The sequence below is a fragment of the Syzygium oleosum genome, unplaced genomic scaffold (assembly GCF_021117445.2).
Source record: "Syzygium oleosum isolate NSW1041296 unplaced genomic scaffold, Sole_v2.1 Sole_v2.06, whole genome shotgun sequence".
Classification (NCBI taxonomy): domain Eukaryota; kingdom Viridiplantae; phylum Streptophyta; class Magnoliopsida; order Myrtales; family Myrtaceae; genus Syzygium; species Syzygium oleosum.
The window spans coordinates 7,805,353-7,860,254 of NW_026607490.1; the positions used below are offsets into that span (position 1 = coordinate 7,805,353).

The window sequence follows — 54,902 nt, forward strand, 5'->3', positions numbered from 1 at the left end:
AAGAAAAGAAGCAAAAGCGAAGAAAAGAAAAGAAATATATTAATTACAAATAAAATAAAAAATCGTCTACGTTACCGCTGGACGTTCTAAGCTGGTCATGCCACGTAGGACGTCCAGCATCCACGTCAGCAATTTTCAATCAAAATTAACTGGATGGACTCAATTGGCAAAACGTGAAAAAATTGAGGACTCAATTGATACAATTGAAAGGTTTTGGACTAAATTGGCATAAAGACAATATGTTGAGGACTTTTTTTTGTAATCCCATTACTGAGCTCAGCTATATATTGCCATAGTCAAGGGCATTGATGAAGACACGAACTTGCTGAAAGTTTCTTTTTATCAAATCACTTATTAATACAAAAGAGAACTGCATACACGAATTTAAGGTTTCATTTTCCTAGACATTTGTGTTTGCCTTTTCTTCTCAAGTAAGTTCACACACTTCCTGTACAAAAGAAGCTCTCAATGCTCCAATGTCGAACAAGAACCGGTAATTCACTTGTTGAAACTCTCCAAGCAGATTCACTCCTCCGTCACGAATGGGCATGATCGTCAAGCAAAATCCATCATCAAAGATTTATGGAACACATTTTCTGCAGCAAGGAAACGATTGGCCCCTGCGAAATGATATGTCATCGTCGGATATGTATAATTCCCACGAGGCACTTCATAGCATAGGTCCAAATCGCCTGGTTGAGGAGTCTTAGGACACCAAAAATACTTCTTACTGAAATATTGGGTTATTTTTCCTTTCACGGCATTATAGGCAGTCTGAACAAGAACACTGTGAGGACTTCCCAAGTCGATATAAAAACGTTGGAAAGCGTCAGGTCCTATTTTTAGGCTCTTTCCGTCGATGCTGATGCCCGTGAGGTTAACCATGTACCTGGTCACATTAGAAATAAGGGCTGTCGTCTGAACAACTGATCTAGGATGGCGGCTTATTCGCGCATCGTCCCCAAAATTGAGTAACGTATAGGTACCATGATGGGCGTACCACGAGGGCAAGCAATACGAGACACGTCCTTTAGTCTCATTGGCATATTGTGTAAAAATAGACCTCTTTCCCAATCCCAAGCCTAATACTCCAGATATAGTGTTATTTTCTCCAAGCCGGCGCCATGGCATGTTGTAGTTGTCTAGGCCGCAACCGAACACGGCTTTTGGGAATTCTTTGACAGTTCTATTACTATCTTGAAAGATAAAGGTATCTGATCCAATTTGTCCCTTGCTATAACTTCCGGCTCCGAGATAACTCGTATCATAGGCACAACTATCATTTATACATATGTAAGGAACACAAAGAGGATCTCCACAAGGTAAGGGCTAATAAACTAGTGATTTACTTCTGTCGAAGTTACCTTGCCTTAAGGAGAAACAAGTAGTGCATCCTTCGCATTGTATCCATGTATCATCGCTACCAGTATCGACCACCAAATTGAGAGAATATGATGGCGTGCCAACCATCATGGTGGTTATGTAATACCCAACAGTGAGATGCTTAGCGACTGAAGGTTTCAGCGCATTGGGGCCATGTTTTGTTGACTCCTTCCGATCTATTGAACTTGAAGAAGCCATGGATAACTCAAGTTGGTGCACACGAGCTCTAGATATCTCGTAGATTTTTTGTTATCTTTTTTCCAAGGTGAGATTATCAGGAAAGCGTTTTGTCGAATTGGTCTATTGGGATGAATTTGATGCTGAAGCCATAGGTTTCAAAGGGTTTGGTGGCAATGAAAGAGCAAATGAGGAAACACACTAGATTTGGATGTGCTTTTGTCATTCTTGTTGAGTTTTCTAGTTGCTTTTTGTAATGTACTTCAAAATGGATTATATATACTATCTCAAGCTGTTCTGATTTTGCCATTCTCACTCATAATAAATTATGTTGAACGGAATTGTATCCAACAACTCATGTAGACATTTAAAGATGTATCCGATTTCCCTCTAGTTAATGCTCTCCAGAAGTAGAGACAATAAAGTATATTATCTGAATTAATTGTATAGTTTTCTTTTTGAAAGTCAACTGATAATTATCACGAAGGAAAGAGACCTTTTTTTTTTGTTTGTCCTACTCACTCCTAATTTACTCACAAACTTTTATTCTGCCTTTTTGAAGAACGTGGGAATCGAAACTCACATTTGAAACCAAACGTCCCCACCCCTAATTCCCCTAAGAAATTGGAGAATCGAACTTCCCACCTCCTTCTTCCGAAGTAGAAAGGGTGGCCACTGGGGCAAACCCCAGTGATTAGAAAGAGACTTCGGGTGCATTTGTTTAACAGAAAACGTAACGTTTTTAGAAAATGTTTTTTGAAAAATCATTTTCCAAGAAAATAGTTAGTTTTCCTTTGTTTGACGATTTATGATTGAAAACATTTTCTGGTGTTTGAATCTCATTTGGAAAATGATTTCAATCCCATGATTTTATTTCATGCAAAAAAAAAATCGAATTTTTAAATATTTTTATTTTTTAAAATAAAAAAGAAAAAGAAAAAAAGAAAAAAGAAAGAAAAGAAAAGAAAAGAAAGAAAATAATAAAATATTAAAAGAGTAAAGGGAAGCAATTCTGGAAAGTGTTTTCACCTTCTTAGATTAGGGAGTTTACTTTCCTAAATTTATACATTAATGTTTTTCTTGACCGGAAAGTATTTTCGGTTGACTAATCATTTTCAACGAATCAAACGGGTGAAAGTCCGGAAAACGGATTCCCGGAAAATACTTTCCCTGAAACAAACACAGCCTTCAGTACGCAATTTGTTCCATCTTCCTTCTTATATAATGACATGAACCGGAAGATTACACTAAGTTTTGGACACCACTTATCCCAAATGAATGTCCATTTTTTATGATATTCTGCAGTTATTGCAACAAATGCAAAATTCTGGAGGATTTTGTGAAGAAGAGTTATTAGTGTTGAATCGGAATTTCCTCTATCACATTTCTGGTCAGTTGTTGCCGTAAGTTTGTCATTTTCTGGTCAGTTCTGAGAACAAATGGCAGAAATATCTTGGTCGTTTTATATCTTCCTTTAAGGGTTCGGTTTCGACAGTGCTCAGAGTTGTTCTCTTGTTCTTTCGACAGTGCTCAGATTTGTTCTCTTGTTCTTCCACAGTTGCATGAATTCAAAGATGAGACTCGAATTTTAACGTATTGAAACTTGCAACAATCTGTTTCCAAATGAAATCAATCTATCACAATGTTGATCGCTTCTTTCACAATATTAAGAATGCTATTGCATACTTTCTTGAAGAATGCTACATAGTTTCAAATTCATCTGGTCAGTTGTATTACTAGTTAGTAGTTAATTATTCCAATATGATAACTTTTTGCCTAGCGGTTCCTAATACTCAACGAAATGGCTAGAAGGGACACTAAGGGTACGCATGGTAACGATTTTGTGCTCGAAAACTAATTCTATTAAAAAATGATTCTTTTTTATTCTGTGCCCGGAACTGATTCTGAGTTTGAAGATGTTTGGTAACGGCCCAAAATTTCTATTCCTGGAATAGAAAAAGAACAGAAATGCGTTTCGTAACGACACAAAATTTCTTTTTATTAATAATATTTTTAAATATTTTATTTTTTATTTATTTTTTATTTTTTTCTTCTCCTCCTTCTTGGCCATGGCCTGGTCATTGGCCATAGCCAGTGACCAGCCATAGGCTAGGTTCGGCAAGGGCGTTGCGGCCCTCGCCGGATCTGGCGAGGGCTGGACCCTCACGGCTTGGGCGAGGGTTGCCCTCGCCGGCCTTTTCCAGCCCTCGCCCGAGCCGGCGAGGGCCGCCCTCAAGGCTCGTGGCCTGGGCGAGGGCTGGATTTTAGTTGCCGCCCTCGCCTAGGCCGCGAGCCTTGAGGGCGGACCTTGCTGGCTCGGGCTGGAAAAGGTTGGCGAGGGCGACCCTCACCCAGGCCGTGAGGGTCTAGCCCTCGCCTGTGGCTGGCGAGGGCCGTGACGCCCTTGCTGGCCCTCGCTTGTGTTGCCAGTTGCTGGTGGCCAGCCAGGCGAAAATAACTAAAGAAGAAGAAGAACCGTCAAGAACGGGAAAGAAGAAAAAGGAAAAAAAAATTCTTTTCCAATTCTGATTCTTGTTCCCATAATCAAGAAGATACTTTTTTTTACTTCTTGATTCTATTCCAAAACTAATTCTGGGAACAATTTTTTGCAAATTTGTGTCCGGGAACAAAAAGTTTATTAAACGGATTTCTGTTCCAAAACTGATTTTGGGAATAAAAGAACAGAAATTTTCACTGTTTGGCAACTTGCCGAACGGGTCCTAAAATAGCCTCGGCCATCACGGTTTACATATTCTGCTCACAAACTAGAGTTATGCAAACTACTTGTCTGAGCTTTGCTTCAACACAATGCTTATTGCAACACAGTTTATTTAGAGTAAGCACCTTATCAAGTGCATGCATATGCAAGTTACTTGCTAAAGGGGAAAGGGGATCAATCCAAATCTTGCTTTCACACGAACTCTCCCCCGTACTTCCTCGCAGCCTCCCGACTGTTGATAGTAGTGGTGTAAACAGTCGGATTCATCTCTGGTGAGGATTTGACATTCCCATATCGCCTTCTGGCTTCCTTGCTGTCGATTGTTTCGGGGATCGAATCTCTTTTGGGAACTGCACTGCCTAACGAAGGCTTCGCAGCTTCCTTTGAGTACTCCATTGTCTTGCCTATTTCATTCATCGGGTCTAGCCCCATATCATGACCACGCCCCTCCCGACGTCCAGTCATGATCAGAGATGGCGGTTGGATGGTTCGCTCTCTCTCAGGCGAGATATGGTGACTTGGTAACATGGACCCTGTTGGATGACCTCGCCTAGGCCTATTATCACCTTCTGTTGTCACCGGTGGTTTCAGAATTTTATCAGCTTCACGGTCTTTGTCCTTAATGGTTTTGGTAGTAGGCTTGTGCTTTTGCTTCTCTTGGTCACTATCCCCATCGCTGCCGGTAGTGCCATAATAACATGAGGAGACAGGGATCCTGAGCTGGTATGGGGCCCGTGTAGCACCGAACCCAGAAGGTCGGCTCACTTCGTTTTGGATGTTGAAGAGTTCCTCGGCCAGCAACAAGAGTTCCTCGACCACAGGTGGCCGGTCATTGCTCGGGATCGAAGGCCCGTGCAGCTTGTGGACTACTCCATAACTCGGGTGGTGATTGTACCTCGGGGGAGAGCATTGTCTGTAGGATTCAGAGAACATGGATGGATGGACGCTTTCAACAGTTGTTTCGGTTTTCATGACATAGGTCCCTGGGTTTTGATAAGGGTCAACAGCAATCATTCTTCTTCCCTCAGATTCATCAAGGGCTGAACAGCGCAGCTGCTCGGAGTCGTGGCTCCTTTCGGCTTTCCATGGATCGAATCCATCATAGGGGTTGTTGCTTCTGCAACGGTTGCCATAACCCGCCATGAGTAAGACTGACTCCCTACTTGGGATAAAACTGCTAAAGCCCTCTCACTTACAAGCAACGTTATTCATTCATTTTATAGTTCACCTAGCATTCAGCAAAAGCATAAGATTCTAGTGTGTGGATTGAAAAAGCATCGTATCATATGCTACTTTTTTCGAATCTTCTGTCTCATCTGTTCTTGGAATTCTTTCACCGAAAGATAAGATGATTGGGAATCTTGTTCGAGCACTCCATAAAGGGTGAAGTCCATCAGCTTTTAATGGTCATCAAACACTTCCAGTTAGGGAAAAATAGGAATCCTTGACCGGATAGTCTTGCCAAATCTACCAGATAAGAAAATGTAAATAGACAACTCACCTTTGAACAATTCAGCAGTCCGCACTTTGGACAAGTTGAGACAGACTTTTTTTATCAATCCTAAAGCTATCCTCAACTGTGAATGCTGATATTATTGTTGGGGAAATAAGCAATCGAACTATAAATAAACAAAACAAGAAAATGAACCGAATATTAAATTTACGTGATTCAGTCGGTGTGACTAAACCCACAAGGCGAGTAGCATGAATTTACAATAAATCAAGTCATATAATGAAGAATACAACTATAGTCAAGTCACTCAAACACTTTCAGCGTTTCTCAGGTCCCAATTACACCCAACAACTTATACATTAATTAGCCCTCACAATTTCTTACAAAATAATCACTTGTCACAGAGAAATTAACAAATCTTATTTCAAGACTCTCAAATTGCTTCAGCATGTAATTCAATAAGGAGCAGCCTCTTAGATACTCTTCACGAAGAAGACTCACTTCTTATATAGAAAAGAAATAGATTCAAAATAGGCAACCCCAAATTAGGAAATCTACTCAAACTAGGAACCACTTAAATTAAACAACTTAAATAAGGAAAGTTTCATTTTCGTGCTCAAACTCAAGACATATTTCTAACAATTATCCGACCAGAAAGAAGGGAAGAATGTCTGCTAAAGCAGATCAAACCCGAGCTTCAATGCCTGTGCCTTTCAGAGTGGATAACTCTGAATCTATCATGGGTTCATATGGAACGCACAAGCTTGGAATCGAGGTGCACATGTTAGGACAATTGAATTTCTGCCAAATAAACTGCAACTTCTTTGGTGGAATATATGAAGATGAGAAGATTATAATCAACAAGTCAGCTTTGGAATTTCTCTAAAAAAATCGGACTTTCAGAAATTGTCTTAGTCATCCATCCATGAAATGTTCTACAGGGAAAGCTTATGTAAAATTCTGTATTTACCACATGACTTGCTGCTTCGGCTGATAGTTGATTTTTTGCCCATCAAGGAGTAGCGGATTGATCTTAACTGTGACACGATGTACAAAACCTAACAAAGAATTTTCAAAATGAGTTAAACAGTATAGAAAGTAGCACAAAGTTGAATGACTGAGAAAGAAATCTGCCAGAATAAGATTGCTTAAGCAGATACCTGGCTTCAGAGGTGCTAATATACCCAACCCACATTTCTTTGCCTGATAAAGTTTCCTTTATCCAGATGTGAAGAAAAGTCGAAAATTCTAATTCCATGATTTCAAGGAATACGATTCCCACCAACTAAAATGCTTTCAGATTTTTCCCACTTGTTTCTTTAAGAATATATGGATTGTCTTCTTCAGGTTACTCCAAAGTGCGCTAAGTATCTAAATATCCACAAAAGAAGAAACTGCATTTTCCAACAACTAGAAATTAGATATACACGAATGCTATTTACAAATGTTTATGTTTGGCCGAGACAAAGGCCATTCACTCTAAATGTTATATACATAAGGCCTAAACAATTTGGACAACCACCACCCTTTATCAGGGCTCAAATGCCGGAATTTCGTGTAGAGGAGAATGTAATGCCCTCTGTACGGTTCTATCAAATATACTTCGGTAAGGGTCCTCCTCTCGCTTCTTGAGCAAATAGGCGATGCAGCTTTCGACTTCGGATTTTACCTGCAAGTACAACTCGTTTGCATTTTCTCTGTCCTTCAGTGATTCATATCTCCCCCTTGTCTCTATGGGCTTCCCAAACAGATAGTACAAGCGGCCAGGTATCCTTGGCAAAACCACTGGAATAGAAAGTTTTTCATCCTCCCTAAGAAACAGGACATAATTTATGTCAATGTCAGGAGAATTTCACAGTATGCTAAGCGATTTTATAATTTCAAAGGCCATCCATACAAAATATATACACAATCTTTTGAAGGTCATGGGTAGGGAGCTACCTCACTCGTATAGCGTTGCGAGTAGATTCTTTGATGTAGTCATTGACAAATGGAATATTCATCAGATCATTGTAATCAAGTACCAACTGCCCGTTCAAAGTAATAATCACATATTGTCAGAATGGAATGCGGAAGTACATCGTATATATGGGGAGGCTCATTTTCATTTTTGGACTTGCTTTATGATTCATTTAATTCAAAGTAATAGACAGCAAAACTGTATATGTTTCAGCCAAATTTATACAACCATGCAGGTAATTAACTAAATTAGCTGAAAATAGTTGCAAGATTAAACTTGAACTCCGAAGAAGGTGTAAAGCAGAAGGAACAGAGGGGGTGACTGGTGTGTAAAATAGTGACAAAACCCGAGAAGTAGAAACAAAATGCTATGTAAGTTTTAAATTCCCAACCTTTGCTGAGAGTCAAGAGCTAAATACCAAACTTTTATAAAGAAATATAGAGAGTTTACTTCTGTCATGTCATCCTCTCCTACAGTTCCAAATGGTACTATTGTGGCACCAAACCGTGCAGCCATTCTCACAAATTCTGGTTGGTCTGGCCAGAATAACTTGTATTCTTCACCCTACAAAAGGAACATGATAGCACTGAGGTGAACTTTACAAACGCATAATATTATTAAAAAGACGCATAAGCAAAAGCGTAGGTGTGATTACAAGTAACTCTTTAATAATACATATCAAACCTATAGAAACGAGCAGTCTAAGAGGCAATGGCAAGACCAAATTACTTGTGCTCTTAGATACTTTATACAATGTACTAAGGAAAAATTTGCGTCTCTCAAAAGAAATAGTCCTCATCTGGGTTTAACACCCTTAACAGAAAATGTGTGCTTCACTACGCAAATTGATTATCACTTAAGACTCATTTAGCTTCTTATCGACCCCCCTTCACCACCATTGGCTGGACCCCTGCCACCACCAGCGGTTGCCACCACTACCACCACCATCTGAGCTAATTGGCAGCAGTATCTGACATCGCTACCTCAACTACTGCCTGGCCGCCATTTTGAATTCTCCTTCTCGACATGGCTTTACATCTTCACTCATAAAACTTATGCTGCGGAAAATTCTTATTACCTTATAGCCTCAACACATGCAAATTCTATTGAAAAATTATCTTTCACCAGATTTCTCTGACGATTACATTATTAATAAGACCAATTGGGTTAATACAAGATCACATACCGTAGTTACGCTGCACAAGAGAACTAATTGAACTGAAAGTAAGGTACTTACACACCTTATAATGGAAAGCCTCACGCGTACCGCCAGGATAAAGTAGAACATGAGATTTGGTTTGAAACAATTTGAAGAGATTGCTTCCCGTTGCAGGTAGTGCTCCCATTACTTTCATCCAATCAGTTAGACCAAATTCGGTAGATAAATTTTCCACTTTTCCAGAGAACATCTCCAAATGCGCTATCCCCCGCACAATAATGTTTTTCTCTCTTAAGAATTCTTCAACAAGTGAATGAAGCTCAAGTCCCATCAACATGTGATAACCAACTAACAACACTGGTCCTTCAGAAGGAACCCCTGAGAGGCCTCTCACTATCTTCCCATCATCTAAAGTTGAGAATAATACCGAACTAGATGCATAGCGAAATAGTCTGCATTTATCCAAGCACGGTATCAGACTAACATTGACTGGTTGCAATTAACAGATCAGCATGTAATATGAGCATTTGTGGAAAAGTATGACCCATCCATGTTTGTGCTGGGCTTGACGAGGCCGTGTATAGCATTAGAATTGGCATTACTAGATCATATATTTCGATTAACAAATGACATTCAAATTAAGAAATTTAGGTATGAAACAACTGGTGTTTCTTTTGCAAATCACAGGACGAGAATGGCTTCACCCAGAGATTTCAGGCATCAGCTGGTGATAAAATCATGCACTAATGCTGCAGATCAATTTTGAAAGAGATGTAGCAAAAGAAAGAGAAAGTGAAGAAGCAAAAATCAGCTATGAAAAACATGACAAACCTATTATCTAGCTTCAAACCTTTGCTGAATAATTTAGATCTTCATAAACAGACTTAAAAGATATAGGAAAGTATCAGTTTAAATTCAGGAAGAACGGAAGATATTGAGCCGTTAACAAAAATCTGGTTGAGGTCAATCTAGAAACAACTTATTCTATTCCAATCAGGAAAGAGCAAAAAAGGACATGCAGAAGCATTTGTTTGCAGAATTACCCGACAACTTGATTGAATGCTACTTTGTATTCTGACATACTAGGAGGCAGAAAATCCAAGACGTAATCATGCCTCCTTGTTCGACGGTATGTGTTGGTACCTTTGATGACGGTCAGCAAGTTAATACCATCTTCCTGCAATCTCAGTCCAATTACCGTTCAAAATACTGGCAGAACAATATAGAAAAATAAAGCAGTCTTGTATAGATAAAATCTCCTGAAACTCAATGATAAGTTTCAGGGAGAGTGACATTTTGAAGAGCCATGCAGTTTCATCATGACATGTATTCAAAGAAAGCACTGCCTCAACCGAATAAATAGATAATACATGAGAGAGATCGTTGATTTCATGAAATTGCAAGATCACATTTATATTTTGCAAAAAATCAACAGAAAACTTAATTTTCCTCTGTTCCAAATCTCCAAAGGAGCTAAGCTTAAGATCTGTCATCAGCCACTAGAATTACACAATAATGTTCTGCTTTCCAATTCTATTTGCTAAGCAGATCAATAAAAGGTGATAATATCGCATGCCTTTGGGCTTATAAGGGTCGCAGTCAAATCGGTTCATTGTGATGACTCAAAGTCTCAAAATATCTTGAGCAGCACTAGAAATAGTAAGTAATTTTGTTACCAAAAGTTTATTCCTCATATGCCAAACTCGAGATTAGTTGATTAAATAAGAGGAGCTGATGCGCAATACACGCACTTAACTTGATTAAACCTGCGATTTCCATCTCAGCAAACAAGTTGTAGTGTTAATTTTCACTATCCAAGAACTGTCAAAGCCTATCATAAGGATATGCCAATATAAGTGCTGAACGATATTTTAAAAATGAGCTACCCCCTCAAAAAGCTCTTTTAGCTTGAAGTCTCTCAAAACAAGTTACTCCTCAAGCTTTACAACATTAAAATAACATGGGTTTCACCTACCAATAGAAGTGTATGTCCATTGTCTTTGAAGTAACGAACTCTGCAGTTCTTCAATGAGTTCATAAGCCTTTGGGCTTCATCTCGACTAGGAAGCATGCTATCCTTGCCACTGAATCAATAGAAACTTTGAGAAAATGCAACATTTTGTAACTATGCTCAAATCTGACACGCTGTTGTCATTCCAGTAGAAAAAGAACTCCCCATTCATAATCACATCCCCATGTGCGTGCATGAATGATGCATTTATCTATAATTATATGCATGCTTGTGTAAATGCATGCATGTTGCAATGCTCATGCATGGTCGCATATACTAATGTGCTAATAGAAGCTTCAAAACTATCCACATAGAAACAGGAAATGGCTCTTTCCATACTATGAAGCAATATCAAGCCAAACTAATAAATGTGCCACTACATATTGCCAAAAGACATATACCTGCTTATATAAACCAGAAGTAATTTACAAGACAGTGTATGTTCATATCTATAAGCTGAGAATTAGGCAGCTTATTTTTTCCAGCTGTTGAGCAAAAGTCAGAATGACAATATCATCAAAACCCTTGTATAGGACTCATCAAGAGTAGTGAAAAGAAGAAATTGGCAATAATTGCACAGATATTGGAGCTACCAAATAAAGCAGAAACCTAATCGAAAGTAATTTATGACGCAATCTAACAATCATGTCATCAACTTGACAAAGTTGGAGCGAAAACCTGGCAAGGAGAAGCACTTCAGCATTGACAGCATAAAGACGAGAATTTGCATAAGAGGCAGCTGATTTAAGCAACTTCAGTTTCCAAAGAAGAGTTTCCTTGGGTATTATATCAGCCAAACCCTGAGACAGGAAATTGTTTATTGGGTATCAAGATAATCAAGAAAGAGCCCAACAAAGGACGAAAACCAAGAAAATGTTTAGAATACAAGCCTAGTAGAAAGCCTGCTATACACATATTGTAAAATTTTAAGCAATAAAGATTAATAAGAAAAGAGAACAAGCAATTTCCCGGCAGAGAACGCTACTTACTGAGAGGCGAGGCAGCAAAGAAGTGAGGTTGACAGACAGTTGTTTCAGTGCCTCTCTTGGGAGAAGGATATTATCAATATTGACCATTGCCATCTTCACTGGGTCACCTGACTTAGAAAGAAAAATCAAATCTTATGGACAAGTTTGAGAGCAATGTGACATATCATTTTTATGATTAGAGAATTGAAAGTAGCATATCATACCCATAACAAAGCTTAGAAGATAAGGGACCGTGAAATGGAGTCCGTCGGGCATAGCTTCCAATAAAGGTAACAGTGGCTGCAGCTGCGAACGGCCAAATGACGTAGCTAACATGACGGAGAAAACAACAGACTTCCTCAGAGTCTCAAAGAAGGCTTGTAATCCAGAAAAATATGCCCAATTTATGACTTGCTTGCCCATTTGAATACTCACCTGGATTCGCTAATAAGACTACCAGGTCAATGGTAGGATTACGAGCAGCCACAGCAAGTGCAAGGCATCCTCCAAAGGAATCACCAACAAGATAAATGGGCTTATGTGGAGATGAGGCATACTCAGCTTTAACAGTTTTCTCGACGAATTTCACCAGATCTAAAATGTGTAGATACAATAGATTACAAAGGCTTTTGTCAAGTACTCAGTATTGTGCGCTATTTTATTTCTTGTAACATTTGTTGAGTATTTAGAAGAAAGTTTTCACCATTTAAAGGGCTTGTAAACCCACTTTGAGAACTGTGGATCATCAATAACATAACAAGTTTGACAAGGACCGGCATGGATCAAGTATTGAATATAGCTTGAAGCCACAGATAAGGAAAATATGTGAAGAACTGAAGAATGACGTGAATGCACCACTGCCCTTTGTATTTTTACGACACAGCTCAAAAGCATTCCACTCCACCATAAGTTGTTGTCATCATGCACAGCAATTAAAAGGATTTGAAAGGGAGATACCTTCAAATGGAGTCCGATCGTAAACAGGGATATGCAAGCATTGAACTTCAAAAGCCCTGCAGTTTTATGGTTTCAGCATTAAAATGCTTGGTCATAATAGAATCACAGAAACAAAAACATGGCTTCTCGTGCATCATTACTTTCCCTTGTAATGAAATTTACAACCCCAAAATGATGGGACATACAAACTCACCTTCCCAGTGCTTTATGGTGCAAGATGAGGCCCAATCCAGTGCCATCAAGTCCTGCAGGAAACAGCACTTATGTATTAAAATTTGGCAATACAAGTATTATTTTTCTTAAGAATCACAAATTTAGGCTCCTATATACTATAGCACATGGGTATAAGTTGATGCACGAGTACTGTATAATCACTTCTTAAAAGCTACAAGAATATCATTGAAACCAGAATTCCAGTCATTTCTAGTTTTGCACCAATTCAAGCGAGAAGCTAGGCATTACCAGGCAAAAACAAAAGAACTGGAGAACTATTCAAAGGCTGTCCACACTCAACAGGGCAAAACCAACGGGGTGGACCTCCGTCAGGCCTAATCATATCCCTCGAGTAGTCAAGATAATCCTTCACACTCTTTGATCCATACGCATCATCCCACAACACCTCCAAGCCTTCCAAAGCAGTGGAACATTTTGCTTCTTTCTCCACCATTTTCTTCTCCTCCACTACCTCAATCTTTGAAACTGCATATCCATTTCCTCCAGTCAAAGGACCAATTTTCTCTCTCTCCTCGACAGAAGAAGCTCCATTCGACACAACCAATTCAGGAGATGATGACACTGTTGAGTCACCACCGCCTGAACTCCTCGCTCGCACTCTACACCGAGGCCTAAATTGCGAATTCAACACCAAATAAGGCGACACCCGGAAAGTAACCGATGATGTCATACCAGTCATACAAAGATTGCACCCTTTTTTTCCCTTTTCCAAACTCAGCAACTTAGAAAATTTTGAACTCCACCAAGAACTCCACTTGTAAAAGAGCTCCTACTAAGTCACTGAAGGGCCTTGGGGAGTTCAGTCAGAAGGTTCCTCGGAACACTCTAAACCAAAGAACCCATTCCGTTCTTGGCTCAAAATAAACACAACAGAGAAACTGAGAAAGCACCTGAAAGGGAAAAAGAAAACTGAAACTTGAGGTGCACCCTCGAAGCAAAATGGCATCTTAATACTATCTAGAGGATGCAATTCTATAAATCTTGTGGTTATACGGTAGATAAGAGATGGAGCAAATAAATAGCGAGTGGAAATTAATGTGGAATAGAATGCGTCACCGAATTACTACTGAAAAAAGACAGACAGAGAAAAGTACTTTGAGAGGGAACCCGCTTTTTGGAAGTTAGCAGGGTCTGGTTCTTTGCTGGCACTTGCAACTAAAATGGGTGGTCGTGGAGGAGAGGCAAAAACGAGAGGGGCGACCGTTTCTCATTTTTGCCGATAAAGCTCTGGCCACACACAGTACCAGGGTGCCGACAGACAAGGGTCTGCCTCGCCCTCCACGGTCGCACAGTAAAAGTTCAAAACTGATTTACTTTATGCTTAATGCTACGAAAAATTTCAAACCGGTGCACTTACGATAAATTTATCCTTAATTTATATTCGTTAAATTTTACTGTCAAATTATTTTATTAAATGACACATGGCAATTGTCTGATGTGCCAATTTTATGTTTTACTCTCCGTTTTGTCCAATTTGTGATTTTTTGTGGTATAAATCCAATTTAACGGAAACTAACGAAAAATAAATTTGTCACAAATGTACCATTTTGGGATTTTTAGTGATTAAAATATTAGTTTTGGGTAAAATTATCATAAGTGTACAAGTTTATAGTTTTTTGTGATCAAAAAATTAATTTGAGGTAAAATTGTCAGAGTTATACCAATTTGAGATTTTTCGTGTATTAACCCCTTACTTTATGTGAAGTGCAAGGGTCGCTTTCCCGGAGAGATTGTTTTTCTGATTTCGGGTTTCATTCACGTGATCCCATTTTAAGGTGTTGTTTTCCTAAAGATATAATTCAAAATATCAAGAGATAATGATAAGAGAAAGAAAATAGAATTCGATAATGAAAAGTATCTAAGTTCCAACCAAAAGATTCCATTGGCACTATTCAGCCATGTTCACGTTCGCTGTACCCCTAATACGAAAAATATACTTCTAACCAGAAGATTTCATATTACGAATAGCATTTACGGCACAAAGATAGGAGCCAAAAAGAATTTCTCAAACGAATGGCGAGTATCAGTGACATTACATTTTGTGAAGGAAAATTATTAGTTTTGAATTGGGATTTCTGCTATTATATTTCTGGTGCATTACTGCTATAAGTTTGTCACTTTGCTGGTGGAAATGGAAGGCATTTACGATGAGTAACGGACCTTGGACTTGTTTAAGCATAGTCATTCCTTGTGTGAAGAGATCAAGCTCAGACATGAGCCGGAAATATCTCGGTGATTTTACAATTTCCTCAAAGGAGTCGGTTTCAACAATGCTCAGGTTTGTTCTCTCTTTTCTACAGTGGCATGAATTCGAGGATGAGACTCGCCGTTTAACATCTCCAAACTTGCAACAGTTTGTTCCCTAATAGAACCAATCTGTCATAATGTTGATCACTTCTTTCACAATATTGAGAACGCTATTGCATACTTTCTTGAAGATTGATAAACAGTTTCAAATTCATCTGGTCAGTTGTATTAATAGTAAGAAGCTAATTGTTGCGCAAGTAAACTAGAGGTTCCTTGTAACACAACGAAATGGCAAGGAGGCAACACTAAAACAGCCTGGGTTATCACGTTTCGACATATTCTGCTAACAAGCTAGAGTTATGCAAACCACTTGTCTGAGCTTTGCTTCCCACGATGCTTATCGCAACACAAATTATATAGAGCAGGCACACTATCAAGTGCACGCATATGCTACTTTACTTGCCAAAGGTGATAGCTGATCAATCCAAATCACGCTTTCAAACAAACTTTCACTAGTACCTCCTCGCAGCCTCCCGACTGTCGATAGTGGTGGTGAAACCAGTCGCATACAGCTCTGGTGAGGGGTTGCCATCCTCATATTGCCTTCTGGCTTCCTCGCTGTTGATTGTTTCGGGAATCGAGTCTCTTTAGGGAACTGTACTGACTGAGGTAGGCTTCACAGCTTCCTTTGAGCACTCCCTTGTCTTGCCTGTTTCATTCATTGATTCGATCCCCATATCATGACCACGCCTCTCCCAACCTCCTGTCATGGTCATAGATGGCGGTTGAATGGTCCTCTCTTCTCTCTCGAATGAGATAATAATTCGGCAGCATAGACCCTGTTAAATGGCCAGGCCTAGCTACAGACCACCTTCTGTGGCCACGGGTGGTTTCAAAGATTTTATCACCTTTAAGGTAACCGCGATCGGGAACTTCGTCCTTAATGGTATTGATAGAGGATGGATCGACAGCTTTCTTCAAATACCCCATGGCTGTGCCTATGTCGTTCATCGGTGGGCTGAGCCCCATATTAGGACCATGCCTCTCCCAACATCTGGTCATGATCACAGATGACGGTTGGATGGTTCGCCCTCTCTTAGACCAGGTATGGTGACTCGGTAGCGCCAACCCTGTTGGATGAACAGGCCTAGCACCATTACCAGCTTCTGTTGTCACCGGTGGTTTCAAAATTTTATCAGCTTTAAGGTCACCACGAGCAGGTTCTTCGTCCCCTTAATGGTATTGGTAATAGGCTTGTGCCTTTCCTTCTCATGGTCACTATCGCCATGGTTGCCAGTAATGCCATAATAACCTGTGGAGACAGGTATCCTGAGCTGGTATGGGTTCTGTGGAGCACTGAACCCATAAGGTTGGCTCGCTTCATCTTGGATCTTGTTGAAGAAGCCCGGACCACAGGCACCTGGTCATTGCTCGGGATAAAAGGCCCATGCAGCTTGTCCTTGACTACTCCATAACTCGGGTGCTCATACCTCGGCAGCGAGCATTGCTTGTGATATTCAGAGAATGTGTACGGATGGACGCGTTCAACGGTTGTTTCTATTTTCATGACATAGGTCCGTAGGTTTTCACAAGGGTCACCAGCAATAAATCTTCTTTCCTCAGCATCATTGAAGGCTCGACAGCACAGCTGCTCGGAGTTGTGGCTCCTATCAGTTTTCGGTGGATTGAATCCATCATAGGGGTTATACATTCTATAGTAGTAATCATAACCCGCCATAAGTTAGGCTAGAGCCTTAGAAGGCTTCCTACCTGAGCTAAAACCACTAGAACTCTCTCCCTTGAAGGAATGTTATCCTCTCCTTTTCTAGAAGTTCTTCTAGTATTGAGCAGATGCAATAAGATTCAAGTATGTTGATTGAAATAGTATCGTATCATATGCTAATTTTTGGAATCTTCTTTATCATCCATTCTTGGAATTTTTTTAACCGAAAGATAAGATTGAGGAATCTTGTTTTAGCACTCGATAAAGGGAGAAGTCCATCAGCTTATTACGGTCCCCAAACACTTCCTGTTAATGAAAACAGGAGTCCTTGACAGGATAGTCGTGCCTAATCCACCAATGAAGAATATCTAATAAGGTAGGATAACTCACCTTTGAACAATTAAGCAGTTCGCACTTTCGACAAGGAAAGACAGAAGACTTCTTATTAATCCTAATGCTTCTCTCACCTGAATGCTGATGTTTATCCAATCAGAAAGAATGGAAGAAGAGATGCGACAGCAGTTGGAAACTGAGCTTTAATGCTTGTGCCTTTAAGAGTGGATCACTCTAAATTTATCATAGATTCGTATGTATCTCTCAAGCTTGGAACTGAGGTCCACAGGTTAGGAGCAATTAAATTTCTGGCCAATGAACTTAAATTTCTTCGGTGGAATTTATAAAGATGAGTAGATCATAGTCAGCAACTTGGCTCAGGCGTTACTCTCAAATAAGAACAGAACTGGAAATTAGATATACACGAATGTTTACAAATGTTTATGTCATTCTAAATGAAATACAAAAGACCAAAACTATTTGGACAACCACCACCCATTATCAGGGATCAAATGCCGGAATTTCTTGTAAAGGAGAATGTAATGCTCTATGTACGGTTCTATCAAATATATTTCGATAAGGGTCCTCCTCTCGCTTCTTGAGCAAATACGCGATGCAGCTTTCCACTCCAGATTTTACCTGCGAGTACAACTCGTTTGCGTTTTCTCTATCCTTCAGTGATTCATATCTCCCCCTTGTCTCTATGGGCTTTCCAAACAGATAGTAAAAGCGGCCAGGTATCCTTGGCAAAATCACTGGAATATTAAGTGCTTCATCCTCCCTAAAAAACAGGACATAATTCATGTCAATGTCGGAAGAATTTCAGTGTGGTAAGTGATTTTATAATTTCAAAGGCCATCCATACAAAATCTATACACATCATCTTTTGAAGGTCATGGGTAGAGAGCTACCTCACTCGTATAGCGTTGCGACTAGATTCTCTGATGTAGTCATTGACCAATGGAATCTTCATCAGATCATTGTTATCAAGTACCAACTGCCCGTTCAAAGTAAAAATCACATCATCATCAGAATGCAATGCTGAGGTACGTCATATAAATGGGGAGGCTCATTTTCATTTTTAGACTTGCTGTAGGACTCATTTAATTTAAAATAATGACAGCAATAGTAAATGCAAAAGTTTACAAGAAAGATGCATCAAAACTGTATATGATTCAGCCAAATTTATACAACCATGCACGTAATTAACTAAATTAGCCGAAAATAGTTGCAAGATTAAACTTGAACTCCGAAGAAGGTGTAAAGCAGAAGGAACAAAAGGGGTGCAGGTACGTAAAATAGTGACAAACCCCCAGAAGTAGAAATAAAATGCTCTGTAAGTTTTAAATTCCCAACCTTTGCAGAGAGTGGAGAGCTAATTACTAAACTTTAATCCAGATATAGACACTAGAGAGAGCTTACTTCTGTGATGTCATCCTCTCCCACAGTTCCAAAGGGTACTATTGTGGCGCCAAACCGTGCAGCCATTCTCACAAATTCTGGTTGGTCTGGCCAGAACAACTTGTATTCTTCACCCTTCAAACGGAACATGATAGATCTGAGGTGAACTTTACAAGGCATAATTTTATTGTAATAATGCACAAGCAAAAGCTTAGCAGTGAATCCGAGTACCCCTTTAATTAAATACATATGAAACCTCAGAACGAACACTCTAAGAGGCAATGCAAGACCAAATTACTCGTGTTTTTCAACACTTTATAAAAATACAACTGAAAATTTGTCTCTGAAGAAAAACTGTCAATATTTTTATATTATTCTCATCTGGTGTTTAACCCCCTTAACAGAAAATGCGTTCTTATTCATGCAAAATGATTTTCACTTATAACTCGCTTAGCTTCTTATCCACCCCCAATTACCACCATCAGCTAGACCGCTGCCACCAACAGCAATTGCCACCACTACCACCAGCATATGAGCTAATTGGCTACAGTATCTGACATGGCTACCCCAACCACTGCCCGGCAGCCATTACGAATTCTCCTTCTCCACATGGCTTTACATCTTCAGTCGTAAAACTTATGCTGCAGAAGATCCTTCTTACCTTATAACATGGAAATTCTATTTGGAAAATTATTTTTCAAATGATTTGTCTGATTACATTATAAATAAGACCAACTGGGTTAAAACAAGATCTGATCCGGCAGCTACACTGCACAAGAGAACTAACTGAACTGAATGTAAGGTACTTACACACCTTATAATGACCAGCCTCACGTGAACCGCCAGGATAAAGTAGAACATGAGATTTGGTTGAGAACAATTTAAAGAGGTTGCTTCCGGTTACAGGAACTGCTCCAAATACTTTTATCCAATCCATTAGATCAAATTCAGAAGATAAATTTTCCATTTTTCCAGAGAACAACATTGGATGAGCTATCCCACGCACAATAACGTTCTTCTCTCTCAAGAATTCTTCAACAAGTGAAAACAGCTCAAGGCCCAGCAACATGTGATAACCGACTAACAACACCGGTCCTTCAGAAGGAACCCCAGAAAGACCTCTCACTATCTTCCCATCTTCCAAAGTTGAGAATAATGCTGAACTAGATGCATTGCGAAATGGTCTGCATTTATCCGGCCACAGCATCAGAATAAGATTGACTGGTTGCAATTAATGAATCAGCGTTTGTGGAAGGGTATGACCCATCCATTTTGTGCTGGGTTCGATCAGGCCACTGATAGCATTAGAATTGATAATAATAGATTGTGTTTTACGATCAACAAAAGACGTTCAAAATTAAGAACTTTAGGTATCAACCACTGGTCCTTCTTGGGCAAATCACAAGACGAGAATGGCCTCACCCTGAGATCTTCAGGCATCAGTTAGTGATAAAATCATGCACTAATACTGCAGATCAATTTTCAATGAGATGTTGCAAAAGAAATAGCAAGTGAAGTAGCAAATAATCAGATACGAAAAACATGACAACCCAATTATCTAGTTTGAAACATTTGCTGAATAACTTAGATCTTCATAAACAGACTTAAAAGATAAAGGAAAACATTAGTTTCAATTCAGATAGCACAGAAACATTAAGCCGTCACGGCTAGCTTAAAAAAAATCTGGTTGAGGTCATATCTAGAAACAACTCGGTCTACTCCAATCAGGAAAGAGCAAAACAAGACACGCAGAAGCATTTGTTTCCAGAATTACCCGACAACTTGATTGAATGCAACTTTGTTTTCTGACATACTAGGAGGCAGGAAATCCAAGACGTAATCATGCCTCCTCCTTCGACGGTATGTGTGGGTGCCTTTGATGACGGTCAGCAAATTAATACCATCTTCCTGCAATCTCAGTCTAATTACTGGTCAACAAACAGGCAGCGTAATATAGAGAAATAAAGCATTCTTTTATAGATGAAATCTCCTGAAACTCAATGCTAAGTTTATGATTAGGGAGAGTGACGGTTTGAAGAGCCATACACATCCATCGTGGTAAGTATTCAAAAAGAGCACTACCTCACCCAAATAAAAAAGCTAACACCATGAGGGAGATTATAGATTTCATGAAATTGCTAGATTGCATTATATTTCCTCCTTTCCAAATCCCAAGGGAGCTAAGCTTAAGATCTGACATTGGCGACTAGAATTACACAATGATGTTCTGCTTGCCAATTCTATTTGCTAAGTAGACCAATGAAAGATGATGACATTGCCTGCCTCGGACTTATAAGTGCCGCAGTCAAATTGGTTCATTGTGATGACTCAAGGTCTCAAAATATTTTGAGCAGTACTAGAAATAGTAAGTAAATTTATTATAATCATTTTATTCAGTGAAATGACAAACTTGTAGTAGATGAAATAAAAGGGGCTGATGCACAATACATACTTAACTTGATAAAACATGAGATTTTCATCTTAGCAAACAAGTTTGTAGTTTAATTTTTACTATCCAAGCACTGTCAAAGCCTATCATAAGGATATCTCAATTGAAGTGCCTAACAATATTTTAAATGAGTTATCTTCACGAAAAGCTCTCTTAGCTTAAAGTCTCTTAGAACAAGTAACTCCTAAAGCTTGACAACATTGAAATAACATAAATTTTACCTACCAATAAAAGTGTATGTCCATTGTCTTTGAAGTAACGAACTCTGCAGTTCTTCAATGAGTTTGTAAGCCTTTGGGCTTCATCATGACTAGGAAGCATGTTATCCTTGCCACTAAATCAATAGAAACTTTGAGAAAATACAACAATTTGTAACTATGCTTAAATCTGATTCACTATTGTCTCTTCAGTGGAAAAAAAACTCTTGATTCATATCCGGAGGATGCCTTATATGTTAATATTCTATCAAATCAAAAGGATGGACAATCAAAACCATTTCTCGAATTACATATCCATGTGCGTGCACACATGCATTTATCTACAGTTATGTGCATACTTGCGTAAATACATGCATGTTGCGATGCTCATGAATGGTATCAAATACTAACGTGCTAATGAAATCTTCAAAACTATTCACGGACAGAAACAGGAAAGTGGCTATTACCCATACAATGAAGAGATACCAAGCCAAGTGAATGTCTGTGCCACTACTAATTGCCAAAGAACATATAACTGCTTCTCTAAACTAGAAGTACTTACATGACAGTGATTCTCATACTATAAGATTAGAATGAGGCAGCTTATTTTGTCCAGCTGTTGAGCAAGAGTCAGAATGACAATAGCATCAAAACTCATACCATATTAAGAGAAGAGAAAAGAAGATATTGGCAATGCTTGCACATATAAAGGAGCAACCAAATAAAATGGAAAGCGAATAAAAATCATTTGTTACACAATCTGACAATCATGTCATCATCTTGACAAATTGTGGAGGAGCAAAAACCTGGCAAGGAGTAGCACTTCGGCTTTGACAGCATGAAGACGAGAATTAGTATAAGAGACAGCTGATTTAAGCAACTTCAGTTTCCAAAGAAGTGTTTCCCTGGGTATTATATCAGCCAAACCCTGAAACAGGGAATTGATTATCGGGTCTCAAGATAATCAAGAAAGAGCCCAGCAAAGAACATAAACCAAGAAAAAAGATTAGAATATAAGCCTAGTAGAAGCCTGCTACACATATATTGTAAATTTTCGAGCAGTGAAGAAAAACGAGAAAGAACAATCAAATCTCCAGCAGAGAATATGCAACTTACTGACAGACGAGGCAGCAAAGAAGTGAGGTTGACAGACAATTGTTCAAGTGCCACTCTTCGGGGAAGCATATTATCAATACCAACCATTGCCATCTTCACTGGATCACCTGATTCAGAAAGAAAATAAAATCTTATTATCGACAACTCTGAGAGATATATGACATATCATCATTTTCCACATAGACTTGAAAGTAGCATGTCCTACCCACAACAAAGCTCAGAAGATAGGGGACCGTGAAATGGAGTCCATCAGGCATAGCTTCCAGTAAAGGTAACAGTGGCTGCAGCTGTGAACGGCCAAATGATGTAGCTAGCATGACAGAGAAAACAACAGACTTCCTCAGAGTCTCCAAGAAGGCTTGTAAACCAGAAAAATAGACCCAATTCATGACTTTTTTCCGATCTGAAAACTCACCTGGATTCACTAATATGACTACCAGGTCGATGGTAGGATTACGAGCAGCCACGGCAAGTGCCAGGCATCCTCCAAAGGAATCTCCAACAAGATAAATGGGCTTATGTGGAGATGAGGCATACTCAGCTTTAACAGTTTTCTCGATGAATGTCACCAGATCTAACATGTATAGATACAACAGATTACAAAATCTCTTCAATCAAGTTCTCAGTTAGTATTGCATGTTATTTCATTTCTTATAAGTTATAACGTTACTTGAGTATTAGAAGAAAGACTTTACAATTTAAAAGGCTTGTTAACCCACATTTAGAAGTGTGCATCATCAATAACATCATAAGTTTGAGATGGAACGGCGAGGATGGACTATTGTGTATAGCTTGATGTGACAGATAAGGTAAATCGGTGCATTTGGGACTAAATGAAGTGAAAAGCAAGAATTGTAAATGAGATGAACGCACCGCAGACCTTTGCATGTTTTCAATACAGCTCAAAAACAATCCACTCAACCCTAAGTTATTGTCTCATGCACAGCAATTAAAAAGCTTTGAAAGGGTGATACCTTCAAACAGAGTCCGATCATAAACAGGGATATGTAAGCATCGAACTTCAAAAGCCCTGCAGTTTTAAGTTTTCTGCATTAAAATGCTTGGTCATAAATACAAATAGCATATAGAAACAAACATTGCTTCTTGTGCATTGTTACTTTCCCTTGTAACGCAATTCACGACCCCAAAATGATGGAACATACAAACTCACCTCCCCAGTGCTTTATGGTGCAAGACCAGGCCCAATCCAGTGCCATCAAGTCCTGCAGGAAACAGTACTTATGCATCAATAATTCGGCAATACTAGTCTTAGTTTGCTTGAGATTCACAAATGAGGCTCCTATATCATATAGCACATGGTTATCAATTGATGCACGATTACATTATAATCACTTCTTAAAAGATAAAAGCGTATTGTTGAAACTAGAATTCCGGTCATCTCCTTATTATCTGGAGTAAAATTTCCAGTTTTGCACCCATTCAAGCGAGAAAAAAGGAATTACCGGGCAAAAACAAAAGAACTGGAGAATCATTTAAAGGATGTCCACACTCAACGGGGCAAAACCAACGGGGCGGACCTCCGTCAGGCCTAATCATATACCTTGCGCACTCAAGATAATCCTTCACACTCTTAGTTCCATACGCATCATCCCACAACCCCTCCAAGCTTTCCTTTGCTTCTTTCTTCACCTTCTTCTTCTTCTCTACCACCTCAATCTTGGAAACTGCATATCCATTTCCTCCAGTCAAAGGGCCAAGTTTCTCTCTCTCCTCAATAAGAGGAGCTCCATTCAACACAACCAATTCAGGAGATGATGACACTGTTGAGTCACCACCAACCGAACTGCTCGCTTGCACTCTACACCGAGGCCTGAATTGCGAATTCAACGGCAAATAAGGCGACACCCGGAAAGTAACTGATGATGTCATAGCAGTGATACAAAGATTGCACCCTTTTCTTCCCTCTTTCCAATTTCAGCAACTTAGAAAATTTGATCTCCCCCAAGAACTACACTTGTTAAAGGGCTCCTAATAAGTCACCGAGGGACCTTGAGGAGTTTAGTCAGAAGGTGCCTCGGAACACTCTAAACCAGAACAATCACGAATTCCATTCTTGGCCCAAAATAAACAACAGAGACACTGAGAAAGTACCTAAAAGGAAAAAGAGAAAAACAATAAGAAACTTGAGGTGCACCCTCGAAGCAAAATGGTATCTTAATACTATCTTGATAACAGAAATCTTGTGGTTATACCATGGACAAGAAATGGAGCAAATAAATTGCGAGTGAAAATTAATGTGGAAAAGAATGCAGCAACAAGAAAACTGCAAGAGAAGTCCTTGGAGACGGAAACCACTGTTTGGAAGTTAGCTGGGTCTGGTTCTTTGTTGGCACTTGCAACTAATCGGATGGTCGTGGAGGGGGCAGAGAGAGTGTGTGTGTTGATCAAAAGCTTCCTTGTCATTAATTGACATTTACTCCTAATTTGGAAAATACACTTATAACGAAAGATTTTGTATTATGAGCAAAATTTACTGCATAAGGATAGGTGCCAGAAAGAATTTCCCAAACAGATGGCTAGTGGCCTCTTTTTTAATTGTATTTGAAGTTTATTTAATTTCTATCTAAAAAAGACAGCTCTAACAAGATAAGGGAAAAACTCTCTTTAATTCTCTCAAATATTAGCTTAACAGATAAGAAGCAGATGTATACGGTTTAGACGAACCATGCCGTTTTATTTCTTCACATATGCAAGGGATCTCATGCTTGTTTCGCGAAAAATAAACGATTTAGATAACATTTTCCTAAAAATGATTGCTCATATCGCTATAAAAATGAATTGACAAAAACTTTTTGATCATCAGCGAAAATATTTAAACATAAATTATTGTTGATAATGAAAATATTTTTCATTAACTAATTATTTTAATCTATACAATCGATCATTTTTAGGAAAATATTTTCCAAACCATTTCATTTTCCCGAAACAAATGCACCCAGAGTAAATGTTCGGATTTTCGTTTTAAGAAAAGCTCTTATGAACAAAAATCCACTTTTGTGGGATTGTGAAATTATTTCCTTCTTTTTCTTGTGAAAATTTTCGAATAAAGAAAATGAGACGAGATTTAGACTGATACGTGAGAGCATATCTCTAGAATTGCCGACAAGCAATCAAATTTGGACTAATCTAGAGTTGCCTTTTCCATCTTAAGAAAAGATCTTATCATCTATGCTAAAGACGGCCTAATCAAAATAGCAGCAAATGAGAGAGACGAACAAGATTTAAGGCCACTGGTTTGGACCATCAATAAAACAAGAATTGCCGAACACAAAATGGTTCTGTCTTGATTGAATGCCAAATCTTGTCATGTCTTTCCCTATCAGCAAAATACATGGAGCCAAAAGTCCAATGAAAGTTTCTTTTCTTTTCTTTTCTCAGTTTTTTTCTAGACTTGAAGATGTCGCCATCTGACTCTTGAAATAACCGCAACTTCTCCTAGATTTTGTCGAAAGATTGCCATTGTCCCGTCCAAAACCCATAAACAAAACGACATAATTAAACTTATGAGAGACACACATCAGTTGGGTTGAAATTTTGTCGCCCGTTACAAATTAACTATCTTGTCCTGTAATTGTTAACACTTAGCACAGTCCATAATGCAGCCGAACGTAGTATGCACACGAAAGTCGTTACCGTAAGGGAATATGAATATTTCAAGTAAAAGCCTAAAGTGGGGTCGCTTTTTCAAAAGAAAGTCCGGAGAAAACTTTGTATCGGGTAAGGCCCTAAAGTGGTAAATTTAGCCTTAAATAAGGGCCGAGCTAATCGGCTGGCCAAATCTTTGCCAACAAAAGCCACCTCGAATCTGATCCCAGAAAAAACAGGAGAAGCTAGAAGTTGTAATATCCCAGCTGTGGTTTGGAGAAACAGTGTCCCATAATGGAAGTCCAGTTTGTAATCTTTTCTCCATGGAAATAAAAATTACAGAAGAATCGGCTCCTTTTCGCGCACACTGATATGCATGTTCTCCTCAGTATCCAATTCTGAATTAGTAACGGTAGTCTTTGCCCAATTATTATGTTGCACAATCTACTAAACAACTCTGCACATTTCGACTATGTCCATGTTGTTTTTGGAAATGGATGAAACTCACCCCGGACGATGGAGGCCCCCAAAAACAATCAAAATCGTGTGAAATATTTTGCTGCTATCGGATTTGGCGTGATGTAAGTAGAATCATGTCCAAACCCAAACAGAAAAGGAGAAACACTCGATCTCTGTATAGTGAAGTTGCAATTCAAAGAAATACATTCACAATCCAAAAATAAGTACCTTCTCTTTGGTCTTATGCTTTTCACTCGGTGAAGCAAATGTGCTCTTCTTCAGATTTGCCATGAGAACTCGGACAAAAGTAAGTATCGGCATCAGAAAACAATTATTCAACAGAGCACAACCTTCCTCGATCGCGCCGTGCGGTTGACCAGTCATGCCCTTCACTTGTGAGGGTCCCATGCCGATAAATGGCCCAGATGCGGCTAGCTCAACACTGCCTTATGTACCGTTTTATCAGAACACCGCTCAAGTATTCTTACGTTAATTCACATTTCATACTGCATGTTTAGTATGTCCCAAATAGCATTCTGCAACATCGAAAGGAAAACAGAATAGAATAGAAGATGAAGAAGAAGGTAAACCGAAACAAGCAGCAAATCTGCTTAGCTTGCACATGTTCGAAAGAGCTTGAGGGCAACAAGAGTGCAAAGGAGGAGCGCTACTAAAATTATATGTGATGTTGTAATTGTTTTCATTTCTTTTTTTGTGGTTGTCTTTGTATGAAGCCAGCCGCCATCGATGGCCATAGGGTTAAAGATTCCATAGGAGTAACCATAACCCGCCGTAAGTTAGACTAGAGTCTTATCGAGAAAATATTGTGTACCCAGTGATTCCATGCTGGATTAATCCGAGACTCTTAGGTCGCAACACCTGTCGCGAGAGGGCCCTACCGTGTCAGGGGAGAGCTGAGATTTTTTGAGCAAAAGCAAGGGCCTCTCTCTAAATCTTTCATAGATTCATATGCATCTCCAAAGCTTGGAATTAAGGTCCATAGGTTAGGAGCAACTAAAAAGATGACTAGATTATAATCAGCAATTCGGCTCAGGAGTTGCTCAAATAAAATCACAACTGGATATTAGATATACAATAATGGTGTTCACAAATGTTTATGTCACTCTAAATGAAATACAAAAGAACAAAACTATTTGGACAACCACCACCCATTATCAGGGCTCAAATGTTGGAATTCCGTGTAAAGGAGAATGTAGCGCTCTATGTACGGTTCTGTCAAATATACTTCGATAAGGGTCCTCCTCTCGCTTCTTGAGCAAATACGCGATGCAGCTTTCCACTCCGGATTTTACCTGCGAGTACAACTCGTTTGCATTTTCTCTGTCCTTCAGTGATTCATATCTCCCTCGTCTCTATGGGTTTCCCAAACAGATAGTAAAAGCGGCCAGGTATCTTTGGCAAAATCCCTGGAATATGAAGTGATTCATCCTCCCTAAGAAACAGGACATAATTCATGTCGATGTCAGAAGAATTTCACAGTATGCTAAGCGATTTTATAATTTCAAAGGCCATCCATACAAAATCTATACACAATCTTTTGAAGGTCGTGCGTAGGGGACCTACCTCACTCGTATAGCGTTGCGACTAGATTCTCTGATGTAGTCATTGAAAAATGGAATCTTCATCAGATCATTGTTATCAAGTACCAACTGCCCGTTCAAAGTAAAAATCACATTTTGTCAGAATGGAAGGCAGAAGTACATCTTATAAATGGGGAGGCTCATTTTTAATTTTAGACTTGCTTTATGACAATTTTAATTTAAAATAATAGACGGCAATGATCAATGCAAAACTTCGCCAAGACAGATGCATCATAACTGTATATTATTCAGCCAAATCTATACAATTATGCATGTTATTAACTAAATTAGCTGAAAATAGTTGAAGATTAAACTCGAACTCCAAGGAAGGTGTAAAGCGGAAGGAATAGAGGGGTCACCAATAGTGACAAACCCCCAGAGGTAGAAATAAATATTATGCAAGTTTTTTAATTCCAAACCTTGGCAGAGAGTCAAGAGCTGAATACCAATCTTTAATGCAGAAATAGAGCTAGCTTACATCTGTGATGTCATCCTCTCCCACGGTTCCAAATGGTACTATTGTGGCGCCAAACCGTGCAGCCATTCTCACAAATTCTGGTTGGTCTGGCCAGAATAACTTGTATTCTTCACCCTACAAATGGAAGATGATAGAGCTGAGGTGAACTTTACAAGGCATAATTTTATTGTAAAGATGCACAAGCAAAAGCTTAGTGGTGATTACAAGTAACTCTTAATCAATGCATATGTAACCTCTGGAAACAAACACTTCAAGAGGCAATGGCAAGGCCAAATTGCTCGTGCTCCTTAATACTCTATATAAGTACAACTGAAAATTTGTCTCTGAAGAGAAACCGTCAATATTTATGTATTATACTCATATGGTGTTTAACCAACTTAACAGAAAATGAGTTCTCATTTACACAAACTGATTATCACTCACTTAGCTTCTTATCCACCCCCCATCACCACCATCGAATAGACCGCTCCCACCAACTGCAATTGCAACCACTACCCCCACCATATGAGCTAATTGGCTACAGTATCTGACATCGCTACCACAACCACTGCCAGGCCGTCATTATGAATTGTCCTTCTCCAGATGGCTTTACATCTTCACTAGTAAAACTTATGCTGTGGAAGATCCTTCTTACCTTATAGCCTGGACCCGAGGAAATTCTATTTGAGAAATTATGTTTAAAAGATTTGTCTGATTACATTATTAATAAGACCAATTGGGTTAAATCAAGATCGAATCCAGTTGTTAACACTGCACAAGAGAACTAATTGAACTGAATGTAAGGTACTTACACACCTTATAATGGAGAGCCTCGCGTGCACCGCCAGGATAAAGCAGAACATGAGATTTGGTTGAAAACAATTTAAAGAGGTTGCTTCCGGTTACAGGAACTGCTCCAAATACTTTTACCCAATCAATTAGATTAAATTCAGAAGATGAATTTTCCATTTTTCCAGAGAACAACATCGGATGAGCTATCCCACGCACAATAACGTTCTTCTCTCTCAAGAATTCTTCAACAATTGAATACAGCTCTAGTCCCATCAACATGTGATAACCGACTAACAACACCGGTCCTTCAGAAGGAACCCCTGAAAGACCTCTTACTATCTTCCCATCTTCCAAAGTTGAGAATAATACCGAACTAGATGCATTGTGAAGAAGTCTGCATTTATCCGACCACAGCATCAGACTAAGATTGACAGGTTGCAATTAATGAATCAGCGTTTGTGGAAGGGTATGACCCATCCATTATGTGCTGGGCTCAATCATGCCCCTGATAGCATTAAAATTGGTAATAATAGATCGTGTGTTACCATCAACAAATGACATTAAAAAGTAAACACTTTGGGTAGCAATGACTGGTGCTTCTTTGGCAAATAACAGGACGAGAATGACCTTGCCCTGAGATTTCAGGCATCAGCTGGTGATAAAATCATGCATTAATACTGCAGATCAATTTTCAATGAGATGTTGCAAAAGAAATAGAAAGTGAAGTAGCAAATAATCAGATACGAAAAACATGACAACCCAATTATCTAGTTTGAAACATTTGCTGAATAACTTAGATCTTCATAAACAGACTTAAAAGATATAGGAAAACATTAGTTTCATTCAGATAGCACAGAAACATTAAGCCGTCATGGCTAGCTTAAAAAAAATCTGGTTGAGGTCATATCTAGAAACAACTCGGTCTACTCCAATCAGGAAAGAGCAAAAATAGACACGCAGAACCATTTGTTTGCAGAATTACCCGACAACTTGATTGAATGCAACTTTGTATTCTGACATACTAGGAGGCAGGAAATCCAAGACGTAATCATGCCTCCTCCTTCGACGGTATGTGTGGGTACCTTTGATGACGGTCAGCAAATTTATACCATCTTCCTGCAATCTCAATCTCAGTCTGATTACTGGTCAACAAACAGGCAGCACAATATAGAGAAATAAAGCAGTCTTTTAGAGATAATGTCTCCTGAAACTCAATGCTAAGTTTATGATCAGGGAGAGTGACGTTTTGCAGAGCCATGCACTTTCATCATGATAAGTATTTAAAAGGGCAAAAGCCACAAAAAACCCTAAACTATGTCCATTGTGACACATTTACCCTAAACTTTTTTCTATAACACCAAAAATCCCAAACTTGTACCTGTGTAACACATTTACCCTCCGTCAAAATTCTGTCAATGGGAACCATCACAAATCTGCTTACATGTACACTAGAAAGCAAACGGTGTTGACATGAAGCCCACATGGCTTAAGTGAAATAAAAATGACATTGTTTTGGCTGAAAATTCATCTAGCAGAATCTTGACGGAGGGTAAATGTGTCACATAGGTACAAGTTGGGGTTTTCTATGTCACACGAAAAAGTTTAGGATAAATGTATCGTAACGGGCATAGTTTGGGGTTTTTGATGTCACAAAAATAAGTTCAGGGTAAATGTATTACAGTGGGCATTTGGGACATTTTGTGGCTTTTTCCCTATTTAAAAGGAGCACTACCTCACTCAAATAAAAAAGCTAACACCATAAGAGAGATTATAGATTTCGTGAAATTGCAAGATTGAATTTGTATCTTCCTCCTTTCCAAATCACTAAAGGAGCTAAGCTTGAGATCTGTTATCAGCCACTAGAATTACACAATGATGTTCTGCTTGCCAATTCTATTTGCTATGTAGACCAATGAAAGACGATGACAATGCATGCCTCTGGACTTATAAAAGCTGCAGTCAAATTGGTTCATTGTGATGACTCAAAGTCTCAAAATATTTGAGCAGCACTAGAAATAATGTAATTTTATTATAATCAGTTTATTCAGTGAATGACAAACTTGAAATTAGTTGATTAAATTAGAGTGGCTGATGCACAAAACACACTTAACTTGATTAAACATTAATTTCAGCAACAATTGTAGTGTTAATTTTTTATGATCCAAGCACTGTCAAAGCCTATCATAAGGATATCTCAATTTAAGTGCCTAACGATATATATATTGTTAGTTTTATTATTAGATAATTAGCAAGTTGGGTTTATTTTAGGAAAGGGTATTTAGGTCTTTGTATCAAGGCTTAACCCTAAGCCTATATATACTTGATTTATCTCAATAATAAAGTAGATCTCTTTTACCAAATTACATGGTATCAGAGCTTCTTCAAAACCCTAATCCTAATCCTAAATTAAGCCCTAACCCTAGCCTACTGTTCACGGCCAGCGAAGAACCCACACGTCTCGCGCGTCTTAGCTCGCGCGCCTCAGCGCGACCTCGCGCGCTCCTCGGCGCGACCTCGCGCCCCCCCGCGCGCGACTCAGCGCGCCTCCAGCGCGCCTCCAGAGCGCGACTCAGCGCCTCTTCCAGTGATGTGATTCGCAGAGAGAGGCAACAGATGTGAAGAAATTTTTGGTCATGTTCCTGTTGCTTCTCTACGATCTGTCTTGGTTATGGGATTTTTGCTCGTGTTTCTCTCTTTGTCTTGCCTTTGTCGATGTGAAGACATTGTTTTTAATTAAAGTGTAGTGGTGGTTGATGTGGTGAGAAGATCTGGTTGATGTGGTAGTGGAAGTTGGTGTGGTGACTTGTAGTGTGATTGATAGTTGCTGTTGGTGGTGTTCACATTTTTTTAGTGGATTTGGTGACAATCTGATAGATTACAGTGTTCTCTTTTTAATTGGTGGATATGTCTACTGATTCAGTAACTTCGGATGTTCGTTCAGGGGTGACTACCCCGACTATTGCTACTGGTTCCTTTGGTATGAGTGGTTTACACACCACATTAGTAAAGTTGGATGGCACGAATTACCCGAGTTGGTCAATGGCCCTTTCTACTTTTATTTATGCTAATCGCCAATCTAGGTGGCTCCATGAACCACCACCTGAGGATTCAGCTAATTTAGAAGAATGGAGGGTCACCGATGCGTTGCGTACTGGCGTGGGGAAGTATGACTCGATTCTATTCGTCCTCTTTTTATGGATTGTATGACAGCTCATGAGGTGTGGTCCAAATGCACTTTACTTTATTCTGGACAGAATAATATGAGTCGAGTATGTGATATGTGGGAGGCATTATTTGAGGCTAAAATTGGTCCTTGGATTGGCGGAATACTATGCTCGTTTTACTTCTTTGTCTTAGCGACTCGGTCTCATCTTCCACCAGCCACATGTGATTACTCGAGATGCAGCAGAGAGAAGCGGACATGCTGGTGGTCCTCTTTCTTCGAGGTCTTGGTCCAGATCACAGTGCCCTAAGACAGCAGATTACTTCTCTGGGCACCCTTCCTTCCATATAGGAAGTATATTCTCGAGCTGCTCGGTACACTCCTGATTCGAAAGCTTCAACTATGTCAGATAATAGTGCTATGGTGGCTCGTGGTAATCAAGGAGTTCGTGGTCGTGGCAATTGGAGTACAAGTAACTTTAATCATGGTCGTGGCCGCACTATTCCGGGTCGAGGTGTTCCTCGAGGTGTTCCTCGAGGTGGTAGTACTGCTAGTGCTAGAGGAGGTCGTGGAGGTCGTTTTTGTACTCATTGTCAGTTGGCTGGACACACTATTAACTATTGTTATGATCTCCATCCTGAGTTGCGGGGTTTACAGGCTTCCATTGATATTGAGCCTCGGTCTTCTTCATCTGGATCAGCTTCCGAACAAAGTACTGTGCAGTTGACTCGTGCAGAATATGATGAGCTGATTAGAGGGCGACAACCTGGTGGTTCTTCAGCTCCTGTTGCTACTTTGGCACAACATAATGATGGTACTTGTCTCTTAGCCACTACCGATACACTTAGTCCTTGGATTATTGATTCAGGTGCCACTCATCATATGACTGGTGATTCGCGTCTTCTTACTTCATCTTCTTCTACTCCTTCCACTTCAGTCACCTTAGCAGATGGTTCAAAATCTCAAGTAGCTGGTACAGGTTGTGTGTCATTGAATTCCTCCATATCTTTGCCTTTTGTTTACCATATTCCTCGATTCCCTTATAGTTTGTTATCTGTCAGTTCCATTACTCGTGATCTTGATTGCAATATCACCTTTTCTCCATCTTCATGTGTCCTCCAGGATCGGAAGACTGGACGCCGGATAGGTGGTGGGCGTGAGGCTGGTGGATTGTATCTTCTAGACCCCGTGATTGTTCTTGCTCACGCTACTATTCGGAAGAAGGTGTGGATGACTCTTATCGGTTGCATTGTCGTCTGGGTCATCCGTCAACAGATACACTTTGTCATTTTCCTTTTGTGTCTAGATCGAGTCTTAAGTTTGATTGTGAAACGTGTCAGTTGGGAAAGCATCATCGTGTGTCTTTTCCACCCCGTGTTTTGAGTCGTGCTTCTCAACCATTTGAGTTAGTCCATTATGATGTTTGGGGTCCTAGTCGAGAGTCTTCATTTGGTTTTCGTTATTTTGTCACTTTCATTGATGATTGTACTCGTACCACTTGGTTATATTTAATAAAAGATCGTACCGAGGTATTTCACTTCTTTCGTCAATTTTACAATGAAGTTACTACTCAGTATGGATATCCTGTTAAATGCTTACGTACAGATAATGCTCGTGAGTATTTTTCTTCTTCCACCTTTCTTCCTTTCCTTGAATCTCGTGGTATTTTACATCAGAGTTCTTGCGCTCACACTCCACAACAAAATGGAGTTGCTGAACGTAAGAATCGTCATTTACTCGATGTTGCCCGGTGTCTTCTTCTTCATACACATGTACCTAAATCTTACTGGAGCTATGCTATTCGTACAGCATGTCATCTTATTAATCGTCTTCCATCTTCTGTGTTAAAGGGAGCTGTTCCTTTTACTCTTCTTCATCCTAATCAACCTTTATGGTCTATTCGTCCTCGTATTTTTGGTTGTGTCTGTTTTGTCCATCAGTTGTCTCCTGGCCTAGACAAATTATCTCCCCGTGCTGAAAAATGTGTCTTCGTTGGTTACTCTCGTACCCAAAAGGGTTATGTTTGTTATAATCCTACTTCTCGTCAGAGTACGTCTCTCGCGATGTTACCTTCTTCGAGGATCGGACATTTTTGGTAATGTTTCTTGTCCCGCACCGTCTTCCTCACCTTCTCAAACATTGTTAGTTCCCTACCTATATCTCCAGCGAGAATCACCATTTGTCTCTTCTATTGTTGTTCCATCAAATCCAAGTTCATCTCAGCCACTACAGGTCTATACACGTGGTCCTCGCCGTGCTTGGAATCATGACTCTCCATCAGCAGACGCCTCACCACTATCTCCGGCCCCGGCTTCTGATCCTCTTCCATCACCTCCAGTTGACTCTCCTGTTGCACACCGTACTCGATCTCGGTATCCTCTTGCTCATTTTGTGTCTTATCATAATTTATCTCCTCAAATGTCATCATTTGTGTCGTCTCTCGCATCTGTGTCTGTGCCCAATAGTGTGCAGGAAGCTTTAGCTCATCCAGGTTGGGCTCGTGCTATGGAGGAAGAAATGGCTGCACTACAACACAACAAGACTTGGGAACTTGTCTCTTTACCTCCTGACAAGCAATTGGTAGGTTGTCGGTGGGTATTTGTTGTTAAATATCATCCTGATGGTTCTGTTGAGCGCTTAAAGGCGCGTCTTGTTGCGAAGGGCTATACTCAAAATTATGGCATTGACTATGACGAGACTTTTTCTCCAGTGGCTAAAATTCCTTCTGTTCGTGTCATTATTTCTTTGGTTGCTCGTTTTAAGTGGACTCTTCATCAGCTTGATGTTAAAAATGCGTTCCTTTATGGGGATCTTCAAGAAGAGGTCTATATGGAGCAACCACCCGGGTTTGTTGCTCAGGGGGAGAAGGTATGCCGATTGCGTAAAGCTCTATATGGACTAAAGCAGTCTCCTCGTGCTTGGTTCGGTCGTTTTAGTGATGCTGTTACCAGTTTTGGTATGCATCGATGCAATGTGGATCATTCCGTATTTAGTATGTCATCTTTGAAGGGGTATGTTATTCTGGTTGTTTATGTTGATGATATCATTGTTACTGGGAGTGATTTGAAGGCATAAAACGACTCAAGCTGTTTCTACAAAAGGAGTTTAATACTAAAGACTTAGGTCTACTTCGATATTTTCTCGGTATCGAAGTTGCATATACTGGTGATAGTATTGCTCTTTCTCAGAGAAAGTACGCCATTGATATTCTTAAGGAGGTGGGCTTGCACGATGCTAAGCCTGGTGATACACCTATGGACCCTGGGGTGAAGCTTGATAACGAACACGGGGAACTTCTTCATGATCCAGAAAAATATCGTCGGTTGGTAGGCAAGTTGAATTATCTTACCATTACTCGTCCAGATATCTCATTTGCTGTTAGTGTGGTGAGTCAGTTCATGAGCTCTCCTCGTACTACTCACTGGCAAGCTGTCTTACATATTATACGATATTTGAAGGGAGCCCCAGGTCAAGGGCTTGTATTCCATAATCGGGGTCATCTTAATGTAGCTGGTTATTCTGAGCCAGACTCTTTGGAGGTGACAGGATACTCTGATGCAGATTGGGCTGGTTGTCCTGTAGATCGCCGGTCTATATCAGGGTACTGTGTATTCCTTGGAGGTAATCTTGTGTCGTGGAAGAGTAAGAAACAATCGGTTGTTTCTCGATCTAGTGCGAAACGGAATATCGTGCTATGGCTAACGTTACAAGTGAGCTTCGGTGGATTCGTATGTTGTTGGCGAGATTGGATTACATATGGCAGGATCGTCTACTCTCCATTGTGACAATCAATCTGCCATTCATATTGCTAGTAATCCAGTGTTTCATGAGCGAACTAAGCATATAGAGATTGATTGTCACTTTGTTCGGGAAAAGGTGAATTGTGGTGATATACAGCTGGTACATACACGGTCTGAGGAGCAATTAGCAGACATTTTCACGAAACCTCTACGGCGTGGACGAGTTTCATATATTTGCAGCAAGTTAGGTCTTTTTGATATGTATGCCCCAACTTGAGGGGGAGTGTTAGTTTTATTATTAGATAATTAGCAAGTTGGGTTTATTTTAGGAAAGGGTATTTAGGTCTTTGTATCAAGGCTTAACCCTAAGCCTATATATACTTGGTTTATCTCAATAATAAAGTAGATCTCTTTTACCAAATTACATATATATTTTTTTTGGTTAAAAGTGCCTAACGATATTTTAAAATGAGCTAATTGCATAAAAAGCTCCCTTAACCTAAAGTCTCTTAAAACAAGTAACTTCTCAAGCTTTACAACATTGAAATAACATAGATTTCACCTACCAATAGAAGCGTATGCCCATTGTCTTTAAAGTGACGAACTCTGCAGTTCTTCAATGAGTTTGTAAGCCTTAGGGCTTCATCTTGACTAGGAAGCATGTTATCCTTGCCACTAAATCAATGGAAACTTTTGAGAAAATACAACAATTTGTAACTATGCTTAAATCTGATTCACTATTGTCTCTCCAGTGGAAAAACAACTCCCGACTCATACTCACATATCCATGCGCATGCATCATTATCTACAATTATGTGCATGCTTGTATAAATACATGCATGTTGCGATGCTAATGCATGGTAGCATACACTAATGTGCTGATAGACACCTTAAAATTATTTCACAGACAGAAACAGGAAAATGGCTATTACCATACAATGAAGAAATACCAAGCCAAACGAATGCTTGTGCCACTACTAATTGCCAAAGGACAGATAACTGCTTATCTAAACTGGAAGTACTTTACATGACAGTGTATTCATACTATAAGATTAGAATTAGACAGCTTATTTTGTCCAGCTGTTGAGCAAGAGTTGGAATGACAACAGCATCAAAACCCGTCCTATAGGAAAAGTTGAGAAAGAAGATATTGGCAATGGTTGCACATATGTAGGAGCTACCAAATAAAGCGGAAACGAATCAAAAATCATTTAGTACACAATCTGAATCTTGACAAAGTCTGGAGGAGCAAAAACCTGGCAAGAATTAGCACTTCGGCTTTGACAGCATGAAGACGAGAATTAGTATAAGGGGCAGCTGATTTAAGCAACTTCAGCTTCCAAAGAAGTGTTGCCCTGGGTATTATATCAGCCAAACCCTGAAACAGGGAATTAATTATCGAGTCTCAAGATAATCAAGAAAGAGCCCAGCAGAGGACAAAAACCAAGAAAAAAGTTTAGAATATAAGCCTAGAAGAAACCTGCTATCCATTTATTGTAAATTTTCGAGCAGTAAAGACAAACGAGAAAGAAAATAAGCAAATCTCTGGCAGAGAAAATGGTACTTACTGAGAGAGTAGGCAGCAAAGAAGTGAGGTTGACAGACAATTGTTCAAGTGCCACTCTCGGGGGAAGCATATTATCAATATTGACAGTTGCCATCTTCACTGGGTCACCTGATTCAGAAAGAAAAATAAAATCTTGTTATGGACAACTCTGAGAGCAGTATGACATATCATCATTTTACACATAGACTTGAAAGGAGCATATCATACCCATAACAAAGCTTAGAAGATAGGGGACCGTGAAATGGAGTCCATCAGGCATAGCTTCCAATAAAGGTAACAGTGGCTGCAGCTGTGAACGGCCAAATGACGTAGCTAACATGACAGAGAAACAACCAATTTCCTCAGAGTCTCAAAGAAGGCTTTTAATCCAGAAAAATAGACCCAATTCATGACTTGATTTCCGATCTGAAAACTCACCTGGATTCACTAATAAGACTACCAGGTCGATGGTAGGATTACAAGCAGCCACAGCAAGTGCCAGGCATCCTCCAAAGGAATCTCCAACTAGATAAATTGGCTTATGTGGAGATGAGGCATACTCAGCTTTGATAGTTTTCTCAACGAATGTCACCAGATCTAACATGCATAGGTACAACAGATTACAAAACCTCTTTGTCAAGTTCTCAGTATTGCATGCTATTTCATTCCTCATACCGTTACTTGAGTATTTAGAAGAAAGAGTTCATCATTTAAAAGGCTTGTAAACCACATTTAGAAGTGTGCATCATCAATAACATCATAACTTTGAGATGGAATGGCAGGGATTGACTATTGCATATAGCTTGATGGGACAGATAAGGTAATATCTGTGCATATGAGACTAAATGGAGAGAAAAGCGAGAATTGTAAAATGACATGAATGCACTGCAGCCCTTTTCATTTTTACAACACAGCTCAAAAACATTCCACTCAACCCTAAGTTTTTGGCTCATGTGCAGAAATTAAAAAGCTTTGAAAGGGCGATACCTTCAAATGGAGTCCGATCATAAACCGGGATATGCAAGCATCGAACTTCAAAAGCCCTGCAGTTTTAAGTTTTCTGCATTAAAATGCTTGGTCATAAGTACAAATCGAATACAGAAACAAACATTGCTTCTTGTGCATCTTACTTTCCCTTGTAACGCAATTCACGACCCCAAAATGACGGAACATATAAACTCACCTCCCCAGTGCTTTATGGTGCAAGATGAGGCCAAACCCGGTGCCATCAAGTCCTGCAGGAAACAGTACTTATGCATCAATAATTCGGCAATACTAGTCTTATTTTACTTGAGTTTGAAAAATGAGGCTCCTATAACATGTAGCACATGGTTATCAATTGATGCCCGATTACATTATAATCACTTCTTAAAAGCTATAAGCATATTGTTGAACTTAGAATTCCATTCATATCCTTATAATCTGGAGTAAATTTCCAGTTTTGCACCCATTCAATCAAGTGAGAAAAAAGGAATTACCGGGCAAAAACAAAAGAACTGGAGAATCATTTAAAGGCTGTCCACACTCAACAGGGCAAAACCAACGGGGCGGACCTCCGTCAGGCCTAATTATAACTCTCGTGCACTCAATAGCATCCTTCACACTCTTAGTTCCATACGCATCATCCCACAACACCTCCAAGCTTTCCAAAACAGCGGTACTTTTTAGTTCTTTGTCCACCTTCTTCCTTTTCTTCACCACCCCAATCTTCGAAACTGCATATCCATTTTCTCCAGTCAAAGAACCAAGTTTCTCTCTCTCCTCAACAGGAGGAGCTCCATTCAACACAACCAATTCAGGAGATGAAGACACTGTTGAGTCACCACCGACTGAACTGCTCGCTTGCACTCTATACCGAGGCCTAAATTTCGAATTCAACACCAAATATGGTGATGCCCGGAAAGTAACCGATGATGTCATAGCAGTGATACAAAGATTGCACCCTTTTTTTCCCTTTTCCAAACTCAGCAACTTAGAAAACTTGAACGCCACCAAGAACTACACTTGTGAAAGAGCTCACGAGACCTTGGGGGTTTTGTTCAGAAGGTTCCTCGGAACATTCTAAACCAAAAGAATCACACATTCCATTCTTGGCCCAGAATAATCAACAGAGACACTGAGAAAGCTTCAAAAAGGAAATAAAAATTGACACTTGAGGTGCACCCTCAAAGCAAAATGGTATCTTAATACTTTCTGGATTCCAGAAATCTTGTGGTTACACGATGGATAACAGATGGAGCAAATAAATAACGAGCGAAAATCAATGTGGATAAGAATGCAGCAACAAGGAAACTGAAAGGGGGTGATGAGAAAGGGAGAGAAAGGAAAGTACTTGGAGGGGGGAACCATTGTTTGGAAGTTAGCTGGGTCTGGTTCTTTGTTGGCACTTGCAACTAATCGGATGGTCGTGGAGAGAGTTTCCATTTTTTTCCTGGTAAAGCTCTAGCCACACACTCCATAGCGCCGACAGACACGGGCCCGTCTTGTCCTCTTCGGTTGTCCACTTAAAACGTTCAAAACTGATCACTGAATAAGAAGTGCAAGCCGCGCTTGTTAGGGAGCGAATGAAAGAAAGAGAGAACATCCAGGCCACCCCACAATGGCCAAATGAAAAGGTTGGACAATGTCCATTTCGAGAAAATATATCGCGTTGTCCTGGACATGCACGTCAGCTTCGCCACGTGTCCAAAGTGGGGGCTCTCTCCTCTCGTCTCCGTCTCCGTCACTCTCTCTTCTCCGTTAATTTCTCCTCTGCTCCTGTCTCTCTCTTTCCCTCTTCTCTGTTTGCTGTGACCGAAGCTCATGCTCTGTCCCCCCTCTTCGGATTTCGCCGGAAGCTTGAGCTTCTCCAGCATTTGCTGACCGGGGCCAAGCAGCATCACCCTCTCCCTCTCTTGCTCCATTTGTCGAGTTCTTTCGCACCCGCATTTTCTTCTTCGTTTCCGGCCACCATCACTCCCTCTCCACCAGCTAAAGTTTTTTTTTTCCAGATTTACTGACCACCAAGCCGAGCCCTCTCCCTCTCTCTATCTCTTCTCGGTCTTGATCCCGCTGATGAGGCCATTTTCCAGATTTACCCGAACCGAAGCAGCTCTCCTTGTTGCTCTCCTTCGACCTTCTTTCTCGGTTCGGATTCTACTCAGAGGGACTCATTTTTATCTCCAGAAACTCTCCTGGATTTGCTGCATCGTCACTCTCTCTCTCTCTCGGGTCCCTCTCGTGGATCTTCAAACATTCTGGATCCTTGCTTCGTCTTCTTGGATTCTCGGTAGGGAGAGAGACTGCAGCAGAGGAGAAGGTGGATACAGAGAGTGCAACGGAGAAGAGAGAGCAGCGGAGGGGAGAGAGTAAATGTGAAAATTGGAGCTCACCAATGAATGGGGAGAGGTGCGTGACAGACGTGGAGGTCCGGACCATGCAATATCTTTTCGTGATTTTCAGTTTCAGGTTTACCCAAAGACCAATATTATAAGTTCGCCTGCATTGATTGACATGTACTCCTAATTCGGAAAATGTAGTTTCAGGAGCAGGCATATATGGTCTAGACAAACCTTGCAGATTTAATTCTCCACGCATGCAAGCTATCTCATGTTTGGTCAGTCATTCGAGTCGTATAGGTTCAGCATTCTCGTCTTAAAAAATGCTCTTATGAACACGAAAATCCACTTCTCGTGGTATTATGAATTCATTTTCTTCTTTTTTCTCAAGAAAGTTGTCGAGTAAAGACAATCATACCAGATTTAGAAAAATAATATATGGGAGCATATGCCGATGAGTCGTCGAGTTTTGACTAACCTAAAGTTGGCTTTTCTCATCTTACAGATGGAAAATCTCATCATTGATGCTAAAAAGGGCCTAAACAAAATAAAAGTAAACGAGAAGTACGAACAAGATTTAAGACCACTGGTTTATAAAACAAGAATTGCCGAACATAAAATGGTTCTGTCTTGGGTGAATGCCTTATTCATCTCATGTCTTTTCCTAGCAGCTAAATACGTGGAGCCAAAAGTCCAACATGCTTCTGCACTTTGAAAGACTTGACACTTTCGGAAGTAGACGCAATGAAGTTAATGATGGTGTTTATCGTGTGATCTACTTGTCCAATAGGCTTGTACATTTTGAGGGCTGTAAAAACCAAAATGGATAAAATCTGCTAGGGTAAACATGGAAAGACCTCAATAGGTAAAGCTCACACATGGTTAAGCTGGACAAATTATAGGCACTAGTTTGTTGCGGGACAAGGGAATGAGAATATAAATTCAGTACGGCTGTGAAATTTCGGAAATCGTGTTTTCGTTATATTGATCTTGTGAAATTATGATTCTATCACTTGGGTAATAATCTACATATACCATTCATTTCAATAAGAGGAATGGGCTTACAATGGTTTTTTTTTCCACAAGATTTTGAGGTTGTAATTCTGCTTTTGGATTGGTTCACATACAATAGAGAAGCAAGTGTTGTAATGATTTTGCTGTTTCAGCTAAATGCAACAGCTCATGCAGGCATGGAAGATCGGATGTCTTATGTTTCTTTTTAACTCACTCATCAGCACAGCTATTGCGATAAGCCAGTCACTTGTTGCTGGAAATCAAGGGCATTCATGAAGATTTATCTGAAAAAATTGCTTCTAAAGCTCATGTATAGTCCATTTTCACATCCATGGACCTCAAGAAACGATCTTCCTGAAGGTTTCTGTCTATTGAATCACTTGTTAATGCAGAAGAAAACTGCATCCATGACTTTTATGTTTCATTTTCATTTTGGTTTTTCTTTTGTTCTCATTGAAATGTACACACTTCCTCTGCAAAAGAAGCTCTCAATGCTCTAAAGTCAAATAAGAACCCATAATTCATCTGTTGAAATGCTCCACTTAGGCTTGACCCTCCATTGCGTATGGGCAAGATCATCAAGCAAATTACTCATGCTAATAGTCAATAAGTTCAAAGTTGTTGATTTTCCTCATGAAACCTTATTAATCACATGAAAAAAACTAATGCTATTATATGATAGCTAGTTTCATAATTACTCTTACGAATGTGAAAACTTTCTAACAATTGTGAGCAAATTACTTATTTTGATTACTTAATTAGTTAATTACTAGCAAAAAAGGCAGACTCATGTGCATGCAAAAATTTAAGAATATTTTAATTCGTTAATATCATCAAAATTCCTAAACAGGTAGCTCCATACCACATTTATTCCAAACTAATGTTATTCTGAACCAGTAGATTTGTGCCACATTTACCACAAACTAATTTTGGCATCACAAAAAAATTCCAGACCAATGTAATTAGTTCACATAAGTTAGTGAATATTGATGTAATTAGTTTTCATGTCGTAAATGCAGAAGATTTAATGTATGGTTTCCTTTTGGAAAGTCGACCCAATATATCTCAAAAGAAAGAGACATGAGTACTCAATTTCTTCTTTCTTCCTCCCATATATAATGCGATGAATTGGAATACAGTACTCGAGATTATGTTAGCTCTTGGATACCATTTGTCCTATATAAATGTCCATCTTTTTAATGATCTGTGCGGTTATTGCAGCAGATGCAAAAGTCTGAAGTATGTTGTGAAGGAGAGTTATTAGCTTCGAATTGGAATTGCTGCCATCACATTTCTGGTCCGTAGACGCTCTAAGTTTGTCACTTGCTGGTGGAAGCGGAAGCCGTTTATGACGGATCTTGGACATGTTCGTGCAGTCATTCCTTATGTGAAGATGTAAATCTCAGACACGAGCCAAAAATATCTCAGTGATTTTATATTTTCCTTCAAGGATCAGGTTTGTTCTCTATCTTCTACAGTGACATGAATCGAAGATGCTACTCGACGTTTAAAGTTCCCAAACCTGCAACAGTTTGTTCTCAAATAAAACCAATCTGTCATAATGTTGACCACTTCTTGCACAATATTAAGAACGACATTGCATACTTTCTCGAAGAATGATAAACAGTTTCCAATTCGTCTGGTCAGTTGCATCACTAGTTAGACACTAATAGTTCCGATTTGATTACTTTTTGCTAGACCACAAAGGCGCATGTAAACTAGAGGTTCCTTCTGACACTACGAAATGGCAAGAAGGGAACACCAAAACAGCCTTGTTTACCACGTTTCGACATATTCTGCTGACAAGCTAGAGTTATGCAAACTACTTGTCTGAACTTTGCCTCCCACAATGCTTATTGCAACAGAGTTCATTTAGGGAAAACACAAATACAAGTGCACAAATATGCTAGTTTACTTGCTAAAGGTTATAGCTGATCAATCCAAATCTCGCTTTCACAATAACCGTCCCTCGTACCCCCTCGCAGCCTCCTGACTGTCAGTAGTGGTGGCACAACCATATCTTAATCCGCATCTCAAAGTTCGAAGGATCTTATTCCATGATTTCAAGGAATACTCTACCCATCGACTAATATGCTTTCAGATTTTCCTCGCTTGTTGCTTTAGGATAATACAGATTGTCTTCTTTAGGTTACTCCAAAGAGCCGCTAACCATCTAAATCTCGACAAAATATATTGCATTTTCAAACAACTGGAAAATGGATATACTCGAATGTGTTTACAGATGTCAATATTTGGCCGAGACAAAAGCTGGTCACTCTAAAATGAAATACATAAGGCCAAAACAATCTCAGCAATCACCACGAATTATCAAGGCTCAAATGCCGGAATTTCATGTAAAGGAGAATTTAACACTCTATGCACGGTTCTATCAAATATACTTCGATAAGGGTCCTCCTCTCGCTTCTCAAGCAAATAGGCAATGCAGCTTTCGACACTTGATTTTACCTGCAAGTACAACTCGTTTGCATTTTCTCTGTCCTTCAGTGATTCATATCTCCCCCTTGTCTCTATGGGCTTCCCAAACAGATAGTACAAGCGGCCGGGTATCCTTGGCAAAATCCCTGGAATGAAATGTTCTTCATTTGCAACCTCTCCGCTCTGACCCTCCCTAGCAAACAGGACATAATTCATGGCATGCTAAGTTTATTTCTGATTTAAAAGGTCATCCATACAAAATCTGTTTACAGAATCTTTCGAAGGTCATGGGTAGGGAGCTACCTCACTCGTATAGAACGGCGATTAATGTCTCTGATGTAGTCATTGACAACTGGAATCTTCATCAGATCATCGTAATCAAGTACCATCTGCCCGTTGAAAGTAATAATCACATCATTGTCAGCATGGAATGCTAAAGTCCATCATATAAACGAGCAGGCTCATTTTTATTTTTAAACTTGCTTTGTGGCTCGTTCAATATAAAAATAATAGGCAGCAATGGTCAATGCGAAAGTTCACAGGAAAAATGCATCAAAACGGTATTTCATTCAGCCAAATTCATACAACCATGCATGTAATTGACCAAATTAGCTGAAAATAGTTGAAAGATCACACTTGAACTCCGATGAAGGTATAAAGCAGAAGGGGTAGAGGGGTTGAGCGGAATGGGCAATCGTCCCAAACCCCCCAGAAGTAGAGATAAAATGCTGTTCGAGTTTTGAATTCCCAATCTTTACAGAGGAGCATGCTAAATACAAACTTTAATGCATAAATAGAGAGAGCTTACTTCTGTGATATCATCCACTCCCACGGTTCCAAATGGTACTATGGTGGCGCCAAACCGTGCAGCCATTCTCACAAATTCTGGTTGTTCTGGCCAGAATAACTTGTATACTTCGCCCTACAAATGGAACCTGATAGCGTTGAGGCTAACTTTTCAAGGCATTACTTCATTGAAAAGATGCACAAGAAAAAGCTTAGTACTGATTACAAGAAACTCTTAAATCAATATATATATATATATATGAAACCTCCGGAAACGAACAATCTAAGAGGTAAAAGCCAGACCAAATTACTCGTACTCATAATCTATAAAATGTACAACTAAGAATTTTTGTCTCAGAAAAGAAACCGTCAATTGGCTTTTATTAACTAGAAAATGCGCACTTAACTCCCCCCCCCCCCCCCCCCCGCGCTGCCACCACCAGCATCGGCACCACTACCACCAACATCTGAGCTAATTGGCTACAGAATCCGACATTGCTACCCCAACCACTTTCAGCCGATTATTTTTCACAAAGATTTCTCGAATGATTACATTATCAATAAGACCATTTGGGTTAAAACAATATCTAGTTCACTAGTTGCACTGGAAAAGAGAACTAATTGAACTGAAGTAATGTACTTACACACCTTACGATGAAGAGCCTCGCGTGCACCCCCAGGATAAAGTAGAACGTGAGATTTGGTCGAAAGCAATTTGAAGAGGTTGCTTCCCGTTACAGGAACTGCTCCGAATACTTTCATCCAATCAAAGAGACCAAATTCAGAAAATGGATTTTCCGTTCTTCTGGAGAACAACATTGGGTGAGCTACCCCGCGCACCACAACGTTCTTCTCTCTCAAGAATTCTTCAACAAGTGAATAAATCTCAAGTCCCATCAACATGTGATAACCGACCAACAACACCGGTCCTTCAGAAGGAACTCCTGAAAGGCCTCTCACTATTTTCCCATCTTCCAATGTTGAGAATAATACCGAACCGGATGCATTGAGAAATAGTCTGCATTTATCCAACCACAGCATCGGACTAAGATTGACCGGTTGCAATCAATAAATTATCATGTAAAATGAGCGTTTGTGGAAAGAGTATGACCATCCATCTTTGTGCTGGACCCAAGGAGGCCACTGATAGTGTTAGAGTTGGTAATAATAGATCATATTTTTCGATAGACAAATGACATTCAAGTTAAGAACTTTAGGTGTCACAATGTGTTTCTTTTGCATATCACAGGACGAGAATGGCTTTACCCTGAGATTTTAGGCATCAGCTGGTGATGAAATCAAAATCATGCACCAATGCAGCAGATCAATTTTGAAAGAGATGTAGCAAAAGAAATAGAAGGTGAAGTAGCAAATAATCAGACACCAAAAACTTGACAACCCCAATTATCAGGTTTGAAACATTTGCTGAATAATTTAGGTCTTCAAACAGACTTAGAAGATATAGGAAAATATTAGGTTCGATTCAGGAAATATGTCCAAAAAAAAATCAGGAAAGAGCAATAAACATCAAGCAGAAGTTTTTGTTTGCAGAATTACCCCATTATTTGATTGAATACTAGTTTGTATTCTGACATACTAGGAGGCAGGAAATCCAAGACATGATCATGCCTCTTCGTTCGACGGTATGTGTTGGTACCTTTAATGACGCTCAGCAAATTAATACCATCTTCCTGCAATCTCATTCTAATTACTGGTGGACAAACAGCCAGCACAATAAAGAGACATTTATAGATAAATCTCCTGAAATGCAATGCGAAGTTTACGAGCAGGGAGTGATATTTTGAAGAGCCATGCAGTTTCATCATGACATGTATTCAAAAAGAGCACTACCTCACCCAAATAAATAAATAGAACTATGAGAGAGATAATAGATTTCACGAAATTGTAAGATCGCATGTATATTTTGCATAAAATCAACAGGAAATTTAATTTTCCTATGTTCCAAATTTCCAAAGGACCTAAGCTTAAGATCTGTCATCAGGCACTAGGATTACACAATAATGTTCTGCTTGCCATTTCTATTTGCTAAGAAGACCAATGAATGTGGATGATATTGCATGCCTTTGGACTTATAAGTGCCGCAGTCAATTTGGTTCATTGTGATTCAAAGTCTCGAAAATATCATGAGCAGCACTAGAAATAGTAATTGTTGGTACAATCAGTTTAATTCAATGATATGACAAACTCGAAATTAGTTGATTAAATAAGAGGGGCTGATGCACAAAACACACTTAACTTGATTAAAGACGTTTCCAATCTCAGAAAAAACCTGTAGTGTTGATTTTTACTATCCAAGCACTGTTGAATCCTCTTTTAAGGATAACTCAATATAAGTGCCAAACTATATTTTAGATTGAGCTATATTTATAAAAAGCTCTTTGAGCTTAAAGTCTCTTAAAGCAAGCAACTCTAGCTTTACAACATTGAAATAACATAGATTTCCCCTACCAATAGAAGTATATGTCCATTGTCTTTGAAGTAACGAACTCTGCAGTTCTTCAATGACTTCGTAAGCCTTTGGGCTTCATCCCGACTAGGAAGCATGTTATCTTTGCCACTGGATCAATAGAAGCCTCTGAGAAAATGCAACTACTTGTAACTATGCTTAAATCAGATAGACAATTGTCTCCCTAGTAGAAAAACAACTGCCCATTAATAATCACATTCCCATGTGCATGCATGCATGATGCATTTATTTATGATTACGTTCATGCTTCGTATATACATGTATGTTTTGATGCTCTTGCATGGAACATATACTAATGTGCTGAGAGAAACTTCAAAACTACTCACGCAAAGAAACAGGAAAATGGCTGCTACCCCTGCTATGAAGCGAAACCAATTCAAATGAATGCCTGTGCCATGACATATTGCCAAAGGACATATGCCTGATTATCTAAACTAGAAGTACGTCACATGACTGTGCATATTCATATCTATAAACTGAGAATTAGGCAGCTTATTTCTCCTGCTGTTGAGAAAGAGTCAGAATGACAATATCATCAAAACCCATCCTATAGGAATCACGAGGAGCAAACAAATAAAATATAGGAGAAGTGAGTAAATATATAGGCAATGGTTGCACATATATGGGAGCATCCAAATAAATTGAAGCCTAAGCAAAAAACATTTTGCTACACAATCTGACAATCATTTTATCATCTTGACAAAGCGTGGAGGAGCAAAAACCTGGCAAGAAGAAGCACTTCGGCTTTGACAGCATGAAGACGAGAATTAGTATAAGAGGCAGCTGATTTAAGCAACTTCAGTTTCCAAAGAAGAGTTTCCCTGGTTATCATATCAGCAAAACCCTGAAACAGGGAATTGATTATTGGGTCTCGAGATAATCAAGAAACAGCCCAGCAGAGGACAAAAACCAGGAAAAGGTTTAGCGTAGAAGCCTAGTAGAAGGCCAGCTATACATCTATTGTACAGTTTTGAGCAATAAAGATAAACAAGAAAAGAAAATAAGCAAATCCCGGCAGAGAAAACGCCACTTACTGAGAGACGAGGCAGCAAAGAAGTGAGATTGACGGACAATTGTTCAAGTGCCACTCTCGGGGGAAGCATATTATCAATATTGGCGGTTGCAATCTTCACTGGGTCACCTGATTCAGAAAGATATCAAATCTTACTATGGAGAACTCTGAGAGCATTGTGACATATCATCATTTTACACAAAGACCTGAAAGTAGCATATCATACCCACAACAAAGTTTAGAAGATAGGGGAGCATGAAATGGAGATTGTCGGGCATAGCTTCCAATAACGGTAACAGTGGCTGCAGCTGTGAACGGCCAAATGACGTAGCTAACATGACGGACAAAACAACAGACTTCCTCAGTCTCAAAAAAGGCTTGTAATCCAGAAGAATGTACCCAATTCATGATTTTCTTGCCAATTTGAAAACTAACCTGGATTCACTAATAAGACTACCAGGTCAATGGTAGGATTACGAGCAGCCACAGCAAGTGCAAGGCATCCTCCAAAGGAATCCCCAACAAGATAAATAGGCTTATGTGGAGATGAGGCAAACTCAGCTTTAACGGTTTTCTCAACGAATTTCACCAGACCTAACAAGTGTAAATACAACGGATCACAAAAGCTCTTTGTCAAGTTCTCAGTGCATACTATTTCATTTCTTATAACGTCAGTTGAGTATTTAGAAGAAAGTCTTCACCCTTTAAAAGGCTTGTAAACCCATATTTAGCAGTGTGAGTCAATAATAACACCATAAGTTTGAGAAGGAACGGCGGGGATCAAGTATTGAATATAGCTCGAAGCAACAGATAAGGACAATATCCGTGCATATGGGACTAAATGGAGTGAAAAGGATGATTGTAAAATGACATGAATGCACCACCACCCTTTGCATGTTTACGACACCGCTCAAGAACATTCCACTCCACCCTCAGTTGTCAGCATGCACAGCAACTAAAAGGCTTTGAAAGGGAGATACCTTCAAATGGAGTCACATCATAAACAGGGATATGCAAGCATCGAACTTCAAAAGCCCTGCAGTTTTAAGGTATCTGCATTAAGATGCTTGGTCATAAGTACAAACAGATTCAGAGAAACAAACAGGCTTCTCATGCATTATTTCTTTCCCTTGTAACGCAATTCGACCCCAAAATGCTGGACATACAAACTCACCTCCCCAGTGCTTTATGGTGCAAGATGAGGCCCAATCCAGTGCCATCAATTCCTGTAGGAAACATTAATAACGTTTTAAAACATCGGCATATTTTACTTGAGATCCACAAAATTAGGCTCCTATAGAACATAGCACCTGGGTGTCAATTGATGCACGAGTACATTATATTCACTTCTTAAGGTAAAACTAGAATTCCAGTCATCTCCTTATACCCCTGCTGTAAAATTTCCAGTCAAGCGAGAAGCCAGGCATTACCGGGCAAAAAAAGAAGAACTGGAGAATCATTCAAAGGATGTCCACACTCAACAGGGCAAAACCAACGGGGCGGACCTCCGTCAGGCCTGATCATATCCCTTGCACAGTCAAGATAGTCCTTCACACTCTTAGTTCCATACACATCATCCCACAGCACCTTCAAGCTTTTCAAAACAACATCACTGTTTGCTTCTTTCTCCACCTTCTTCTCTACCACCTCAATCTTCGATACTACATATCGATTTCCTCCAGTCGAAGGACCAATTTTCTCTGTCTCCTCAACAGGAGGAGCTCCATTCAACACAACCAATTTAGGAGATGATGACACTGTTGAGTCACCACCAACTGAACTGCTCGCTTGCACTCTACACCGAGGCCTAAATTGCGAATTCAACACCAAATAAGGCGACACCCGGAAAGTAACTGATGATGTCATAGCAGTGATACAAAGATTTCACCCTTTTTTTCCCTTTTCCAAACTCAGCAACTTAGAAAGTTTGATCTCCACCAAGAACCACACTTGTAAAAGAACTCAAGAGTCCAATTAAGTCACTGAGAGGCCTTGGGGAGTTCAGTCAGAAGGTTCCTCGGAAAACGCTAAACCAAAAAGAATCCCATATTCCATTCTTGGCCCAAAATAAGTAACAGAAAAACTAAGAAAACATCTAGAAGGAAAAAGGAAAATTGAAACTTGAGGTGCACCCTCAAAGCAAAATGGTTTTCTAATACTATCTAGAATGTACAATTCTAGAAATCTTGTGGTTATACGGTTGACAGAACTGGAGCAAATAAATAGTGAGTCAAAATTAATGTGGAACACAATGCAGCAACAAGAAAAATGAAAGGGGTGATGAGAAAGAGAGAGAAGGAAAAGTACTTTGAGAGGGAAACCATTGTTTGGAAGTTAGCTGGGGCTGGTTCTTTGCTGGCACTTGCAACTAATCGGAAGGTCGTGCGGAGGAGAGAGAGAGCGAGAGAGTTTCCATTTTTTTCCTGGTAAGAGCTCTAGGCTCACACCTCGGAGTGCTGGCAGACAAGGGTCCATCCTGTCCTCTTCGGTTGTAAGGTAAAAAGTTCAAAAACTGATAATTGAATGAGAAGTGCAAGGCGCGCTTGTCCCGGAGAGGCTGCGATTTCGTTCACGTGAACGCCGTTTTCAAGTTTTTCTTTTCCTAAAAATAAAATTCAAGAAATTGAAAGATGATGAAAAGAGAAAGAAAATAGAGCCCACCATAGCAAAATGAAAAGCCTGGACAATGTCATTTTCAGTTTCAGGTTTACCCGGAGACCAATATCCGACGCAAGCAATATTTTTTAGAAAAATATTTTTTAAATCATTCTTTTTTTGCGAAATAAAAAGTGCCTTAATCAATGAAAAATATTTTCATTATGGACAATAATTTATATCTAAATATTTTCCGTTTGCTTATTTTATAAGCGATACAAGCGATTATTTTTAGGAAAATATTTTCAAAATCATCCATTTTTGGTAAAACAAACGCACTCTAAAGATAATAATCTATGGGAGCATATCTCAAGAGTTGCAGATGAGTCATTGAGTCCTGACTAACCCAAGGTTGGTTTTTCCATCTTAAAAAAAGAGATCTTATAATAGACACCAAAGAGGGCCTAAACAAAATGATAGTAAATGAGAGATATGAACAAGAATTAAGACCACTAGTTTGGACTATCGATCAAAGAAGAATTGCCGAACACAAACTGGTTGTGTTTTGACAGAATGCCAAGTTCATGTCATGCCTTTCCCTATCAGCTAAGGGTCTCTCTCATTGATTTGGCCCATGCGTCAAGGTAAAGAACAAATGTATGCTTGGCAAAGGCATCCACTTTGTCAAAGCCGAAAGAGGAATATAGGAGCAGCCTCATGGAGACAAAAGTCCATCGTAGTTTTCTTTCTTTTCCTTTTTCAGTTCTTCCTAGGCTTGAAGATGTCGCCACCTAACTCTTGAAATAAACGTAACTTCATTTAGATTTTGTCAAAAGATTGTCATTGTCCCGGCCAAAACCCTTAAGGACACGATAGAAAAAAACAAAAAGAAAGAATATCAGTTGAAAACAAATTTTGTCACCAATAGCCGAATGTGCCATAGGGCGGCCGAATGTACTATGTACATGAATGTCATTGCTGCGATTTCTTATCGTTTCTGGGTTTAGTTGCTTCCTCTTTTTTTTGGCTCTGTAATTGTCCCATGTCATCAGAAAGTCCTTGCAAAGACGAGATAACTTCCGGGAGTTTTGAACCAAAACCAAGTAACAAGAGATGCTATCATGGTTAACGTTGAAAATATGTTTAGAGATTGAGCATGAAAAGGAAACTTTCATAATCCAAGTAGGTTTCATGATTTGAATAGGTTTCTTAATTAAGCGGCTTCGCTTCCTAGAAGGGATTTCCTATTTTGGATTTAACTATTGCCTATTTATAATAAGTGTCTTCGTTGTGAAGAGCATCCAAGAGGCGACTTCTTGTGAATTACACCCTGAAGCAATCCAAAAGTATTGAACCAAATTGATCTTGTTGTCAGATTCGTAAATTCCTTTGTGAGATTGAGAGATTAATTAGCGAGAAATTGTGGAGCTAAATGTAACAGCCTGAATTTCGACGTAATTCCGGGATCAATAAAATTGATATTATTTCGCATTTCATTTTAGTAAGTCTCGCCCAGAGCTGATCACTCTCGGGATACTAACCAATAGGATATGGCTAACTAGAAAATGGTACGTGGACCAGGGACCCGATCGTGAATTGGACACCGATCATGAGAAATGATAAGAGATTGTTTTGGGCCAACGTGGGCCGATCTTAGGAAAAAGTGATGGATGTGGTTTGGCCAAGGCCAACGTTGTGCAATCAGATCGCAGGTGATTCTGCATGACTGAGAGTACACGTGGCCAATCAGTCCTGAACTTGAATCGAACGATCGTGACCTCTGGGACTAGTGATAATTTCTCATTCTCTTAATGATCGAGACCATCGTGACTCGGATAATCCTAGGTCGATACACGTATGTTCTAAACAGCCGCCCGTTAGTGAGAGACCCTGAAACTTGAAACCGAACGAGTTTTAATCACGAAATTGGGCTCGAATTTCGATGTCGATTTTCGAAGGGTTAAGAGACTATTTTTGGGAATCTGACGTCATATTACGCTGGCCACACATGTTTGGAGTTAGTACGTGTAAAAATTGAAATTTCGGTCGGGGGTGAAAAATTACGATTTTGCCCCTGTGGGCGCCGGTGTTGGATTTTGAGGCCGTTTGAGGTTATTTTTCGAGGCCGACGCCATTTTTGGGTGGCCACGCATACTAGGAGTCGTTTTGGACAAAAATTGGAATTTCAACAAAAATTGGAAAAATAATATTATTTTATTCCCGGAACTTCGCAGTCGATTTTTGAGGACTTAGAAAGTGAATTTCGCGATTCTGATGCCATATTATGTTGGCCACGCACATATGAAACACGTATGTGCGAAAATTGAAATTTCGCCCCGGGACCGGAAAATTACGATTTTGCCCCTAGGCCTATTTTTGGGTATTCCGAATTTTGGGGATTTTGGAAATTGAATTTGGGGATTAAGTGTGGATAAATATCAGCCTCAAAATATTGGACAAAAACGCCCTTAGATATTTTAGGGGCAAAATTGGAATTAAGAAAAAAATTGGTCAAACCTTGGACCAAATATTTAATTGTTTCTCTCCTCACATAGAACTCTCTCCCTCACCAAAAATCCTCTCATCTCTCTCTCGGCCTTGGACCGCCGATCATCGCCGGAGCATCTATAACACCCCGGGTCTACACTGTGTAATATTGTCCGCTTTGGGCCCACTGACCCTCACGACTTTAAAACGCGTTACACAGGATAGGCCGCCCAGGCCTTATAAGCAACCCCAGGACTCCCCCCTAAGCGATGTGGGACAGAGAAATGCCCCCCCTTGCCATCCTAGAAGCCTGCCAAGAGCCGCTCCTTGTCCAGGCCCTCTGGCCCCGGCGACCACTCCCCGCCCTCGTCGGACCAGGTCGTTACATTCTCCCCTCCTTCGAGCACAGCGTCCTCACTGTGGCCCCACACGCGGTCGGGAGTCGGCTCTAATACCATTTGTAACACCCCGGGTCTACACTGTGTAATATTGTCCGCTTTGGGCCCACTGACCCTCACGGCTTTAAAACGCGTTACACAGGATAGGCCACCCAGGCCTTATAAGCAACCCCAGGACTCCCCCCTAAGCGATGTAGGACAGAGAAATGCCCCCCCTTGCCATCCTAGAAGCCTGCCAGGAGCCGCTCCTTGTCCAGGCCCTCTGGCCCCAGCGACCACTCCCCGCCCTCGTCGGACCAGGTCGTTACAACATCGCCGGAGCAAGCCGCCACCGCCGATCGCCGCCGGCCAGCCGTTCCCCCTTGCCGCTCTAGCCGAGTTAGTCTAGAGTTCGGGTAAGTCGCGATCTAATCCCTATTTAGGACGTCGGGTATTTTCGAACTCGTTCGGGTATGGTTTAGAGGATTTAGAGGTTAATTAAGGCGTTAATAATGATTATTGGTGGTTGATCATGGTTA

The 54,902-nt window shown here is 39.8% G+C and overlaps 4 protein-coding genes and 1 pseudogene across 13 annotated transcripts; all 5 read right to left on the reverse strand.

Moving 5' to 3' along the window:
- Nucleotides 1-4,234: 4,234 nt before the first annotated feature.
- On the reverse strand, nucleotides 4,235-5,451 carry LOC115685922 (uncharacterized). The gene has a single exon (XM_056312220.1). The coding sequence runs from the start codon at nucleotides 5,420-5,422 to the stop codon at nucleotides 4,472-4,474; it is 951 nt and encodes a 316-aa protein (XP_056168195.1). The 5' UTR covers nucleotides 5,423-5,451; the 3' UTR covers nucleotides 4,235-4,471.
- Nucleotides 5,452-7,131: 1,680 nt separating this feature from the next.
- On the reverse strand, nucleotides 7,132-14,102 carry LOC115685917 (phytyl ester synthase 1, chloroplastic-like). 3 transcript variants are annotated; one of them, XM_030611074.2, is made up of 13 exons: nucleotides 13,250-14,100; nucleotides 12,981-13,032; nucleotides 12,788-12,843; nucleotides 12,266-12,424; nucleotides 12,055-12,159; nucleotides 11,852-11,958; nucleotides 11,541-11,662; nucleotides 10,827-10,935; nucleotides 9,895-10,028; nucleotides 8,934-9,303; nucleotides 8,143-8,256; nucleotides 7,674-7,759; nucleotides 7,132-7,543 (listed from the first exon to the last, which is right to left on the reverse strand). In XM_030611074.2, exons 1-13 carry the CDS (start codon nucleotides 13,698-13,700, stop codon nucleotides 7,264-7,266), a joined length of 2,145 nt encoding a protein of 714 aa, XP_030466934.1. In that variant the 5' UTR covers nucleotides 13,701-14,100; the 3' UTR covers nucleotides 7,132-7,263. The 3 variants fall into 3 exon arrangements, 2 of the variants coding, with proteins under 2 accessions (XP_030466934.1, XP_056168183.1); XR_008816770.1 differs by having other exon boundaries at nucleotides 7,358-7,543; nucleotides 8,084-8,256; nucleotides 13,250-14,102; XM_056312208.1 differs by lacking the exon at nucleotides 7,674-7,759 and having other exon boundaries at nucleotides 7,358-7,543; nucleotides 13,250-14,102.
- Nucleotides 14,103-15,765: 1,663 nt separating this feature from the next.
- LOC130138369 (uncharacterized) lies at nucleotides 15,766-17,006 on the reverse strand (annotated as a pseudogene).
- Nucleotides 17,007-17,708: 702 nt separating this feature from the next.
- On the reverse strand, nucleotides 17,709-40,106 carry LOC115665668 (phytyl ester synthase 1, chloroplastic-like). 7 transcript variants are annotated; one of them, XM_056312209.1, is made up of 13 exons: nucleotides 39,330-40,084; nucleotides 23,659-23,710; nucleotides 23,462-23,517; nucleotides 22,903-23,061; nucleotides 22,693-22,797; nucleotides 22,488-22,594; nucleotides 22,178-22,299; nucleotides 21,400-21,508; nucleotides 20,500-20,633; nucleotides 19,540-19,909; nucleotides 18,747-18,860; nucleotides 18,236-18,321; nucleotides 17,709-18,105 (listed from the first exon to the last, which is right to left on the reverse strand). In XM_056312209.1, the coding sequence occupies exons 1-13, from the start codon at nucleotides 39,769-39,771 to the stop codon at nucleotides 17,826-17,828; spliced, it is 2,136 nt and encodes a 711-aa protein (XP_056168184.1). In that variant the 5' UTR covers nucleotides 39,772-40,084; the 3' UTR covers nucleotides 17,709-17,825. The 7 variants fall into 7 exon arrangements, with proteins under 7 accessions (XP_056168184.1, XP_056168185.1, XP_056168186.1 ...); XM_056312210.1 differs by lacking the exon at nucleotides 39,330-40,084 and adding an exon at nucleotides 23,951-24,818; XM_056312211.1 differs by lacking the exons at nucleotides 17,709-18,105; nucleotides 18,236-18,321; nucleotides 18,747-18,860; ... (7 more) ...; nucleotides 23,462-23,517; nucleotides 23,659-23,710 and adding exons at nucleotides 27,763-27,979; nucleotides 28,137-28,222; nucleotides 28,632-28,745; ... (7 more) ...; nucleotides 38,839-38,894; nucleotides 39,035-39,086 and having other exon boundaries at nucleotides 39,330-40,106.
- Nucleotides 40,107-44,356: 4,250 nt separating this feature from the next.
- On the reverse strand, nucleotides 44,357-51,192 carry LOC115685916 (phytyl ester synthase 1, chloroplastic-like). 2 transcript variants are annotated; one of them, XM_030611073.2, is made up of 13 exons: nucleotides 50,335-51,189; nucleotides 50,079-50,130; nucleotides 49,885-49,940; nucleotides 49,340-49,498; nucleotides 49,131-49,235; nucleotides 48,927-49,033; nucleotides 48,615-48,736; nucleotides 47,874-47,982; nucleotides 46,962-47,095; nucleotides 46,053-46,422; nucleotides 45,427-45,540; nucleotides 44,922-45,007; nucleotides 44,357-44,811 (listed from the first exon to the last, which is right to left on the reverse strand). In XM_030611073.2, the coding sequence occupies exons 1-13, from the start codon at nucleotides 50,768-50,770 to the stop codon at nucleotides 44,511-44,513; spliced, it is 2,151 nt and encodes a 716-aa protein (XP_030466933.1). In that variant the 5' UTR covers nucleotides 50,771-51,189; the 3' UTR covers nucleotides 44,357-44,510. The 2 variants fall into 2 exon arrangements, 1 of the variants encoding a protein (XP_030466933.1); XR_008816769.1 differs by having other exon boundaries at nucleotides 44,756-44,811; nucleotides 45,427-45,553; nucleotides 50,335-51,192.
- Between the last annotated feature and the right edge of the window lie 3,710 nt (nucleotides 51,193-54,902).

What these genes read in the sequence shown, in the direction of transcription:
- LOC115685922 (XM_056312220.1), bottom strand. Translation starts at nt 5,422, where the DNA reads ATGGCGGGTTATGGCAACCGTTGCAGAAGCAACAACCCCTATGATGGA.
- LOC115685917 (XM_030611074.2), bottom strand. Translation starts at nt 13,700, where the DNA reads ATGACTGGTATGACATCATCGGTTACTTTCCGGGTGTCGCCTTATTTG. An exon ending in TCTTCTAAGCTTTGTTATGG is followed by an intron (nt 11,959 to 12,054) that starts GTATGATATGCT and finishes TTTCTAAGTCAG; the next exon opens with GTGACCCAGTGAAGATGGCA. An exon ending in GCATTCAATCAAGTTGTCGG is followed by an intron (nt 9,304 to 9,894) that starts GTAATTCTGCAA and finishes GGATAAATGCAG; the next exon opens with ACTATTTCGCTATGCATCTA.
- LOC115665668 (XM_056312209.1), bottom strand. Translation starts at nt 39,771, where the DNA reads ATGACATCATCGGTTACTTTCCGGGCATCACCATATTTGGTGTTGAAT. An exon ending in CACCATAAAGCACTGGGGAG is followed by an intron (nt 23,518 to 23,658) that starts GTGAGTTTGTAT and finishes TTAAAACTGCAG; the next exon opens with GGCTTTTGAAGTTCGATGCT. An exon ending in GTGAGGCTGGTCATTATAAG is followed by an intron (nt 18,861 to 19,539) that starts GTGTGTAAGTAC and finishes TTCCGTTTGAAG; the next exon opens with GGTGAAGAATACAAGTTGTT.
- LOC115685916 (XM_030611073.2), bottom strand. Translation starts at nt 50,770, where the DNA reads ATGACATCATCAGTTACTTTCCGGGTGTCGCCTTATTTGGTGTTGAAT. An exon ending in CACCATAAAGCACTGGGGAG is followed by an intron (nt 49,941 to 50,078) that starts GTGAGTTTGTAT and finishes TTAAAACTGCAG; the next exon opens with GGCTTTTGAAGTTCGATGCT. An exon ending in CTTTGCTGCCTCGTCTCTCA is followed by an intron (nt 48,737 to 48,926) that starts GTAAGTGGCGTT and finishes TCCCTGTTTCAG; the next exon opens with GGTTTTGCTGATATGATAAC.